We start from the raw sequence: 69765 nt of genomic DNA on the forward strand, positions 1-69765 counted from the left end.
ACATGAAATACCGGGTGTACGTCCGACATTTCTTCCGGCAGTTGCAACCGGTATGCTACGACTCCGACTTTCCTTAGGACTTGGTACGGTCCGATGTATCGAGGGGCTAATTTTCCTTGCACTTGAAACCTTCGCGTCCCTCGAATAGGCGAGACCTTGAGATAAACAAACTCACCCGGGTTAAAACTTATTTCTCGCCTTTTCTTGTCCGCGTAGCTCCTCTGCCGGGACTGAGCTGCTTTCAATTTGTCGCGGATCACCGCTACTTTTTCTTCTGCCTCTTTTATAAAGTCGGGTCCTTCTAGGGCACATTCTCCTACCTCCGACCACATTAGGGGAGTTTTGCACTTTCTACCATAGAGAGCTTCGAACGGAGACATGCCTAGGCTGGCTTGGTAACCGTTGTTATACAAGAATTCCGCATACGGCAAGCTTTGTTCCCAATCCTTTCCGTAGGTTAGAACACATGCTCTCAGCATATCTTCCAGAATCTGATTCACCCTCTCGGTTTGACCATCCATCTGCGGGTGATAAGCCGAGCTGAAGTCCAGCTTGGTACCCATGGATCGATGCAAGCTTTTCCAAAACCTCGAGGTGAATTGGGTCCCTCTGTCTGAGACGATCCTACTAGGCACTCCATGCAATCTTACTATGTTTTCTATGTAAAGTTTCGCTAGCTTCTCTCCACCGTAATTAGTTCGCACCGGTATGAAATGGGCCGATTTAGTGAGTCGATCCACTACTACCCAAATGGAATCGTGCCCCTTCTGCGTCCTAGGTAGACCCACTACGAAGTCCATCCCCACTTCATCCCATTTCCAAACCGGTATAGGTAGGGGTTGCAACAATCCTGCTGGCTTTTGGTGTTCGGCCTTAATCCTTCGACAGATATCACACTGAGCCACAAATCGGGCAATGTCCGCTTTCATCCCGTACCACCAATACTTTTGCCTTATGTCCATATACATTTTGGTGGATCCCGGGTGGATGGAGTAGGCCGAGTTATGGGCTTCGTCCATGATTATCTGCCGGAAGTCCCCACTCCGGGGTACACAAATCCTATCCTCGTACCATAACGTGCCCTTATCGTCCACTCTGAAGCCTGGTGCTTTGTTCTCTCCAGTCTGTCTGCGGATCTTCACTAACTCCTGATCCGAGCCTTGTGCCCTTCTAATTCTATCCTCTAGGGTTGACTGGACGTTTAGTACATGGCTGGAACCTCGAGGGACAATGTGCACATTTAATCGTGCCATTTCCCCACGCAGATGGTCGTCCTTAGGTCCATAGGATTTCCGGCTTAAGGCATCGGCTACTACGTTTGCCTTTCCAGGGTGGTAATGGATTTCCAGATTATAGTCCTTGACCAACTCCAACCATCTTCTTTGTCTTAGGTTCAAGTCGGGCTGGGTAAAGATATACTTCAGGCTCTTATGGTCGGTGTATATTTCACATTTATTCCCAATCAAGTAATGTCTCCAAACCTTAAGGGCGTGCACTACGGCTGCAAACTCCAAATCGTGGGTCGGGTAGTTCTGCTCATGGGTTTTGAGCTGGCGGGAAGTATAGGCAACGACCTTTCCGTCTTGCATCAACACGCACCCTAATCCCTGCCGGGATGCGTCACAGTAAATGACAAAATCCCGATGGATGTCGGGTAGCGTCAATACTGGGGCGGTGGTCAGCCTTCGCTTCAGTTCTTGAAAACTCCTCTCACAAGCTTCCGTCCAGGCGAACTTCTTTTCTTTCTTAAGGAGCTCCGTCATGGGTCGGGCTATCTTGGAGAAACCTTCAATAAACCTCCGATAGTACCCAGCTAATCCAAGAAAACTTCTGATGTCACCCACATTAGTCGGTCGCTGCCAGTTGGAAACTGCTTCGACCTTCTCCGGGTCCACGGCTATGCCCTCCGCGGTCAAAATATGACCAAGGAAAGCTACTCTTTCCAGCCAAAACTCGCACTTACTAAACTTGGCGTATAACCTATGTTTCCTCAGTTTTTCCAATACTACTCTCAGGTGTTGTTCGTGCTCCTGCATGCTCTTAGAGTAGATAAGTATGTCGTCAATAAAGACTATGACAAACTTATCCAGCTCGTCCATAAACACTTTATTCATGAGGTTCATAAAGTAGGCAGGAGCATTGGTCAGTCCGAAGGACATTACGGTGAACTCGAATTGCCCGTAACGGGTGACGAAGGCTGTCTTGGGGATGTCACTTTCTCGAATCTTGAGCTGAAAATATCCTGACCTCAGATCGATCTTGGAAAAATACTTGGCCCCCTTCAGTTGATTGAAAAGGTCATCAATCCTGGGGAGGGGGTACTTGTTCTTAATGGTGACCTCGTTCAGTGCCCGGTAATCCACACACAGCCTCATGCTTCCATCCTTCTTCTTGACGAATAGGACCGGAGCTCCCCAAGGTGACGAGCTCGGTCTGATGAAGCCGATTCGTTGCAGTTCTTCCAGTTGCTTCTTTAGTTCCGTCAATTCAGGGGCTGCCATTCTATAGGGTCTCTTGGCTATGGGGGAGGTTCCAGGGACAAGGTCTATGGCGAACTCTATATCCCTATCCGGGGGCATTCCAGGAAGTTCTTCGGGAAAGACGTCCGGGTATTCGTTGACTACGGGAACTCCTTCTAACGGATTGGCTTCCATGCAATACACCATCGGATCAAGCTTACTTTCTCGGGTATGGCAGCTCACTTGCACTCCTTCGGGGTTTGTTAGGTGCACCACTTTGTCGGTACAGCTTATAAGGCCTTTGTGTCGGCTTAACCAATCCATCCCAAGGATTACGTCTATTCCCCCAGACTTAAGTACTACTAATTCTGCTAGGAATTCTACCCCACTTAAGATGATCCTTACCCATGGACAACCTAGCTGACATTTGATGTCGCCTCCAGGTGTCCGGGTTAATAGGGGTGTTTTTAGTAGTACTGCAGGTATTTTGTGCTTCTCCACAAAGCTTGAGGATATGAACGAGTGCGATGCTCCAGAATCAAACAATACCGTTGCCAGGGCTGAGTTGACTAGGTACTCACCGAGCACTACACCCTGAGCTTCCTGAGCCTCCTGCGCGTCGATGTGGTTGACGCGGGCTCGTCCAAACGACTGCTGAGGCTGCTTCTTCTGCTGGTTGTTGTCGTTGTTGCGGAGGGGCACTCGGTTGGCACCGGTCAGGGCTGTCCTGGGTCCATTCACGGAGTTGGAGAAGGCTGAGGCAGCCGGCTTGTTCTTGGCGTAGGGGCAATTGGCGATGAAGTGCCCTGTCTCACGGCAATTGAAACAGGCCCGAGCGTTGTTGTCGGGGGTGACCACGCTTGTGCTGCTCCGCGGGGCCCGCGTGGTGTTCTGGCTTCCGGGCTGTGCTTCAGGGTTCCGTGATCCCGTGGCTTGAGATTGAGTCCTGTACTGCATCGGGGCCTGTGATCTTGGGGCAGGGTGGTTGTAGCTTCTCGGCCGTTGGGAACGGTCCTGCTGACGGGCCTTGTTTTCCAAAAACTTGCGCTTGTTATCCCTTCTCTCTTCAGCCTTGGCCCTTTCCGTGAGGATAGCCTTGTTCATCAGGGTGTTGAAGTCGGGATAGATCTGTGGGGTAAGCAGGGTCCGAAGTTCTGGGCTCAGTCCCTTCTTGAACATGTCCTGCTTCTTGTCGTCGTCGTTGACTTCTTCGGGTGCATACCGGGCTAGCTCTATGAATCGATGGGTGTACTCCTCTACTGTCATGTTTCCCTGCTGCAGGGCACGGAATTCATCCGCCTTGCGCTTCATGGTAGCCGAAGGAATGTGGTAACGGCGGAACTCCCGTACAAACTCCTCCCATGTGATGGTAGAGGCATCCTCGGCTGCAGCACAATAGTTTTCCCACCAGGCCAATGCTGTCCCGATGAGTTGGTGAGCTGCCAGGAGAACCTTGTCACGGTCCTGGCATTCAAATGGCTCGAGCTTCCGCTGAATCACTCGCAGCCAGTCGTCTGCGTCCAAGGGGTTGCTGGATCCTGCGAAGGTAGGCGGCTTGGTCCTCAGGAAAGCCGTCAGCTTGTCATTCATGGTCGGCATCCGGGGTTGTCGGTTAATCACGGCATTGGCCAATGCTTCCAGTATAAGGGTCTGGTTTTGGATTATTTGCGCCAGGTTTCCGAGGGGCGGGGGTGGTGGTAGTTGCTCTCCTCCTTGACTCTCCCTTCGGTTCTAGCTTACTTCCTGTTCTCCTTGAGAATGGTTTTGCCCAGCGGCTTGAGCTTCAGCGTCGGCGGTTGCGGGGTTGCGACTACGGGAGGCCCTTGTAACGCTTCGGGGAGCCATCTGTTGATTGGGTAAACCGAGGTCACAACTTCTGCGACGCTTAAATTCGCAAAATAGGGTGGAATCTAACTCTTGCAGGGAATTAGCACAAGCCACAAGCACGAATAACTTTATTACATCAAGGGGGGCACAGTCTGGGGTGACACAGGGTCGTACACTACTAGCTCGGGGTCACGCTTAAGGGCACGACTTTCGCGGCAGGGGCTACAATACTAGGGTGGCGCCGGCTACTTCTACTCGCGGGGCGTGCCTTCTTCTGGGGCGGAGAGTGCCAGTCCTAACCCTGGCTCGCCGTTCTCTGGATTTCCTTCTGCCAAGAGTTGTGCTGCGCCATCTCCTTCTTCGGCGGCAGCTGTACCTTCAGGGTTCTCGGGCGGGGCCGGCGATCTTCTAAAGAGTGTTCCCCATCCGATGACAGGCATCCCAAGCAAAACTTGGTCTTCCCCGATTGCTGGGACCGGGGTCCCACTTCGGGCCCACTCTTGCATCCGCTGGTCACGGGCCCGCCTGAGGCTTTCTTGGGCGACTGCTTCACGGCTAACGGCGGCTGCGGCTCTTGCTTCGGCCTGGGCTGCTCGGATCTGCTGTAGTCTCACCGCGAGCTCAGCTTGCTCGGCTCGCAGGGTCTGCTCCCTCAGGAGTTTGGCTTGCCCTTCGAAAAGTTGGTCCAGGGCGGCTAGATAAGCAGCTACTTGGTACAAGGGGCCTTCTTCATGATGGCGTCGCTCCAGGTTCCTCATGCGTGCTTCCCAAACCGAAGTCCTGTCGGCCGGCGGAAAGAATCTTACTGGGGTGGGGGCGAGGTGTCCTTCAAATATCCGGCACAAGTAGCGGAGAGCTTTCCTGACGGCCAGGGGGTAAGTGTCCTGATGCCTAAACCCCGTGGTGGTCACTCGCCACGGCTCGATGTCGGGGTAGCGGTTGCTCCTGGCGATGACCAGGATCACCGTGCAACGGAGAGTGCCCTGGTGCTCGTACTCTCTGCTGTAATACCTTGGGCGTTCCGTAACGCCAAGGCTTTCCAGGGCATCAATCAAAAGGCTAGGAAAGCCAGGTGCGGCTTGGCAATTGCCCTGGGTCCACCCTTCCTCAGCCATCTGAAAACAAGGACAGGATAAACAACTTGCACAGGTATAAAGGGGCAGGTCACATTATTATTGCAACATGGGGGTACAGTTTTCATGGATACACGATCGTTAGGGTGGGGTTCTGACTTAGGGTGCTGCTCCTACTATGGAGAATCTTCCTCGGTCCAGATGAAGCGCTTCTTAATTGGTAGGTGTTTATCGTCCCCATCGGTCCTTGCAGCTTGTGGAGGATCTCCTTTGCCGTGGACCTTGCGGAGGGATCGAATCCTTGGCTCCACGGACAATGGGGGGTGGTGTCCGTGGGGAGGGAGAGTGAGAGGATGGAGTTGTGTTATGTGGATGAAGAGAGAGAGTGGCTTCACCCAAGGGGTATAGGGGGTTTTGGACAGCCTCCCACGGACATAAGACAATGGGCCCACGAATAGATACGTTGGATGAAAGAAAAATGTTCAGTTCTGCTGGCTGACCCCGAGACGTCCTGGCGGACTGTCCGCCAGGACCTCTCAGCTAGCCAAACAGACCTCATATCCAAACTTTTAGATATGTTAGAGAGAAGATTGGATGTATATGAGACATAGCAAAAGACAAATAAAACACGTTTTCCAACCCAACACCTCATAAAAAAAAAGTTTACCACTTTAAAACAACAACTAAGAAAAATCGAGATTTTCACAAACAAAGCATGCATCATTTTGAAAATTCATTTTGTTTCAAAAAGAAATTCTCCACTAGGCAAGCAGGTGTGCAACATTTCATTTAACACTCCTAGAATCAATAATGTTTAGCTCATTCCTTAACTCACAAAATCTTTTCTCATCCAAGGGTTTGGTGAAGATATCAACTACTTGGTCAGTTGTTCTCACATGAGAGATTTCTATGTCTCCTTTAAGGTTATGATCTCTCAAGAAATGATGCCGAATATCTATGTGTTTGGTTCTAGAGTGTTCATAAGGATTTTCGGCTATTTTAATGGCACTCTCATTGTCACATAGGAGTGGAATACGATTCAAGGTGTAACCGTAATCCTTTAGAGTTTGTCGCATCCACAAAAGTTGAGCACAACAATGTGCGGCTGCAACATACTCCGCTTCGGCTGTGGAAAGAGCAACGGAATTTTGTTTCTTGGATGCCCATGATACAAGGGACCTACCCAAGAATTGGCAAGTCCCGGATGTGCTTTTCCTATCAATTTTGCATCCGGCATAATCCGCATCGGAATAGCCAACTAGTTTGAAATTTGAACCTTTTGGATACCAAAGACCTAGATAGGGTGAGGCGTCCCGCCCATCAGGGGAGACTAAAAGTGATACTTTATCAGTCTCCAGGAGGCTGATAACACTTTATTACATCAGATGATACATCACCGTTCGGCACGACGCGGTAATGGGCAGTGAAGCGCCACTATCGCGAGGAAAACAATACAAGTCCACACTACTACACTTGCTACGAAATGAGGATCATCAGAGTCTTGTGCCATGCGGAAATCCACGGTGGCTCAACCACAGGCAAGGCTGGGTGCAGGACGATACCCTACTCGACGTCTTCTGGATAGTAGTCGGGGTCCTCTGCTGTAGACAGTAAAAGAGGGGTGAGTACAAACGTACTCAGCAAGTCCAATCACACCCACGGAGGGGGAATAAAACAGAAGTCGATGCACGGGATAAACCAAGGATCAGGCTAGGGTTTCTTTACGAAAAACCGTGATTGCATGCAAGGGTTTATTTTTAAACATCTTTCAAAAAGAATATACTTAAGTATTGAGGAGCACTTGCGAAGCCTCACACGGACTTCACTTTTGACGTGGCTACCGGACTCCCCGTCCGTCGTAGCACGCGGCACCACTGCCGTACACCTTAAGAACGACTCACGCCAACCCAACCAAACCCATGAAATCACTAGTTGTGTGACCACACCATAACTTACCCATTACCGTGGGCACGGCTATTCGAATAGATTTTTAACTCTGCAGAGGTGTGCGACTTTACCCACAGGTGGGGTACCGCGGCACGATCACCGTAGTGCCGGCGCGGATCCCAACAAAGCCAGTACCCACCTTAGCTAGACCTAACTAGCCACCACGGGATCCATCAAGGGGTTATTCAACCTTTCACCGAGGTCTAACCGGGGCATAAGTCACACAGAGCTTATTCCCTTTTCCTTGATCTCCCGTTGCTCTCAGCTCTTCTGATGGCTAGCAGACTAACTAGTGGGGTTGTGCTAAGCCGTTGCCCATACAACGGTCAAGTGGTTTGCACGACAGGAAGCTAGGTGAGACGACACATCAACTCGGTCCTTAGTGGTGACAGGACGGACATGTCCGCTCCTTGCTCAACCACACAGGTACGAGCACACCCATGACAGTTCACACCGACACGCCATCCGTCCCGTCTAGCTCATCCTTTAAATCCACTTTTATTTTCCTCCCACTCCCACACACGCACACACGCACCTTGCTTTATAAAGCTAGATGGTTAAGGTATGGTTGTCACAAGTAAGGGTGGCTATCCTACCTTGTTTTCAACAAGTAAAACCATGAAAGTTTTGTAAAACAGGCCACTGGGTTGTATTTGTAAAAACTAGGACAGAAACATGCATCAAAGGGCGGTATTGAACTTGCCGTCTTCGAATCCTTGCGGAAGGTCCTGCTCGGAGCACTGTCCTTCGGGCTCGGGGTCGCAAAACTGGTCCGCGTTCACTTGATCGCAGTCGGGGCCTTCCTCGTTTGCTCCGCTTCCTAAGACGCGAGTAAACAGGCACACGATCAAGCGAACGAACTAAAAGCTTTTACCGATAAGCTTGAATCGGAAATAATTTGGTTACGGAGGTAGGGGCCATATTTTTGGGTGATTTTTGTATGGCGTGCTTAGAACTATGCTAGAAAGGCCGTGGTAAAATTTGGGGTCAATCGGAGGTCGTTTCGCACATAAAATGACGAGGTAAAGGAAGGGTTTAGGGTCAAACAGGGAATCCAGGACTTATTTGCAAGTTTCTGCAAAGGGAAGGGCTTGTTTGTAAATCCTAGAAATATTAGGGGGGGCAGTGGAAAGTGTGAGGGGTCTATTTGGAAATAATATTATATAGTGGGGGCTTGGTTTGAAAGAAAAATAGAGAACAGGGGCTCCTCTTGCAAAAATACACAAGGGTGGAGGGGCTCTTAACAAAATAGAAAAGAAGGGGGGTTATGGGCAAAATAGCCCTTCTTCTTCCTCCTGCCAACAGAACAGAGGAAGAGAGGGGGGGGGGCTCGGCCGGCCCAAATCCGGCGGCCTAGGGGCTCGGGCGGCTCGGGTGTGTGGGGGGAAATGGAGAGGAGGCCGAGGGGGTCCCGTTTTGGGGCTTACCTCGGGCGGGGGCTGCGCGAGGCGGCGGCGCGGCGGAGGCCGGCGGCGGCGGGCGGTGCGGGCCGGCGGGGCGGCGCTGGGGGCGATGGGGGCGGAGGCTGGGCATGCGGCGGCGGTTGTGGGGGTGCCGGGGTGCCCCTCGGCCCTTCTTATAGGCGGGCCGAGCAGCGGGGAGAGGGGGCGGCCGGCAAGCAGTGGGGGGCACCATTAATGGTGCTCCTGCTTGCGGGGGGGGGGGGGCAGGTCGAGCACGTGGAGGGGCCGGCTAGCGCTGTGCGGGCACAGGGCGGCGCGAGCGGCGAGGCGGAACGCGGCAGCGGCGGGCGGGCGCGGCGAGGCCGGCGGGCGACGGCCGAGCGGCGGCCGAGCAGCCGCGCGTGCTGGGCGCGCGCGTGGTCCGCGTGCGCGCGGCCGGCGGCGCGCGTGCGTACGGCGGCGTGGCCGCGAAGGGCGGGGCGGCTTGGCGTGCACGCGAGGGCAAGGCCAGGGGCCAGAGCGGCGGCGGGTGGTGTGCGCGCTCGGGAGCAGAGGAGGCGTGCGGGTGCGCGGGTGCAGGAGAGGGAGGAAACAGGAAGAAGAAGAAGAAAGGGAAAAAAAGGAAGGGGGAAAAAGAAAAGGAAAAATGGGGGAAAAAAAGGAAAGAGAGGAAAACAAAGAGAAAGAGGGAGAAAGAAAACAATGGGGAGAAAAAAAAGGAAAGGAAAAAGGAAAAAAAAGGGAAAGCGCGCGCGCCGGCGGGATTCGCGGCGGCGGACGCGCGGCGAAAATCACGGCGGAGACCGCGGCCGGTCGGCCACGCGCGCGCGGCGCTCGCGCGTGGAACGAGGGAAAAGATGGCGTGACTGCGGTTGGATTCGGCTGCCGGTTTCGGGTCTCGGGAAAATATTTAGGGTTTGGGCGAAATGGTTCTCGAGAGCGAAAGTATTAGCGCGTGATTTCCGGGCGAAATTTCCAGGGTGTTACATAGGGTGTATGAACTAAATATCTCAAGATTCTTTTAACAGCTCTCAAATTGCATTCCTTAGGATTAGATTGAAATCTTGCACACAAACAAACACTAAGCATAATATCGGGCCTAGATGCACAAAGATAAAGCAATGAACCAATCATGGATCGATATAACTTTTGATCCACGGATTTACCTCCAATGTCGAGATCAAGATGTCCATTTGTGCCCATGGGGGTCTTGATTGGCTTTGCATTCTCCATGCTAAACTTTTTGAGTATGTCATGAGTGTACTTAGTTTGGCATAGGAATGTCCCTTCCTTGAGTTGCTTGACTTGAAATCCTAGGAAGAAGTTCAACTCTTCCATCATAGACATCTCAAATCGCTTGACCATTGTTTGACTAAACTCATCACAACAAGCTTTGTTAGTAGAACCAAATATAATATCATCAACATATATTTGGCAAACAAATAAATCATTACCAACTTTTCTAGTGAATAAGGTAGAGTCGGCTTTACCAATTTTAAAACCATTTTCAATGAGAAAATCCCTAAGGCATTCATACCATGCTCTAAGTGCTTGCTTAAGCCCATAGAGCGCCTTATGGAGTTTGTAAACATGGTTAGGATACGCTTCTTCTTCAAACCCCGGTGGTTGCTCTACATATACCTCTTCCTTGATTGGGCCATTCAAGAATGCACTTTTGACATCCATTTGATAGAGCTTAAAATTATGGTGAGTAGCATAGGCAACAAGAATACGAATTGACTCAAGCCTAGCTACGGGTGCAAAAGTTTGATCAAAATCCAAACCTTCAACTTGTGAGTAACCTTTTGCCACAAGTCGTGCTTTATTTCTTGTCACCACACCATTTTTATCTTGTTTGTTGCGGAACACCCATTTGGTTCCAACAACATTTTGCTTGGGTCGCTCCACCAATGACCACACTTTATTTCTCTTGAAGTTGTTGAGCTCCTCTTGCATGGCCAATACCCAATCCGCATCTTGTAGAGCATCTTCCACCCTAAGAGGTTCAAGAAAAGAAACAAAGGAGTAATGCTCACAAAAAGTAGCAATACGAGAACGAGTAGTTACTCCCTTTTTAATGTCACCAAGAATGTTGTCCACGGGGTGATCCCGTTGAACACTTTGGTGCACTCTAGGATGTGGCACTTGATTTCTTGACTCCTCTTGTTCATCATCTTTCTCTTCTTCATCTTGTTCAACACCTCCCCCTTGATCATTGCCATCTTCTTGATGATCATCATCTTGAGTTGGAGGAGATGCCTTGGTTGAAGATTGTTGATCTTGATCCTTGCTTGATTCTTGAGGGCGTACATGTCCAATTGACATGTTCCTTAATGCTTCAATTTGAGCTTCTTCATCATCTAGTTCATCAAGATCAACTTGCTCTTCTTGAGAGCCATTAGTCTCATCAAACACCACATCACATGAGATTTCAACACACTCGGTGGTTTTGTTGAAAACTCGATATGCTCGTGAGTTTGAATCATAACCAAGTAGAAAACCTTCCATAGCTTTAGGAGCAAACTTAGAACTCTTAGCCCTTTTGTTAAGAATGTAACATTTGCTCCCAAAGACTCTAAAGTATGAAACATTAGGTTTGTTACCGGTGAGAAGCTCATAAGGAGTTTTCTTTAGTAGGCGATGAAGATATAGACGGTTGATGGCGTGACAAACGGTGTTGATCGCTTCCGCCCAAAACCGGTTGGAGGTCTTGTACTCATCAAGAATTGTCCTTGCCATTTCGATGAGTGTGCGATTCTTCCTCTCCGCCACCCCATTTTGTTGAGGAGCATAGGGAGCGGAGAACTCATGCTTAATTCCTTCTTCAACCAAGTAGTCATCTACTTGAGTGTTCTTGAACTTGCTCCCGTTGTCGCTTCTAATCTTCTTGATTCTTAAGTTAAACTCATTTTGAACTCTCCTTAAGAACTTCTTGAGGACTCCTTGTGTTTCACTCTTATCATGCAAAAAGAATACCCAAGTGAAACGTGTATAATCATCAACAATGACTAAGCCATATTTGTTACCACCGATGCTTATGTAGGCGATAGGCCCAAACAAGTCCATATGAAGTAGCTCCAATGGTCTACTTGTCGTCATGATGTTTTTGGTGGGATGGCTTGACCCAACTTGCTTTCCCGCTTGACACGCTCCACAAGGTCTATCTTTCTCAAATACAACATTTGTTAGTCCTAGGACATGACCACCTTTTAGGAGCTTGTGAAGATTTCTCATACCAACATGGGCTAGGCGGCGATGCCACAACCAACCCATGTTGGACTTTGCAATTAAGCATGTATCAAGTTGAGCTTTATTTTTAGTGAAGTCCACTATATAAAGCTTTCCCTTTAGTACACCCTTAAATGCAACCGAGCCATCACTTCTCCTATAGACGGTCACACCCTCATCGGTAAACATACAATTGTAAGCCATGTTACAAAGTTGCGACACGGATAGCAAGTTGTAATCTAGGGTTTCAACAAGAAATACTTTTGAAATGAAGTGTTCGGAAGATATAGCAATGTTACCGAAACCCAATATTCTTCCTTGACTATTGTCACCAAAAGAGATTAAGTCGGTTGGATCGTCGTTCTCTTCATAAGTTGAAAACATGCTTCTTTCTCCGATCATGTGATTGGTGCATCCACTATCAATGATCCACTTCGATCCACCGGAGGCATAGCCCTGCAAAACAGATTTAGGCTTTGTTTTTAGGTACCCAAACTTGCTTGGGTCCTCTTACATTAGTCACAAGTGATTTGGGCACCCACACACAAGTCTTTGGTCTCTTGTGGTGTGGCCCAACATATTTAGCAAACACTCTTCCAAACTTATTTCTCATAATCACATATGATGCATTAAAATCATAAAATTGATTAGTAGGAAACTTTGATGCATTGGAGGAAGTGGAACGGGAGACCAAAAATCTGCCACCCGAGTGTTCCTGGCGGACTGTCCGCCAGGTCTGGCGGACCGTCCGCCAGGCACTCTCGGGTGCCCAGTTCTAGAAGCCACTCTCCAACTTGCTTCTTCCTTCACAAATTTTGGGAACTCATGCCCGTTGATCTTGATTCTTGCATTGTGCTTTTCCCCACGTTGAAAACCAATACCATCCTTAATGTTGGGACGTCTTGAGTTCAAGTATGCGCCTCTTGCATACTTGAGTTTTTCCTGCTCAAGATCCTTCTTCTTTTGTTGTGCCTCACCTTCCAAGAATGTGATCTTGACTTTCAAGCTTTCAATTAGCTTTATATTAGTAAGACAAGCATCAACATCAATATCCTTGCATCTAAGGCATGGTTGTGCTATGGAGGAGTTGATTGATGAATTATCTTGAGGTGTAGAGGCATTGGATAAGAGAGTGTCAAATTGCAATTCAAGACTCTTGTTTAAACAAACAAGTTCATCTTGAAGTGAAACATTTGTATTCTTGAGACTAGTGTTAGTCTCCTTGCTTTCCGCAAGTTCCTTATCCAAGGCCTTACATTTTTCTTCTTTCTTAATTATGAGCTCCTTGAGTTCAAGGTTTCTCTTCTTTTCAAGAATGAGCAAGTCTTCTTGTTTCTCAAGGAGATCATTTTTCTCATTCAACTCTTCCATGAGTTCATTAAAGTTAGCAATAGCATTTTTATCTAGATTCTTGTAACACCCTGAAAAATCTCAACCGGAGATCACGCGCTAAATCTTCGTTTCGCCAAAACCCTAAACCCCCTGAAACCCTAATTTTTCCCGAGACCCGAAACCGGCAGCCGAATCCAACCGCAGTCACGCCATCTTTCCCCTCGTTCAGAGCGCGAACGTGCGCACGCGTGGCCGACCAGCCGCGGTCGCCGCCGCGAATTTCGCCGCGCGGTCGCCGCCGCGAATCCCGCCGGCGCACGTCATCTCTTCCTTTTTCCATTATTTCTTTTCCCTTTATCCTTCTCTCTCTTTTCCTTTTTTTTTCCTTTCTCCCATTTCCCTTTTCTTTTTTTCTTTCTCCCCTCCCTTTTTCCTTTCTTCTTCCTGTTTTCCCCCTCCCTGCGCCTCTGCTCCCGAGCCCCGCACGCCGCCCAGCCACGCCACCCCGCCGCCCCGGCCTCTGGCGCCTTTGCCCCTGCGCGCACGCCACGCCGCCCCGCCTTCGCGACCACGCCGCCGTACGCGCGCGCACCGCCGGCCGCGCGCGCGCCCGCGAACCACGCGCGCGCCCGCGAACCACGCGCGCGCACAGCCCCGGCGTGCACGCGCAGCCGCTCGGCCGCCGCCCGCCCGGCCTCGCCGCGCCCCCGCCGCTGTGCCACTGCCGCTGTGCCGCCTCGCCGCCCGCGCCGCCCCTGTGCCCGCACAGCCCCCCCCACGTGCACGGCTGTGCCACCCGCGCCCCCGCCGCAAGCCACGGGCGCCATTAATGGCCGCCCGTGGAGCCGCCGGCCGCCCACCTCTTCCCCCACCGCCGGCCGCCTATAAATAGGCCCGGCCGCAGCCCCTCACCCCCCACAAACCCGTGCCGCCCCCGCCTGCCTCCTCTCCTGCGCCCACATCGCCGCCCCCGAGCTGCACGGCCCGCCGCCGCCCGCCCACGCCGGCCCGCCGCCTCGCGCAGCCCCCGCCCGAGGTGAGCCCCAAAACGGGACCCCCTCTTCCTCCTCTCCCTTTCCCCCCACACGCTCGAGCCGCCCAGGCCCCCGGCCGCCGGATTGGGGCCGGCGCCGAGCCCCTCTCCCCTCCCCTGTTTCCCACGGCTGGAGGAGGAAGAAAGGGCTATTTTGCCCTGAGCCCCCTCCTCTCTCCCATAACTCTTAAACAGCCCCCCCCCCACTCTATTGTCCTTTTTGCAAGGAAGCCCCTGGTTGCTATTTTCTTTCAAACCAAGCCCCTCCATTATATAAACTTATTCCCAAATATGCCCCCACACCTTTTGCTGCACCCTAGTACTTCTGAAAATTACAAATAAGCCCTTCCTTTTTAGAGAAACTTGCAAATGAGCCCTGGATCCCTGTTTAAATCCTAAACCCTTCTTTACCTCGTCATTTTATGTGCGAAACGACCTCCGATCGACCCCAAATTTTACCACGGCCTTTCTAGCATAGTTCTAAGCCCGCCATACGAAAATCACCCCAAAATATTACCCCTACCTCCGTAACCAAATTATTTCCGATTCAAGCTTATCGGTAAAAGCTTTTAGTTCGTTCGCTTGATCGTGTGCCTGTTTGCTCGCGTCTTAGGAAACGGAGCGAACGAGGAAGGTCCCGACTACGATCAAGTGAACGCGGAACAGTTTTGCGACCCCGAGCCCGAAGGACAGTGCTCCGAGCAGAACCTTCCGCAAGGATTCGAAGACGGCAAGTTCAATCCCGCCCTTTGATGCATGTTTCTGTCCTAGTTTTTACAAATACAACCCCGTGGCCTGTTTTATAAAATTTGCATGGTTTTACTTGCTAAAACAAGGTAGGATAGCCACCCTTGCTTGTGATAACCATACCTTGACCACCTGGTTTTATAAAGAAATGTGTGTGTGTGTGTGGAAAGGGATAAAAGGAAAGTGGTTTTAAAGGGTGAGTTAGACGGGACGGATGGCGTATCGGTGTGAACTGTTACGGGTGTGCTCGTACCTGTGTGGTTGAGCAAGGAGCGGAGATGTCCGTCCTGTCACCACTAAGGACCGAGTTGATGTGTCGTCTCACCTAGCTTCCTGTCGTGCAAACCACTTGACCGTTGTATGGGCAACGGCTTAGCACAACCCCACTAGTTAGTCTGCTAGCCATCAGAAGAGCTGAGAGCGACGGGAGATCAAGGAAAAGGGGATAAGCTCTGTTTGACTTACGCCCCGGTTAAACCTCGGAGAAAGGTTGAATAACCCCTTGATGGATTCCGTGGTGGCTAGTTAGGTCTAGCTAAGGTGGGTAATGGCTTTGTTGGGATCCGCGTCGACACTACGGTGATCGTGCCGCGGTACCCCACCTGTGGGTAAAGTTGCACACCTCTGCAGAGTTAAAAATCTATTCGAATAGCCGTGCCCACGGTAATGGGTAAGTTACGGTGTGGTCACACAACTAGTGATTTCATGGGTTTGGTTGGGTTGGCGTGAGTTGTTCGGATGGTACGGCAGTGGTGCCGCGAGCTACGACGGACGGGGAGTCCGGTAGCCACATTAGACTCGAAACCTGTGTGAAGCTTAGAAAGTGTTTCTTAATACTTAAACTTTTATTTTCTGAAGGATGTTTAAAAATAAACCCTTGCATGAAATCACGGTTTTCCGTAAATAAACCCTAGCCCGATCCTTGGTTTATCCTGTGCATTGACTTCTGATGTATTCCCCCTCCGTGGGTGTGATTGGACTTGCTGAGTACGTTCGTACTCACCCCTCTTTTACTGTCTACAGCAGAGGACCCCGACTATTTCCCAGAAGACGTCGAGTAGGGTATCGTCCTGCACCCAGCCTTGCCTGTGTTGGGCCACCGTTGGATTTCCGCATGGCTCAAGACTCTGATGACCCCCATTTCGTAGCAAGTGTAGTAGTGTGGACTTGTATTGTATTCCTCGCGATAGTGGCGCTTCACTGCCCATTACCGCGTCGTGCCGATCGGTAATGTATCATCTGATGTAATAAAAGTGTTATCAGCCTCCTGGGACTGATAAAGCATCACTTTTAGTCTCCCCTGATGGGTGGGACGCCTCAATTCTTGAGCATGGCAATCATATCACTATCATTATCATTTTCACTAGAGCTAATAGATATACTTTCATCATCACTAGTAGTATACTTAGGAGAGGAGCATGGAATGGTTTTTTACCTTTCTTTTACCTCCCTTTGCCATGAGACAAGTGTGAGTGATGTTTTTCCCATCCTTGAGATTTGGGAAGAGAGAGGTCTTGTTGAGAGCAAGTGTGGCTACTTCTTCTTCATCCGAGTCGGAGCTCTCATCATCGGAGTCCCACTCCTTACCAAGATGTGCTTCACCACGTTGTTTCTTCTTGAAGTACTTCTTGTCCTTGGTGAAGTATTTCTTCTCCTTCTTATCCTTCCTCTTCTCTTCCTTGTCTTCTTTCTTCTCATATGGGCAATTTGCAATGTAATGCCCACTCTTGCCGCAATTGTAGCAATTTCTCTTTGTCCTTTTGGAGCTCTCATACCTCTTATTGCCCTTATAGTTGCGGTTTCTCATCAATTTGTTGAAGTTCTTCATGAGAAGAGCCATGTCGTCATCATCAAGGCTTGAGCTATCGCTTTCATTGTCACTTGATGAGGACTCTTGGACAACTTTCTTGCTCTTTTCCTTCTTGTTTGCCTTGAGGGCAATGTCTTGTCCTCTTGAGGTTGAGGTTCCCTTGGACAAGCTCTTGACATACTTGGCCTCGCTTTCCATCATCTCATGTTTGATGATCTTGCCAAGAACTTCTTCCGGTGTCATCCTCTTATAGTTAGGACTTTCCCTTATCATGGTACATAAGGTTATATTCCTCACCGAAAAGGCCCTAATCATCCTTTTGACCACTTCATGGTCGGTCCACTTCTTACTTCCAAGATTCCTTATTTGATTGATCATCTTCTTGAGCCTTGTGTACATCTCTTGGGGAGTTTCATCATCCAAGATAGCAAACCTCCCAAGTTCTCCTTCAAGCATCTCAATTCTTGCCTTCCGAATAGTCTTGGTGCCTTCGTGTGCCACTTTGAGAGTGTCCCATATCTCCTTGGCACTTTGTAACCCATCCACTTTATCAAATTCCTCTCTACTCAAGGATGAGAGGAGGATGGTTGCGGCTTGAGCATTGCGGTGGAATAATTGTTGCATGGTTGGTCCAAAACTTTCATCATCGCTATCCGGCTGCTCAATACCTACACAAACAATCTCCCAAAGACTAGGATGAAGAGAAAACAAGTGCCATCTCATGTTAGTCCTCCATTGGGAGTAGTTAGTTCCATCAAAGTGTGGGGGTTTTGCAAGAGAAACGGAAAGGAAATTCTTGTTGGAACTCAAATTATCATAGTTGAAAGAAGTGCGAGAGTAGTTAGAAGTAACCGATTTCTTTTTCTTTCTTCTCTTGATGTAGATGGACCCTTCATCACTACTTGATGTTGAGGATGAGGATGACTCAATCACTATCTTCTTGCTCTTGCTTTTTTTCTTGTGATGTCCACTCTTCTTGGAGCCATCGGACACATCATACTTGGCGTTGTCGTCTTCCTTGTGCACCTCATCTTCTTTGCCCTTCATCTTTTCAAGAGTCTTGTGTGAATCTTCTCCGGCCATGATCTCCTCGAGTTGTTAGACTCAAATTTGAGGAACAAGGCTCTGATACCACTTGAAAGTACGCCTAGAGGGGGGGTGAATAGGCGATCATTGCTTAAAACCTACACATAAAAACTTAGTCCGAGGCTGCCTGGCGGACCGTCCGCTGGGACTGTCCGCTAGGACGCCTCGGGTATGAAATGCAACCGTTCGAAAACTAAAACTTGTATATAAAATCTATTTGAATAGAAATGCTCTAAAACAAGTTAGAAACACTAAATGCGGAAGCAATCTAGCACAAGATAAGTATACAAGTAGATCGGGCAAGAATACTACACGGAGGTAAAAAAGCAAGAATAACAAATGCACAAGTGATGAGGTGAAGTAATCAAACACAAGAGACACACGATTTTTCACCCGAGGTTCGAATCCACTCAAGGATTCTACGTCCCCGTTGAGGAGTCCACAAAGGACCGGGTTTCTCTCAACCCTTTCCTCTCTCAAGCAACCACAAAGGTCAAACTTGAGCTTTTCACTAGCAACAAGGGTAATACAAACTTCTCAAGACAACCACACCATGAGTTGGTTGTTCTTGAGCACCTCTAACCGTCTAGGAGCCAAGCTCCAAGAGTAATAGATATGGAAAGTGATGGAGAATGCCAAGAGATGCCCAAGAGAGGTGAATCTCTTGGGGAAAGCTTGAATCTTGCTTGGATCTTGCTCAACCCCAACCCTAGACCAAAGATTTGGAGTGGAGAAGCTAGGGTTTCACTTTGGGGAGCTTTGGAGTGCTTAGAGTATGCTTTAGGCTCAGCTTGAATAGTTGGACAGAGTGTTTTTCCCGTTGGGGTCGAAGGGGTATATATAAAGCCTCACTAAAAACTAGCCGTTAGGCTGTTTTTAGTGTCCTGGCGGACTGTCCGCCAGGACCACTCGGGTTTGCATTTTTCTGTTCAAGGTATAGGTTCCGGATTTAGTTTATTTGTGTTCTACCACACACTTTCCACATCCCCCTTGATAATACGGTATACCTAGACTCAAGAAAATATAAAATAAAGAATTATCTTCGCTTGAACCACATTTCTTGAACCGGTACCGTTCTCTAATTTTAGCGAATCGTCGGAATTGGTTCTTCTTCTTTTCTCCTTTTTGGTTTCTTTGACCCCTGCTCATTATTCTCAATTGAAACATTAGATACACATTTATGTTGTTATTAATCACCAAAATAGGTCATTAGGCCTAGATGCACTTTCAGCACGGCGGTATGCCTAGAAGCCCGGTGTGCCCGCAGGCCGTGGGCCCTCCTCGTTGCGCACGTGCTGCGGCGGCGGCTTCCCCAGAAGCCGGCGCGCGGCGGCCTCCCCGGCAGCCCCAGGGCGCGCAGGGGCCTTGGCCCGTCCGGCGGCCTCCTCGCCGTCTGGCCGCCTGTCCTCGTTGGCCGCGCATGGTGGCCTCACTCCGCCTGGCTTCCTCGCCTGCGTGCTGGGTGGGAGCACGAGGGCCTCCCGCACCAGCGGCCTCCCAAATGAAGGCTCCTCCTTCTACCGCATCATCATCCGTCAAATTATCCTGGTATATGCTCACAATTACTCTCTGATTATGCAATCCATTACATCACTTCATGCTGGATTAATTGTGGTCTTATTTTTTGTTAGGATGTGATTAATCGCTAGTTGGTTTCCTCCTCAACCAAGAAGTCCCACTCCTGAACTGCAGCCACTCGGACATCCTCCTACACAGCGGCATCCTCCTAAAGAAATAAAAAACAAATGATGGAGAAAGAGATCCTAGTGCTTTTATGCAAGTTGGAGAAAATATTTCCTCCAGGGTTTTTCAATCCAATGCAACATTTTCTTATTCATCTTCGTTATGAGGCTAAGGTAGGCGGTCCAGTAAAATATAGGTGGATGTATCATATTGAAAGAGCCTTAAAAATGTTTAGATCGATGGTTGGCAATAAGGCAAGAGTAGAAGGATGCATTCTAGAAGAATTCAAATATAAAGAGAATAGCATCCTTCACTAGTGTGTACTTTGTAGAGGAACACAATATCAACACACTAGCACTGAGGTACCATATAGATCAACATTGTCCATCTAGTGACCTTAAAATTTTTCAAAGTGGAGGCAAGACCGTCGGAGCATCTACACCTTGTGAACTTGAGCCAGCACATAGGAAGTCTGCTTTTCTATACATGTTCACTAACGTGGAAGAGATGGATGAATATTTTGTGTAAGATAATTTACATTTAAATTGTTTATTTATCTTGTAGCTTATTTAACTACTTATTTATCTTCTTGTTTTCAACAGCAAGTTCGATGCTGAAAACACACCATCTAATGGCCTTCTTACTCAGAAGCAACTAGAAGCGATGCGACAAGATGGAATACATGGAGGTCCCAATTTCCTTACTTGGTATAGAGACCATGTAATATATGATGATCTAATAACCTAATGTCTATTTTCTTTTTCATATTTCAAACAACTTATGTTTTCTCATTTTATTGGCAGTGTGTTAGAGTTGGAAATGTATATCCTGACCTTCCTCTGCTATCTTACGGATGCATAACTATTAGAAGATATGGTCGATACGATGTGAATGGGTTCCGCTTCCGTTCAGCTAGATTTGAAGATGCTCGTCCTCTTGCTGCCACATGTAATAGTGGAGTTGTAGTTAGGGTGGACGAACCACAAGGGCAGAGAACTAATTATTATGGTATCATTAAGGACATATTCGAGATTTCCTTCGCATGAGAAGAATAAAAATTTGAAAGTAGTTTTCTTCGATTGTGATTGGTTCGATCCAATTCGAGGCACCTGTGAAAACCAGTTCGGAATGGTTGAAGTCAGGCATGAGAATAAGCTTTGAGGCTATGAAACTTTTGTCCTTGCTCATCAAGTTGACCAGGTGTAGTATATGTCATATCCCTGCCTGGCTGAGGCGGAAGCGAGGTTTCAGATAGCTTCTGAAGGTGTCGCAGACGTCAAGGATTGAGACCAATTGACCACCTATCTCAGCTTACTGCAGGGTACAGCACTTGATCTCCATTGCTGGCCTGCTGCTTGCTTTGTCAGCGCTGGGTCAACTGCTGTGTTCCCCTCCTCGATGTACAGAGCACTTGCTTTCCCATGTGGGAATGCATACCTGCTGTGACGTTGAGTGTCACTGTTGTACAAAACGATGTATGTACTGTACTGCATTGCTAATGCATGTAATATGACATCTGCAACGGATATTGAATCGATTCTAGTTGTTCTGCTAGGGGCTGTTTGGATCCAGGGATTAATTTTTAGTCTGGGTCACATCGGACATTTGGATGCCAATTAGAGGAACTAAACATGAGCTAACTGTAAAACTAATTACATAAATGGAGACTAATTAATGAGATGAATCTATTAAATTTAATTAATCCATCATTACATATGTTTATTGTAGCACAACATTATCCAATTATTGACTAATTAGACTTAATGGATTTGTCTCACGAATGAGTCTTCGTTTATGCAATGGATTTTGTAATTAGCTTATATTTAATAGTCCTAATTGGTGTTCAAATATTCAATGTGACGGGACTAAATATAGTCATGAGGAACCAAACAGGCTCTAAATCAGCTTTTTACCCAGTTTGTCTTGCATTATACTACAGTTTATATACATGGCAGCTACTGAATCTGTAGTCTGAGTGAACCTATGGCATTGCAGCATTATGGCTGATAAAGAGGAAATAGCCTGGATTCTAGATCCTTTTATCTGTGAATGGGGACCGTGGTGTCATTCAAATACCTTTGCTTTCGCTGTGAAACATTTTGGTTTTTATTTAACATTTTGCTGATAGGTCTGGAATGCAACTGGACATAAGTTTCTGCTTTCCATGATGCTCAGGTAATTGAATCTATTGGTTTGAGTTGCAAAAAATTGCGGCAGCCTTTATGTGTAATTTTTTTTATTAACTGGTTTCACCAAAAGTAGAGATGAGAGTAGTGGGCCTTTTACATGGGCACCTTATAGTTTGGGATGCGGGAGTATATATACCTTGAACAAAGTTATACGAACTCGTATAGCTGGAATAAACTATATGAATTTATTGTACAAAAGCGTAAATTATACAATCAAATTGTACAAACTCGTAAAATAAATATTTACGCATGTGGAATAAATTATACAAGCTAATGGAACATAGATTTGTACACCTGAAACTAATACATTGCGGACATAGAACAAATTATGATCCACAAAAAAATAAATGGATAAATTTAAGTATAGTACACAAGGAGAGAATGACAACTAAATCAAATAAAACAAAAGGTTAAATAAGAAGAGAGAAGCATCAAGCATGAATGTCCTTATAGCACTCTCGCACTTAGTTTGTGTAAAAGAAGAGAGTTAAAAAAATAAGAGTCACAAAAGCAGATAACATGCAAAGCACCAAATGCATAGGAAAAAAAAAAGATAAAACCAAAAGTAAATAAAAGGGGAAAAAGATAATATGCAAGGGAATAAAAGAATATATGAAACAGAAACAGATGAAGCAAAGGAAAGCACCAGATGCGCTTTGAAACATTTAATTTTCTTTTGCCATTCATCTTTGCTTGCTGCCCGAGGAAAAGCAGCAGGGACCGACCACGGCCGACGATCGACGACTACATAGCACGCGGAGTACCAACATACCAATGGAGACATTCCGAGGTATCATCAATTCATCACTCAAGTGAACTTGTTGCTAGTCTGCTAGATAGGGGTGGTCGATGGCTGACGTAGCCGGCAACGAAGCCGAGCAAGCTGCACCAGACATCAATGCACGGCCGCCGCCGGCCGTGCTAGATCCCCAGCTGTTCATGGCTGCTCGCCGCGGCGACAGCGAGCGGCTGAAGGAGCTGCTGCTGCTGCGGAACGACGGCGACCAGCAGCAAGGAGGCCCTGCCGCGGCCACAGCGACGACGACGGCACAAGTCATCCTGGAAGTTGATCGGCCCCCCGCGGCAGCTCCATTGCTGCATCTCCTTGATGGGCTGACCGGCAACGAGGGGGACTCCCTGCTCCACGTCGTTGCAGCCTGCGGGCACGACGGCCGCGGGGACTTCCTCAACTGCGCCAAGATGATCTACCGGGGCAGAAGCGGCCTCCTGGTCGCGCGCAACAACAGGGGCGACACGCCCCTGCACTGCGCCGCCGGCGCTGGGAACGCCGGCATGATCTCCTGCATCATGGCGCTCGCGGCGGCCGGCGACGAGACCACGGTGACGGAGTTCCTGAGGATGCGGAACAAGTGTGGGGAGACCGCCCTGCACCAGGCGGTGCGCGCTGGCTGCAAGGCCTCAATGGACAAGCTCATGTCCGTGGATCCAGAGCTGGCCGCCTTTCCAAGTGAGGCTGATGAGGGTAACACAACCTCGCCGTTGTACCTGGCCATTTCATTGGGCAAGGAGGACATTGCAAAGCATCTAATCCAGAAAAGCAACGGCAAGCTATCCTGCTCCGGACCAGACGGGCGAAACGTTTTGCATGCAGCTGTAACTCGCAGAAAAGGTACTTGTACTGATTTCATTCCCCATATCTAATCAAAGCTGCTTACCTTTAATCTCCTTTTGTTCATTTCCTAACATGACATACTCATACTGATACTCTATAAACTCTATTCGGTTGTGGTAAAACTTGGTTACCAATTATTTTATATGTTCTTCCATCCATAATTCCATATTCATAGATTTTCACTGTTGCTTCACGCCATCATTATTCTTTGATAAGTGTTTGTTTGAAACCGTACCTTGAGTTATTTGATCTCATGTTGCATGCCATGTATCATGACTCGACGAATCCAGATTTTGCCTTTCTAATGTGATCTTATTAGGTTGTTGATTTTTTCTCTCCATGTTTTTATCGTATCTGTGATTCAAAACCACTACTTTCACATCTTGTTACAAATGCCGTGTACTTTTAGTTGCTATAATAGGTTAACAAGCATTTAACCTACACAACATTGCAAAACAAGCATTTAACCTACACACAAAGCATCTCCTCAATCAAAGAATTACAAATCTAGATTTTACCTTTCTAATTTTGATCTTATTAGGTTTGTTGACCTTTTTTCTCCATGTATTTATTGTTTCTCTGATTCAAAACCATTATTTTTGTATCTCGCTACAAATATCGTGTATTTTTAGTTGCTATAATAGGATAAACAATCGTTTAGCCTACACAACAATGCGAAAGATGTTGAATCTCCTCAATCAAACAATTATGAGTATAGTAGTGTACTTTCTTGTTTAAAAATTGATGAGTGTATAAATTAAACTATCAATGTCGATATGTTATAATGTTTTGGCCAAAATAAATTGCCTCTACCAAAGATTCTTTGATGTAGTACAATACTTTATTTTATAAATAAAATGAGTGCCTCAATAACTTACAACGGATATAGATTAATTATAATGTTTCAACCAAATTATTATTATTTATCTAAAGTTGCAACTAACATAACTTATTGCCATGGAGTCTTAATACTATTTAAAATACACTTTTAGTATCATTGGTATGTGATTCATTCAAGAAACTTTTTGTGATTGTTAATTATGGTAATATACTTATAGCTTATGCGTGCATGTATACTTAGATTAATTTGTGTGGTGACACTTAACGTATATGTTTACTTTAACTTGTTCTGTTTATATTAATGTAGTGGTAGAAATGGGTGATTGGAAGCATATATATATATATATATACACACACACACACATATATACATAGGTGTTGGTATTTTTAATATAGCATATGTTGGTAATTTGGATGCAGATTTAAATTTTGTTCTTGTTTATTTCAACAACAAGAGTTATGTAATTTATATGCAAATTTAGGAGGTAGTTCTATATTATCCTTCATAGTAATAAGGTTGTGTAGTTATATGTAAACATGATAGTTTATATTATCCTTCATAATGACATAGGTGGGTAATAATTTAGATGAAGATTAGGGAGTTACTTTAGATTATTTTCTTAACGGCATTGGTGGGTATTTTAGATAGGGGGTTATTTTAGAAAACTTCTTTTTCAAAACATACTTTAGACTACTTTTATAATGGCGGTGACGGGTAAATTTTTTAGAAAGCAAAATAGATCCAATGACTATTACCTATCATGGTCATAGTCTAACAAATTGATTGCCGTATTTTCAGCTTTTATGAGAATATCTATAGTTTATCCTCTTTTTCTTGCGTGTTTTATGAGGATTAATGAATAACTACATGCATGTAGCGCTTCCAATGCTTTTGGAATTGTTCAAGGACATGACGGTCCAAGTGCAACAAGGGGAAGGGGCCAGACGAGTGAGCACTGTACCCCTTCTCTCGCAGCTCACTATGCAACGGGACATTGACGGGAGCACCCCTCTTCACTTGGCTGCATCAGCGGATCGGTGGTCTGAAGCGTGGGTCATCTCTAAAAGGTTCAAACACAATTGGCTATGGTCAAAATCAACAATCACACTGCTACTAGATGCCAACATTTGTTCGGCGTATCAACCGGACAATAAAGGGTTGTATCCCATACATATTGCCGCCTTGGCTGATAACCTTGGCGTCACCAAAGTCTTGCTTCAGAGGTGTCCGGGTTGTGCCACTCTGCAAGATGGCAAAGGAAGAACATTCCTCCATGTTGCTACCCGGCCAGGGATTTATAAAGTGGCTCGTAATGCCTGCGCACAGCCAGAGCTTTCAACGATCCTAAATGTGCGTGACAACAATGGGGACACCGCGCTTCACCATGCAGTCCATGAGGGAAATCTGGTAGCCTTTAACTGTCTGATTCAGAATCCCAAGGTGGATCTCAGTATAGCAAATAAGGATGAGCTGACACCTCTCGATCTTTCATGGGTTAAGATACCTCAAGGTTTACATTATCAATCGGTAAGTTTGTTTCTCATATTGGTTTTGTTTCTCATATTGTCGTTGTTGGCTATGTATTGCCGAGTCTAGGTCTAACTTCTTATTTATCAATATAATAGGCAGCTCTCCTGCTCGTTCGTTTCAAAAAAAAAAAGCAGCAACAGCATTAGATGATGCTTAAAATAAAGATCCCATCGTGTATATATCATCTAGCAAGAACTCCAAGATACACAACTAAAACAGACTAGCTAAGTACAATGAGTTTGATGTGATAATGTAGAGGCTATTCTTTTCTCTCCAACTCCCTCTCTCTCTCCCTCCCTCTCAGTTCTTGCAAAATGCACCAAACGATTCTTGTCAGTAGCTAGAGTACTTGATTTTTACTTAATTTTGGGAATTTTTCTTACAGCATCCAAGAGTTGTAATATCGAGGACATTACTAGTGGTGGGAGCTCCAGCTGGGGGAAGTCGTTCTGACCTCTTCCGTGAAAAATATATTGGAGAAATAGACGTGGGAAAGATGTCGCAGGATTTGGCAAACACAACACAGGCCATGGGCATTGTATCTGTGCTTATTGCGACGGTGACATTTGCATCAGCTTTCACACTGCCTGGAGGTTATTATCAGTCATCGAGCGACGGTGGTGTGGCTGGGACGCCGATTCTCGCTGGGAGCTATGCGTTCAGTGCGTTCATTCTCGCCGATGCTTTGGCATTCATCAGTTCATGTTTGGCTACCTTCAGCCTGGTCTTTGCCGGGGTGCCTGCCATGGAGCTCTCTGTACGCCACAAGCATATCGAGATTTCTACGATGTTGCTGCATGCTTCAGGAGCAAGCTTAATGGCCTCCTTTGCCTTGGGGTTATACCTGGTGCTGGCACCAATTGCTCGTGCCATAGCGATCACGGTTTGTATGATTAGTTATGGAGCTTTGGTCTTTGGAAACATGGAAGGTTGGCAGATGCTCCGCGGGTTAAACACGGCCCGTGCCAGGTTAGGAATACGAAGACTGCTTGCAACATTGTCTGATTTAGCTCCAGTCGCCGGTCTTTCTGCGTTTTTCCCCTTCATGATCTTGATAGTAATATTCGGTCTCCCAGCAGTAATCGGTGATCTGGGCAAGACTCTCTCCAGTCTCCTAGCAATATTGGGGAAAGTGAAATAGCTGGATTTATTTTGCTAAGCTTATTCATTGTAGTCATGGGTCCCCCATTTATTCAATTGATGGTACAGAAATGGAAATTGTAAAACTTCTCACCTTCTCCTCAGTTCTTTCTTAATCCTCTCAATGCCTGTCTTTTAGCGCTTTACCCCTTCATGACCTTGATAGCAATATTCATTTTCCCAGCAATAATCGGTAATCTGGACACTCTCTCCACTTCCCAAGCAGTATTGCCGAAAGTGGTCCTAGCTGAATTTACTGTTCAAAGCTTAGCCATTGTAGTCATGGGTCTCCCATTTATTCGATTGATGGTACAAAGACGGAAATTGTAAAACTTCTCACCTTCTCCTCAGTTCTTTCTTAATCCTCTCAATGCCAATCATAGAACTTCAGTGGTGCCGTCATTATCATTATCATCATCAACTTCATCGCTGAATAGACATTGCGCGCTATGGGGACCGAAATGAACGAGTGCACCTAAGGCTATGTGCTCAAGTCCTTTCAGGAGCTCCAGGACAGCAATGTCCATCGCCACCACCACACACCCGATGCTCATCAAGAATGTGTCCCTAGGGCGTGCCGGTATGCTGATGACTGAGGTCATGGACCAAGCACCAGAAGCCTCGTGGGTATTTCTATGCGGTCGAAATAAGGTGATGTGTCATTGAATTTTGGCCATCTTGGGCCATGTAATTGTGACAGGGTTTGACCCAAGTTGCGAGCGTCCTCCTGGTCTCCCCAACCCTGGATCACCCTCCTTTTGATTTACAAACTCGGTAGCCAACATCTTAGACTCCTGGGTTTTGTTGAGTTTATGCTTTTTTTTAGAAAACATTCTTCATATAAATATGGCAACAAGCTAAGTCCTTTTGCTTTGAACCAGAGCTCCCGCTTTTGTTCTTCTCGAATGCGCCAATTAGCCCTTTGAAATAAAGAACTCGAACCATTGTTTTTATCACACTTCATATATATTTGCAATTTCAGATTGCATTCTTTACGTTCTTACTTCCGTTCTTCAGTTCACGTGCAGGAATAGAATTCTTTCCTGCTTCTTGGAGAGATCAACCGTGCTGTTCATGCTTGATAACTGACGCAGCTGTGGTGTAGCGAACGAAGGGTTTGAATCTTGCTTGATTGTGAACGTCAACTTTTCCAGCAACCGAATCTACTCCACCTTACGGAAGACCGGACCAACGCCTACATCATGCGGCTAAAGGATTATTTCATAATTGAAAATCCGGTTGCTGCTAGAACAGCGGCCGATCGAAAGGCAAATCCATGGCACTATTTGCTGTATTATATCTATACTAGAACTTTCTATTTACTAGGTTTGTGCGTCGACTCACTGCAAAAATTCGGTGTTGCAAGTTCACGAGATAAAATAGGAAATTACTCTAACTTCATGACAAATCTGTTCCAGGTTGACGACAAGAACGCTGATGCACTAATAAATCACGCAGGACCATCGTCATCGTTAGTTTCATAAACATTGAACAGACAGGAACAACAGTGCAACACTAACACAACATGCATCTTCAATTCTAGGATAGGGGGCCCCGTGGGGCAGGGCGTAGGATGGGACTTTATTCAAAAGCGCGCGCAGACACACGCACACACACAGGCGACTGTGAAATTGAAGAAGCATCACATCGATCAGGGACGACGGCAAAGACGATGATCAGACGCCCTTGGCCATCAGGGCCTGTCCATCGCCTAGCGGCATGCCTGGACTTCCGGGCAGCATTTGCCGTTGGAGCAGCACTGCGCAGCCGCGGGCGTGGCCATCATCAGGAGCAGCAGCTGCACAACCACCAGGACCATCACGCAGGCAACAAACCTGGTCGTCGTCGTCGTCTTCTTCCTGCTCAGCGCTGCTGATGAACGGCCGCCGGAAGCCATCTGTTCTGTGCTTGTACTGTAGGTTGTGTAACTTCATGTGCTTGTACTGTAGGGGCTTACGGTCAAGAAATAATCAAGCATCATGGCGAAGATTTTAGCTGGAAAGTTGCACCTATTGTAGGCGGCTTACGGTCAAGAAATAATCAAGCATCATGGCGAAGATTTTAGCTGGAAAGTTGCACCTATTGATCCTATGGCAGGTGTATGCTAGTGGAGGTGGAAAGCCACATGGAAGGTGATATATAATTTTTCAAACTTTGTGTACTTAAATAGAAAATTAATTTTTTTAAGACGTTTATGTAATACCTTTTGCAGGTTAAGCATGTTCAATGGAGTGATTGATTCGAGGGAGGTGAGGATGACGAGGGGAGCATCCTCGTCGGAGAATACCTGTCGCACCTCAAGGCAAGATGCAAAGCTTGCTAGGTTGCGTCAAAAGGTAGCGCAACGTGACGTCTACTACGCCGACTACATAGCCACTCAACAAACTCAGTTTACTAACCTTCTAATAGAAAAGCTTCAAGTGAGTATGAATTATTGTCTTTGGTAACAAACTTTAATCACTCCAAAACTAATCAATTTTTGCACAGGAAACGCTTAGTCGAGCGGGGTTGAATGTTGACTTGTCGTCCATTCAGCGTCCGCCGCCGGCACCATGGAACTTTGCTTCTCCTTCTGGAGCTCCGGTATGAATTTACTATCTTGAGCAGAAAATTGTCAATTACAAATATAGTTTCTAAATGAGTGGTAATTTAATTAGTAACTAAAGATCATGAATATATTTCATTTTTAGGTTTATCCTACTCCACCAGCAAATTTAGCAGCACTTGGGAATGGAGATCAAGAGGTCGGCTCGAACTCATTTATGAATGATATTTATGCTACCAACACTCCTGGAAGTAGTGGGCATAACTCTTACAATTAGGCGAATCCAAGTCTAAATGAATGACCTTTATCTTACTTTGTATGGATGTGAACTTAAACTTAGCTAGCAAATGACTTTGAGTTTGTATGGACTTTTATTTGAGTTTACATGCACTATCTTATGACTTGTATGAATTTAGTAGCATATTGTGATCTATTATACTTTTGTGAATTCTGGATGAATTTAAAATTGTGTGAATGAATTTGAAGGTTTGGCCTGGGCCGGGGCATACACAAATTGGCCAGCTCTCTGTCTAGATCGGGCCTTTAATTTCTGTCGGCCAGCTAAGCTGATGGAAGTCAGCGTCACGACGGTAATTTCCGTCGGTTCTAGAAGCCGACGGAAATAGGTGGATAACTTCCGTCTATCAAAGAAGCCGATGGAAGTTACCGTGGAGCCCGTAATTTCCGTCGATGCGCAAAGCCGATGGAAATTGGTGGCTAACTTCCGTCGACCGGAGCCGACGGAAGTTACCGGGCGGGCACTAACTTCCGTCGGTTCTCTGCAGCCGGCGGAAATTAGATTAACTTTCGGCCACCACTGACGGAAGTTACGTAATTTCCGACGATTAATTTCCGTCGGCTATGTACCGACGGAAATTAGCTTATACCGATGGAAATAGGAATTTCCGTCGGCAAGATCTAATTTCCGTGCGTTTCTGGCCGACGGAAGTTTACGTGATTCCTGTTGTGGCCGGTACACCTTGATCCAGGCCTGCCGCCGTAAGTAACTTGTTGGCGACCCTAGCCTATTTATAACACCGAGGTATCGATCACTGGGATGCTAATAGCCGGCCGGCCGGCCAAATAATCGATCGATCTGAAAGGATCCCATCATGCATACCCCTTTGTTTAACAATGGATGGAGAAGAATAGCCTTGTTTTCGGTGACCTAACATGGGTGATGCTTCAATTCGATCGATGACTTCTATTTGCGATGTGTAGTATAGGTCATTAAGAAACACAGAGCGCCGTCTAGATCAAATAATATCAAGTCTGCAGCGCAGTTTGGTCATAACAAAAGATATGATTGTACTAGCTAGTAGCGTGTACTGGTATTACACTACAAGAAATGACTCTACTTGGCGAAGTCTTTACCAATCTTAAAAACCATATTTGCTGGCACGTCTATAAAGTCAATGCTTATTTACATGCATGTCTATCCAGTTGTGCCTACTTCAGACTCATGTATACTCCAATAGATCACAGCAGGCGCTGTAAGCAACAGCTACTCACCTCTTGCGCCGTTCCGTTATATTGATTTAACGGCAAAATGCTATGCAACTGTTGATGTTTAAAAAGATTCCTGTGTGTGCCAACATCATTGTTGGTTCCCACTGCCGCTCTTCCTCTGATAATGACGGATCGGACATATGAAAATTGTGCGTGTTTTTGAAGTAATTCTACAAATGTTAGCATGGATTTTTTTTTAATCTTTGCTTCCATTAGACCCTGCTTGAAACGGTCATGCTTCTTGTAGCTTGCTCTCTCCTTTTCCAACCCTAAACCCGAGCTAATTGTTGATGAGAGTCCTCAACCGCGGCCACTAGAGTGCTCCGGGGTGGCAATCGCTGCGGTGAGCTGGTCTTTCTCCCTATCGGGGGCTTGTGATTACCCAGTTTTTGCTGCTCAGCATCAACTCTACAGGCTTGTCTCGAGGCAGCAAATGATGTTTGCATCAAGTTTGCATAGGGAAGATGACTTGCACCACAATTCCGAGATGCAAGGATCGCTTCTGCCGAGGGTCTCCTGGAAAGTACAGGTTTCCATATCTGCGGTGCTGGCGGTGGCAAAGCATCATCAGCATCATTGGCTGTTCTGAGCAACCAATTCTCATTCAGTCATGGCACCGATCGATGCGACGAACCGCAAAGCAAGTGACCTGCTAGGTAGCTTACCATCGAGAGACAAGGATTGCTCTGGCTGATGACTGTGCGGAACGTCACAATTGGGAAGACATCAAACAATGGCATATCTGATCCGAGGCCTTTGGCCGGTGGTTCCATCCCAAGCTCGCGTGTGTGCGGCTTAATTTGTTATTGAAGTTGGTTCTCTATGGCCAAAGGTAAGGTTGGGAACTATACATTTGCCGACCGTGGTTGTGAGGGCTGCGACTTGAGTGGAATCGGACGAGAAGCGGCCGAGAGGCAAATAATCCTTAATTTCTAAAGCGCGTAATGTTTCCACCTAAATTTTTTATTTAATTCGTCTTGTGTCATTGATAGATCGGCCTTAGTCCATCCCGTATACGAGTCGGAACAGCCCTTCCGTCCACGACTCGATCATGTAGATCTCTAAAAATTAACGCACGGACAACTAACGAATCCGATACATATATCAATTTTGTCCGTAGCAACGCATAGGTATATTTGGCTAGTAATCCCCAATATGCGCGAAGAGGACTGGCCTTGGTACTATATGCTGTATTATATATACCGGAACTTTTTATTTACTAGGTTTGTGTGTTACTCGCTGCGAAAAATCGGTGTTGCAGGTTCAAGAGGAAAAAAATAGAAAATTATTCGAACTTCATGATAAATCTGCTGATTCCAGGTTGAGGACAAGAATGTTGCATTAATAAATCACGCAGGACCATCGTCATGGTTGGTTTCGTAAACATTGAACAGCCAGGTACAACACTAGCATACATGACATGCATCTTGAATTCTATGGTAGGGGCAAGTAGCACACAACGGCCCCATAGGGCAGGACGTAGGATGGGGGACTTTATTCAGAAGCGCATGCAGACACGCGCGCGCGCACATACGGCGGGCAGGCGACTGTGAAATTAAAGAAGCATCAGGGACGACGGCATAGACGATGATCAGACGCTCTTGCTTGGCCATCAGGGCCTGGCCATCACCGTGTGCAGCATTGCGGGACTTCCTGGCAGCATTGAGATGAGTCGCAGCACTGCGCAGCCGCGGGCGCGGCCATCATCAGGAGCAACAGCTGCACAGCCACCAGGACCATCACGCAGGCAACAAACCTGCTGGTCGTCGTCGTCTTCTTCCTGCTGATCCGCGCCGCTGAACGGCCGCCGGAAGCCATCTATCTGTACGTGAGTTCTTGGCCCGTTGATGGACGCCGGTACAACACCTATATATGCCAAGTTCGACGACATGTAGAAAACACCAAATCAAAGCATGCAGTGAGTGTTGAGGCCGGCTAGCAATGTTCTGGACGAGAGTTATTCCAGGAGGCGAGAGATGAAGATATGAACAGTGCACGCACCAGATGACGATGGATCTATGAGAGCGAGCGAGCGCAGCAGCTGCTAGTTGTTATGTTTATTAGTGTCCTTGATGCAGTAACTTAATTGTTGGCAACCCTATAGCTAGCCTATTTATAGCACCGAGGTACCGATCGGTCTGAAAGGATCCCATCATACAGTACCGGCCCCTTTGTTTATAGGGTTTTAGGGCCGGCCAAATAATGTTGTTAAGTCAGAGTGCCTTCCATGTGGTGAAGGATATTAATTAGCATTTGTCAGTTGATGTTTACAAATGCCATCAGTGAGATGCTCGGATTAGACTCTACGGCTTTTGGAGATAGCGAAGAGGTCATCATACTACAATACTAGCTAGTACTTAACAGAGTCTTAACCAATCTTAAACCATATTTGCAGTCACGTCTATAAAGTCAATGCATGTTCACATGACTATCCAGTTGTGCCTATACTTCAGATTCATATGTACACTCCTATAGAACAGTGTTACAGTACTACCTGGAGTAGCATGTACTGTTGTTATACTTCAATTAATGATAGTACTTCAACTAATGGATGGAGAAGAGTAGCATCGTTTCTGGTGACCAAACAGGGGTGGTGCTTCAAATAATAATCATCAAGTCTGCGGCCCCAACTTGAAGTTTGGTCATAACAAAAGATGTGTGTAGATTATTTAGGCCTCCTCCAAAGGTTAGAGATAGTTGCTAGCTTATATATCTACTGGTAAATATGCCTGTGCATTGCTACAGGTAAAGATCAAACGTACTTTTTAAAAAGTATGACCCTATTACAAATTTATACTATTTTTTAATAATTAGAAGAGTAATAACTATAGTTTAATTTTACATTAAAATATTGTAATTTATGCTGCCAAATATTTTTTTTTGCGCATGGACTATAGTGCCCTTTGGCTCTATGCCTCTTACTCTTGTCGGAGCTCGAGAACAAAGCACAATTACGATTCGCAGGATGCTGATAGAATCTTCGAGCTCTAACATTAGCTATCCATGCGACAACGTAACATAAAAAGGGTACTAACGAAAGTTCAAGAAAATTAAGCAACTAATTTGTCATCAAAGCTCTAATTTTTCCCGGAATTTATTGAGTTGGTTTTCTATTTATTTATTTTGTTTCATATAACACTATATAAAAAATACCAACCAAACATAAAAAAGTAAGAAAATATTTTTTGTTAACGCTCCAACTTTTCCTAAATTCATTGGATTGGTTGTCTATTTGTTTTGGTTTTTAGCAATATTTTATCATTCAAAAATGTAAAAAATTTAGAAATTCCTTTTTTCTAGGCTAAGCCCGCCCATTTCTTCTCTCTGATCGGCTTGGGCTCATCCCTTCTCTCTCTCTCTCTCGCTTGAGCCACAAGGCCGAAGGCCTAGATAACACAGTCGCAACCCCCTCCTCTTTCGCTGCCAGGTGGATCCCACCTGTAGAGGTCTTCTTCAACCTCGAGTCTGAGCCGGACTTGATGGCTGCACGGCCCCAAAATGCGATGATGAATCCGCCTCCCTAGGGCCTTCAGTGCCAAGTCCCTCACCTAAACAGAATTTTATCGACCTCCTCTTTCCTTCTCCTACCTCAATCCATCTCTATCTCGAGGGCCGCGGCACAGCAGCACTTGGAGCAGGCGCTGCTCTTGCAGCTGCCGCCACAGTCCATGTTCCCTGGCACCACCCACGTCATGGCCTCCTCGCCGCGCTGCAGGTGGGAGACTTCTTGCTTTCTCATCCGAGTTTTTTTTTTCCATCTCTCTTGCCAGCTCGATCGACGCGGTGGGCATGAGCCGCCGTGCCTCCTTATGCTCAGCCACCGCCCGTACTACTTCCCCTCATCCATCGCTCTGTCCGTTGATGCAGGCTAACAGGTAGTCCGGAGCCATCCTCGGCGTCGAGATCTTGAGGATGGAGAGGCGACGATGGCATTAACCGATGGCGGCGGCTACTTTGGGCGATGGTGGTTCTGCGGCGGCACGAGGGGTCGCGGACTCGGCTTGCGGCGAGGATATCGATGCATCCGTTTTCGATTCCGAAGGGAGGTGCTTGCCGCCGGTGGCACCGCACGCCAGATATGGGCACCTTGATGCGATGCTAAGACGTGGAGTGGCCGCCGTCGTTGCCGCGCGTGAGGGCGTGAGGGGCGACGCAGACGAAGCACCTCGGGGAGGATAGGATAGCATGCGTGGTCGGGACGAAAGGAAAAACGGGCCGCGGAGGAAGGGGATATAAGTTCGGTCTACGAAAGGAAATACAGGCCAGTCCAAAACGGACCAAGAAAACAATTTTTACTTTAGAAATATATAGGTAGGGAAGAGGTAGTGTAAGAGATATATCCTCCAACAGTTAAGAGTCAAATAATAGCTCATACATATGGATAGATCCATATACCAACCTCAGTAATTTGAAGTGTACGTAAGACTATTTCTTGAACAAGAGATAACTCTTCTTTCTCTCTTCCACCTAGATATAAAATTGGTGTGGCATAGTCATGAGCTAACTGACCCACATCCTTTTTGGAGGAGATCTTAGAAAAATACTCGTATTACCTTGGTTCGATTCTGACGCCGGTTTGTACTACCCCAAGTACACTCTACGGCTTTTGGGAGCGAAGAGGTCATCGTATTACAATACTAGCTAGTAGCGTGCACTGTTATTACGCTACAAATAATGACTGTACTTAGCGAAGTCTTTACCATCTTAAAAACCATATTTGCTGGCACGTCTATAAAGTCAATGCTTATTCACATGTCTATCCAGTTGGCCTACTTCAGATCCATTTATACTCCCATAGAACAGCGGGCGATGTAAGCAATAGCTAGCTCATCTTGTCCCGCAGTTTCATTATATTGATTTAACGGCAAAATGCTATGCAACTGTTGGTGTTTAAAAAGGCGGGTTAACTTTGTGGAGTATTTGCTAAAAAAAAAGTTAGAGAACAGGTTCCATCAACTTTACCCGCTTTTGGATATGAAGAGCATGCTTCTTTCTCAATTTCTTGTAGGAACCGTTAACCGCAACTACCCTTTTCAGGCTTGGATTGGTTTTTGATGCAGTACAGAAGCCGTTTCCTTAAACTTGGTCCATCAGATATATAGATATAGATATGGAGAAGTTTCTCAATGTCAACCTTTCACTACTTTATTTGGATGTGGTGGTGCATGGCTCGACAATTCACTTGACGATGCATTAAGTATGAATTGGTTGCGCGTGTCTCCAAGATGCTAGATCCCCTCACTTGTGGGGATATCTAGCTCGTGGTCCTTATGATCCTTTTTTTACTGTGTCAAACTACTTGTACTCTAGTGTAATTGGGCGAAATCGGTACTGTCGGATTTGTACTCTGGCAAGTCCACCTGGAGTATGCTCATGTAGTAGATTTATAGGTGAGGGAGATCGTAAGGATAAGAATTTGATGGTAACACAGGACGCAAGGCTTTTTAGACAGGTTCGGACCCTAGACCTGTGTTCGGAGTTGTATTGAATGAACTAGGGTTTCTAGATGAATAGGCTAATTGTATTGTGTTTGATGGGTACCCCACGGCCCCTAATATAGCCGAGCTATCATGGCTTACAAGATAGGTTAAGATCTACTCGGGTTGTTTATAAGAAATCGGATCGATTAAGATACACAATATCAAGGCTATCCGATTTGACCCAGATCCTGATCCCAAAGATCTTTTCCGTCATCCAGCCGAGTGCCTGTCCGCCAGGTCGTGACGTGGAGTCGTTCCCTAAAGAACCGGACCCCACTCGATAGGGAGGTACCGGGGTCTACCTCCGTCGAGCCCCCAAGCGCAGAATTGCTGAATGGGTTCCTACCGAAGTTATGAAGTTGGTCGGTGCTCATAATAGCAAAAAGCACCCCTCCAGATCTACAAGCTCTTGCAGCGGTCTCGACATTGATAGACTCCTGCCCGATCTTCAGTCTTCAACGGGATGCGCTCCTGAGCGCACCTACATGTAGCCCCCGAGCCTCGGAAGGGTTTGTCTAGAAGCATTTTGAGGGTCAATAGAAAAGATCTATCCCCCTCTCTCATCAGTTTAGAGGTCACATGGGACCAAACGAATCATTCTGCAGCGTCCAGACCCCAAGCAGGTCACTGGCGGAGTCATGGAGACATGCCGAGTCAATACGTGGCACCCATGCCCCGAGCAGAGTTGCTTGCAAAGTCACAGAGAGACGTCGAGTCAATATGTGGTGTTCAACCCCCAAGTAGGGTCGCTGGCGGAGTCATGGAGACACACCGGGTCAATATGCGGTGCCAGCCCCCCATGCAGGGTTACTGGCAGAGTCATGGAGACGCGCCGGCTCGATTGTGGCGTCCAGCCCCGAGAAGGGTCACTGGCAGAGTCACGGAGACACGTCGAGTGGCTTCAAATTTATTTCCTAAAACAAATTAGGGATCAGCGGATCCCCATGCCTGTGGGAGAAACTTTCGAAGCGCCGCTTAAAATCTCGCCGTCAGTTGCCTGACGTTGTCTGTCTTTTTACCATTGCTTCTCTCAGGGAAGGTAGTGATTTTTACCGTTGAGGCCGATGGCGCCATCAGAAGTTTTACCGTTCCTCTGCTCCTTCCGGCATACACTCCTCGTCCGCCGTTAGAGGCAATTCGAATGCAAAACTGAACGGGCTGTTTAGGTCTCAGGCTAATATAAAGGGGATAGACCCAGCCAGCCCTTATCCACTCGCTCTCGCCTTCCTTTGCTTTCTCCGTTGCCACCGATTCGTTTCAGATCTCGCCGGTGCCCCCAAAGCTTTCACCCTTTCTCCTGCGTAGCCGTTGCCGCTGCCCCTCCGCTGCCAATTCTGCCGAACCATGGGATGGCCAGCGACTCCTCCGCGCCTTCCTCGCCGGCGACCGCCGACTACGGCAATGTGCCGCTGCTGCCTAGCGAGTCGTGGGCACCGAGCACCCTGACAGAGGAGGACCTCCAGGACATTAAAGTGCTGCTTGGGCGAAAAGTTCCCCTCAGAGCACCGGACGAGACGGTGGTGTTCTGGTCCTTCTATGAGAAGGGATTCGGTCTACCTGCAGGAGCGTTCTTCCGCGGGCTTCTCCACTGCTACGAGTTGGAGGCTACGGACCTCAAGCCTAACCTGATTTGTAAGTTGCAGAACACCATAGAAACTTCTTAACAGCTTGTACGAGGATCTAGTTGGTTTATGGTTACTGTTGATTAATGACATAAGAATGCTTCAATTCATATTAATGCATAATTACGATCATACTTAAACGATCCATTTAGGCCTGAACGTGTATTTGTTTTGAGCTCACTCAAAAACTCTCTAGATAAGCAATGAGATACGTGGGCCATACGTGGAGCCGACGCTAGCTTCCATGCACGCCGTCTTTGCTCCGCGACCGTGACTCGCCGGGTGCCACGCCAGAGTGCCGCCGCTACTGCCCGGCCACCTGCTCCGGCGCTCCCCTGTCATGACGACGTGAGTGCCGCGATCAGGCTGGGCATCAGAAAACAGGCCAGCAAGCTGATGCCATCGTTGCCGTGCACGCTGGCTGCCTCATTAATGCCCTCGACGTCGCGGCCGCGAAGGATTGCTCAAGGGCGTCCAAGCGCGCGGACATAGGCCCGTCCTAGCGGCTTGCACGGCTGGGGGACGGCGGCGCCATCAGCGGCCTGCGCCACGGCTCGACGGAGTTCCGGCATGACGAACCGCCATAGTTTGGAATGCCGAGGGAGAATGGACTACTGGTCGGTCCCCACGTCCCCGAAGCATCCGGCTTCAATCTCAACATTTTTGAAATAGGAAGACACCAGATTAGTGGTATGTATGTTGTTACTATTCCTCAAATTAATATGCTGATTTGTAAATTAGAAAATTAATTGTATTAGATATGGACTCTTTGGCCTAGTCTAGATCATTAGATTTTCATGAAATCCGACGGTGTATATTTTTTTCTAGTTAACGTGGTAATTTCTAAATTCTATCGGTGAACGTGTAGCTTTTTTTAAGCACTATTGTATTAAGATAATAGATAGATAGACGGCGTATTTGATCAGAGGCCTTAATTTGACTGGTGGTTTCAGCCCAAGCTCGCGGGCGCGCGGCATTGTTACTCAAGTCGGTTCTATGGCCACCCCAGCCCAACGTGCGCAAACTTGCAGGCCGAAATCTGGACGGCCCAGCAACCCAGCTAAGTAAGAGGGAGGCGACGAGCCCCTTGCCACTTACGGTCCAGGCCCAATTAGAAGTGACCTGGCTGGCCCCAACCGCGTCCTGCCCGAACCCTAGCCAGCAACATTTACCACGCCTCCGGCCGCCATCGCCGGCGGCGACACCCTCTCTCGATGGCTGCTGCTCCGCTCTACGGCGGGAGCGCCGACGACTCGGCGGAGGACTACTCCGCGGCGGCCACCGTCTTCCGCTTCGACCCGCCGCTCCCCCTCCTCCGCGCGCCCGTCCCCTCCGCCGCCTCCGCCCCCGGCGAGCCCCCCGTCCTCGCCTTCCGCGACGCCGCCAGCTGGCGTGCGGCCTGGGACGCGGCCGAGGCCAACCTCGTCTCGCAGTGCGAGGTAAAGATTCCCCCTCTGACTACCCGTCTCCCCCCACCCGGATCGCGCCTGTGTTTAGAAAAGCGCCGAATTTTTTTGGATGTGTGGAACACTGGAACCAATGCGCGAGGGAATGTAGCCGTGCGGGCAGGATGGTTACAGATTCGGCGCGTGTCTTGGAATTTCATTACGGTGTCTGGAGCGTGTTCGGTGCAGCTATCAGCGCTGGAAACCTTGCCTGTGAATTGTGATTATGTTTTGTTCTTGCAGCTGGCCGAGGTGCCCCGCGCTAGTTATGCGAGGCACTAAGTTTAGCAGCTGCACATATCAAAGAGGGCAAACCAGCTCCTGGCTACTGGAGTTCAGTGGTTGGGGTTGACAGTGCTCCATAACGTCGTACTTCTATGTTTGTTTCCTTTGTGTTCTTTTTTTTTTTACATTGTGACACATTCTTTGTGGAATGCTGCTTATGAAGTCAGAAAAAGAAAACAGACTAGTTGAGCTTACTCGGTTGGACTACTAATTGAGCTTACTCGGCTGGACTTGTTTTCATCCTTCTGTACCCCATTTGCCCTGAAAAAAGTAGTACGATGGAAATAGATTCAGACTACTCACAAAAAGTAGGGCGCAAATAGATTTCAGCTTGTAGCTTATATTGTTCAGGTGTCTGGAGCATGGATGCAGCTATTGATGCTGGAAACCTTGCCTGTGAGATGCGATTATGTTTTATTCTTGCAGCTGGCCGAGGTGCCTCACGCTAGTTATGTGAGGCAGTAAGTTTAGCAGCTGCACATATCAAAGAGGGGCAAACCAGCTCCTGGCTACTGGAGTTTAGTGGTTGGGGTTGACAATGCTCCACAACGTTACACTATGTTTCTTTATGTGTGGTTTTATGTCTCCTGTGGAATGCTAGTTATGGAGTCAGTAATGGTTCTCGTCCTCCTGTTCCCCAGTTGCTTTGTTTTCTTTCAATGTATTTTTCAGCTTATTGCAGCGGTCTCAACTTTCATGCTTTTACATTGAGCAAAATCACAGCTTATTTTTTCTGAGAATGATTGATTGTTGGCTGACTTATTGAGTTCTGGTGCTCGTTTTTTGGAAGAATAACATCCCCTGCACTTTCTCCACAACATTAGCTAGAATTTATTATGCATCCTTTTACACAAAAAAAAACACTTTTTGATCAGATGAGTTATTATGTTTTCTCTTCTTTGTTAATTTAGTTTCGCAAATCCTGATTATATGCAACTTATGTTCTCTTCTTCAAGTGAAATTTCCATGTTCACTTCTGTTCTATCTCAGATGCTATTGATTTTTGGTTTCGTCACTGAGACAGAGGAACCTTGTTTTTCCTTCTTTTTTTTTCTGTTCACTCATACCTAAAATTCAAGGGATTTGATTTATCATTGCAGCTGGCCGAGTTGGCTGGCTGAAGTTCTGCCAGTCAGTAAGTATAACAGTTGCATACATTAAAGCGAGCAAAACCAGCTCATGGCTACTTAGTTTTAGTTGTTGTGGTTGACACTGCTATACAGTACATGGCAAATGCACTTCTCATATTGGTATTGGCATCTGTCAAGGCAGAAACAGAGCTCAGTTCGCAATTAGAATGCATTTTATGGGATTAAGTGATTCTTCCGTGTGATATCAGCCTTTATTAAAAAATGATTTCATGTCATAGAGTTGCTTTATGAAGTGGTATATCATAAATGTCAATGCATGATCTCAGAAGTAAGGAAATTCAAATTCTTGCAAATATAGTTATGCTGCCTTGGAATATGCATATGCCTACGTATTTCCTGTGTAGAAGCGTTGCTTCCTGGAGAACTGAAAGGCTGAAATTTTCATATTTCATCTGTGTTGCATAATTTATGTGTGACATGTGCTTTAACTTATGTAGTTTACTTAGTACTAGATTGAGTTTCATAAGAGTCCCTTCACAACCTTGCAGGCTGGTGCACGATCAGGGTGCTCAATCACTGCATCACGCAAATGCAAGCCCCCCTGGTGGAAAGGCTTATTTGGAGGTGCCCCAACTGATTATGAAGAAAGGGAGAGATGTGAAGAGCGAGAGATGGCTGCTTGTCTGGAGGCAGCAAAGGAGGCTTGCATTACGTTTGCGAAGGGAAAATGCATCGCACCATTCCGAGATGCAAATATCGCCTCCGACGGTCTCCTGGAAAACACAGATTTCGATGTCTGGAGTGGCGGCAGTGGCAAAGCATCATCAACATCACCGGCTGTCCTGAACAACCAGCACTCGTTCAGTCCTGGCCCTGGGGTGACAAGCTACAAAGGAAGTGACTTGCTAGACAGCTTATCATCAGAAAACAAGGATAACTCTGGTTGATGACTGCATTAATAAGTTAAACTTGTCGAGGCATCATGACGGGATTAAGAACTAGACCCAATAACAAAATGATGGCATAACATGAGGCCTTATGCTGGTGTTTTCATGCCAAGTTGGTTCAGTGGCTGGAGACAGTTAGGAAACTACTTTGTCTGCATGGGTTGTGAACATTGAAAAAGGGACTGGACTTCTGTTCCGATGGCCGAGCGCAGGAGCAGTAACCATGGAGTGGTAAGCAAGAAGACTGCCTGTGGTTGTGATGCCTGTTTGGACTGTTTTGGATCGTTCATGCACAAAGTTTGTCAGTGTGCCAGTTGGTGAAGGATCGATTCGGCTGCTGAGGTTCCCTTGGATGCAATCCTGCTCGCTGGATCCTTCTGAGAGCTCAGGATACGAAGGGCATGGGAGTGCAATTAATCTGTGCTGTGCCGGAGTATATGCACTGTGAATAAGTTTGGAGTGTGAATAATGGAGTCTAACCGTATGTGTGCTGGCGCAAGCTGCTCCCAAATTGGCCAGTTTCCTGATCCTTTTTCATTTCTTTCTTTTTTTCGCTGGCACGGCAACACCTCTGTAAAACTGTGCAAGTGTTGTTTTCGCGATTCAGGGCCAGCATCCGTGCTCGACGCTGTACCTGACCAAAACCAATGTATTATCGTCGTGCTGCATGCTTCCCCGTGGTTTGGTACTCTGTAGTCTGGTAGGCACCCTGCAGTCTGCAGCTGCAAAGGGAGTCTCCTGCAGGTCCTGCTACGCTGTCCTGTACAACTTTTTTTTTTTTGAAGAAGAAGCTGTCCTGTACAACCAGACTAGGGATATTGAGGCCTCAGAGATCAGTGAGTTGCTGTGGTGGCCATTGGGGCTGCTCTGGTAGTCTGGTTCTGAACCTCTCTGTGCTTGTGGCTTGTCCTCCATCTCCATGGAGTTGGAGCTCCGTTGAGGCATCGGATGCCGAGGGCAGTGACAGGGCTCCACATCCACGGCGCTGCGCCTCGGTTTCCTCTGGCCTCCCGTGCTCGTGCTCGCGCGCGCGCATTTTGAGACGCGCCATGCCATTGCCAATTGCCATTCACCTCTCCCTCGCTCCCTTTCCGCCGAGACGGACGGGCGGGCGCAGGGCGGCTCCACGACAAGCAAGTCGTGCCTACAGTGCCTGGCCAGGCAGAGGAAGCAGCGCAGAGTACTCGTGCCCTGGATGCCCGTGCCCTGTCCGACCCGGGGGCCCTGCTTGTCCCGTCCGTTGGGGGCGTGCGCCCCAGTCAGTCAGTCAAAGGAGTAGGGGCGCGCGCCCCGGCGACGGCCTGTCCCCCTCCCCTCCGCCGCCGCCGGCGTGGCTCGGCAACCCGTTCTGAAATTAGGCTCGACCATTTGCTTGTATTAGCTGTCAGTTGAGTGAACGCATCACATTTTCCCCCCTGCCACCTGAGTAAACACACCTTTAGGCCGTCTTCAATGGTTGAGGAGCCAGTGCACTTCCTCTAAATTTGTCCATCTTATACTATAAGAGATAAAATAAATTACTTCTTCATTGATTTGTCTTATAGCATACTCCTTCAAAGCATCTTGGGTTTCACAACCTCTCTCGTTAAGGCTTTGACCAACAGTTTAGCTTAGAGCTAGATGAATTAGTTTTTAAAACGTTGAACGGTGCATAAAGCAAAGAGCTAGCGTTAGGGGCCGTTTGGAAGGGTTCCGCTTGAGGGCGGAGCCGGAGCAGGCTGAGCTATATTTTTAGCTCTAACTGTCCGCCCGCAAAAAGACTCCGGCTCTTCTAAAACCTTCTGCTGAAGCTCTTTACGGAGCAGCGTGCTTGGTGCGGCTCCTGCAGGAGCTGCCGGTGGAGCCGGAGCTAGAGCCGAAGAGATGGTCTGGCACATCTCTCAATACATTTGTCTCTCATGACACGTCCCAATGCTATCTGCTGCTTCTGTTTTTTACCTATCTCTTCCGGGTTAGAGCTAGCTGCTGGCTTATACCATTGGACACGGTCTAATGAAGTGGGTTGTCCACGTTGTTTTCTATAAGCTAGCTCTTGGGAAGAGATAGTACACACTCTCTTCTTATCTTCTCTTTTTTCCATGTAAGCAAAATGATGAGCTAGACTTCTACAGACTAGCTGAGATGGTATTGTTGGAAGAGACCTTATGTTATCTTTCTCAATGCAATATTCTTAGATCAGTATCAGTGGGGAGTGTCATTGCACAGTTACCAAGACTAAAAACTTGGTAACTGTGCTGGAGAAATATCACGGTGATGACATTCCTCTCTTATTTCATAAAACTCGCTCTTCTCTCTCCTTATAAATAACTATGCTATATTAGCAAATTTATTGATGTGATACGCTTATCACACCCCATTAAGATTGACCTTCGCTGTTGCTACACGACGAGAAACGTTCATCCTCGTAACGAGCACATTTGCACTGATCTTAGCTGAGTAAGACAAGGAGGTACTGGGCTCATGCAAGCCAAGCCAGTTTTCCTAGCTGAGTAAGACAAGGAGGTACTGGGCTCATGCTTCTCCCTCCCCCACTTCCCCTAAAATGCCAACAGCTTTTCAAGCCCCAAATCCTACACGTGCTGCCTGGACCGCTCCAACGATCACGTTGTCAAGGCGTGTCCCCGTCACTAGATTGCGGCTTGCATGCAAGAGGACTTTCCACAAAGATTTTGCCTTGCACATCATCAGTGGAGTAACACAAGGAACATTTACCTTATTACTGCAAACGCGCCACCATTTTTTTACAGTAATTCGGTTTTACTTTCTTTTGTAAACACGCTCTGTTCATGCTCAATCAGTAGAGGCAAAACTCCAACTATTCTGCACACAATGCTGGAGCCTGAAGGTATGATGCTCTTTGTCTTATTGTCTAGGTTATTGGTGTCGATCAGGAAGTTGCAGGTGTGGCATGATCAGAATACTGTCAGGACTCAGGACTGTATGCAACCAACCAAACTGTGGATCAGCATTCAGCAATTTGGTAGTATTAGACACGTTTCCACCAATCTCTCCGTTCTCAGCTGTCACCCATCTCAAACACCCTCTACAATACAATCATCAACGACCTTACACCCAGTTCTTCGCGAACCATGCCGATTTCGCGAGAAAAATGATACTCTGAAACCTCCTGATCTTGGCCTGGGCATCTAGCTAGTTCTAGTAATAGTTCAGGAGGTTGCCGCTGACGACGTTGTTGCTGCAGGGGAAGCAGCCGCAGGAGGCGGCGTCGCTCCCAGGCAGGTGGCGGTGGTGGCTCGTCGCCCTGAGCCGCCGGGTGGTGCTGCCGGCCGCCGCCGCGCGCCGCAGCTGCTGCAGGTGCTGCGCCTGCGCCGTGGCGCGCCACTCCTCGGCGCGCCGGTGCACCGTAGTCATCCGCCGCATCAGCTTCTCCTCCAGGTTCGACCGCATCTTCTGGATCTTCACCTGCCGAGAGCAACCACGTTACAAAAGTGTCAGAACCTTGTTGTGCAATTCAAACCTTGCTGACAAGAAGATGACCAGTTGGGACTCTGCTGCAATGTGTCATCTAGGATGTATGCAGCATGCCTTGAGCAACTACCTGCTCGGAAAAAAAATATTGGGTATGCCTGACCACTGCAGCATGGAGGGAAAAAGGTTCAAACTTTGAATTCAATGTCTGTACTAATGTAACATTGCATATGCATTGGTGATAGTGTATTAGTACCGCAAATCACCATAACAATGCCCCCAAGCACATGCCTTGATCTTAGTCATCATGGTTAAACGGATATCATATCGCTCGGCACTCTGGGATCGAAGCTCTTCACATGGCTTTGAGGATGACAGTCCAAGTTCGGAACAAAACCAGCCAAAGGATTCTGAACCTCGATGCGCTGTTGGTAAAAGTGAGGATGATTGCATAGAAAGCATTGAACAATCATGGTTCCCACCATCCTAAACAGCTCGGATTAGCAAGGCGACACAGAGGCAGCGGACAGGAATTTGCAGGGGATTTGGCTTGGTTGGAGGCTGTGGAAGTGTAGGAAGGAACACGGAAATGACAGAGCTGTGATCTGATCCCAAGTCCCAACCTTCCTCTGCAATTTCTAATTCTGAAATTTCTCGATGCACAAAAAAGAGAGTACCGAGTTCAAACACATGGCTACTGAACACTACACCCTCTGTTTGTACTGACACCGGCCATTATGAAGTTTCCAATGCAATGTGGGAAGTTTGAACTGGATAGAATCGTGATAAAAAAAATATTTGAACTGGATATAATATCATAAGTTCAAAATAGACATGTAGCTGCAGGATTTGAAAAACTCTGCTCAGTTTGCAGTTCAACTGGTTGCAGACGCCGCAGCATGCCATCACGGTCAGGAAGGCAGGGTCAGAACTCAGATGCAATTCCCCTACCAAAGATTAGGACAACATATCCCCGATTTTCCCATACCTAAGATTTTGACAAGCAAGTTATTTCAGTGAACACTATACTAGTATACTCATATAGCTGAACTCACAGGGCAAAGATCACAGGTCTCCAAAAATGACCGCAAAACTCTCCTACAATTAGAAACATGATGCAGACTACGCAAAAATGACTTAATGGCGCAGCCCTTCAGACTAGCATAGGGAACCAATTAGCACCTACAATTTTCTGATTGTGTAATCTGAACCTGAAACATGATGCAGACTACTATGATGCCATAATCAAAGGTTACCACATGAGTTGTGCATTATTTTATATTTGCAACTGAACTTTGCCCATGAGTTATGCAAAAGATGGTACTACCGAATTTGGTTTTACCTCCAGCTTTCTTGATTGTGCTTCAGCCTTGGCGCTCTCCAGGTTAACCCAAGCCTGGATCTTTGCCTCTTCCCTCTGATACCTAATCAAACAGGAACAGAAGAAAACTCAACAAATTCATATCTGAATCCCTTATCATAATTCGTAAGCTCGCTCGTATCCAATCTTCCTGCAATGCTATCTGCAGTGCAGCATTGCACACACCTGATGCAGCTCTTGGCCCTGTCATCGTCCTCCCACCGGCAGTCGCCGCGTTTATTGCAAGGTGGCACACCACCGGCGCCGGCGCCGACGGTGGCCTCGAAGTGCCGCAGGCTCTTGGACACCTCCTCTTCCTCCTCCTCCTTGGAGCTCCAGTTGACGAGCATGGCGTCGAACCGAGCGCCCAGGTCCAGCTTGGCGAGGTGGCAGTCCGCCAGCTCCGAGATGTCCATCCCGCCGCTGCCGGCGTACGGCACCAGCGGCCCCGACCGGCTCGCCGGCGTGTTGTGCCGCGCCGGGGAGGTGCTCTTGAGCGGCGAGTGGCACGAGCTCCCCAGCGGCGTCATCTCCGTGCCGATATCCCTCCGCTTGTCGCCGTCGGCGGCTGCCGCCGCCGCCGCGCCCTTCGCCGGCGCCGGCTCGCAGTACGCGCTCCGGAACACGAAGGTCTCCTTCGACGGCTCCTCGTTGTCCGTGAACTTGTCTGCGATTCAATGCAGCAGCCAGCATCTTGCAAGCTCAGCATCCGCAGACGAACAAATTCCAGTGCCAAATCAGAGCAACAAATCCCGCGAGAAATAAAAATGTCACCTTTGAGGAGCACTTCTGCCGGCGGCGCGTACAGCGCGAGCGCGTGGGCGTCTGAGAGCGCGTCCACCGACCTCCTCACCGCCACCGCCGCCCGCTTCTCCTCCTCGCCGCCGCCTCTCGGACCCAGCCCGCTGCTCCGCTGCCTGGAGAAGGCGGCCTTGCCGTTGCCGGTGCCGTGGTGGTGGTCGGAGTCCGACGACTGCCGCAGCCACTTCTCGGCGTCCTCCCACTTGGACGGCACCGACCTCCTCGGGGCGACGAGCTGGTGGTGGTGCGCGGGGCTCGCGAAGAACTGCAACGGCCGCCCGGGCGTCGCCGGGACGACCTGCGGCGGCGGCTCCGCTCGTCTCCTCTGCGCTGAGGCTGTGGAGGAAGACGACGAGGAGGTGGTGGAGGCCTCCTGGTGGCTGCTCCTACCGTGGCCGTTGCTGCTGCTGCTCCTGGTCATGGTCGCCATGGGGAAGGAGGTCCTGACGAGCCCGGAGGTCTCCTTGAGGTTCAGGCTGCAGAGCGGGTCACTGGATGTGGGCCCAAGCACGTTGCCTCCGACTCCTCTTCCTCCTCCGACTGCTGTAGCAGCTCCTACTCCATGGAACGAGTTCTGCAACGGATCAATGGAACAAGAAAAATGATTGTGTCAAAGATGAAAACAGCAGCTTCAAGAAACAGCCATCAGCTTGCTTTTGTAACTGATCTTTTTGGATGAAGAGACTAGAGAGCAAGTGGTAAAAAGGAGGTGCTTGTCACTTACTCGTCTTGTGGAGGACGGCAAGGTTGAAGAAGCAGGCTGGAGGTAAGGGGAGGAGGACTTGAGCTCCATGGGAGAGTGTGTGCTCCTCTGGTTATGTGAGCTCCACACTGACTGAGCTCTACTTGCTTCAGCTGAGAAGAGTAACAGTGTCTGTGTGGGCACGAAGATAAACAGGCCACACTAGTCTGGACTTGTGGCCTATGATCAGGACTCACAGGAGGAGGTCCCTGCTCTAATCTTGCTAGGTAATACTAGTCAATTAGCCACCATAAACACTGCCTTGTCAGACACTCACACTTACCTGGAATCCTGCATACAGTACCAGCCATGGGATTACTGCCTACAGCCTACAGGGGAGGCCTCTGGCCTGAACTCTGAATATCTTTTTTATGTTTACAAAGAATCCTAGATTCAGGAGGATGTAGTTTCAGTATTTAAAATGCCATCTACATGTATAGAAAATGTCCAAGACGACCAGCTTGTCATGTTCCATTGACCATTCTGAATGTCCAGCGTCACAGGTCCAGCCAGTTATTACAGCAAGCAGGTCAGGTTTGCTTTGACCCTTTGGTCACTCACCTCACTCCAGCAAGCATGATCCATCATGCATGGCCGGTGCTGGCGTGGCAGGTTGCTCTCCGCATCATTAACGGCGTGCCTCACCTCACCTCATCTACCGCCGGCTGTCGTTTGGGTAGGGTCACAGGCCAGAACCTCCCTTTTCTACTAGACTCTTGAATTCGCTATAGGTCAGTCTGTGACTCATGGTGCTACAGTTTTGTGCCGTGGAAACTTTTTACCCCCTTGGCAATGGCAATGGCAAAGGCAGCATCTTTTGATCTTTTCTGATTTCTGAAGCACACCTGCACAAAGGCTGCCTTTCCGGATGATGGTGCATTCATGGACAGATTACTCTTGCAGAACACGCATACTCCGGAGGTGATATGGTTTATCATCTCTATGTCAAATCGACTGTCATGCTGCAATTGGTCGTAGAGTTCAATATACTAGTTTGGAGGAGAAATTCTAGGTTGCCAAGAAAGTTGTACCTAGAAGAACTGTTATAGGGCGGAACAGAGATCACTACGCAAATGATGACGGATTTGCTCAAACCATCTTCCAAATAAGAGAGACGCAGCCACACAACAATTGCACTGTGAGCAGCAAGTGTACAAATTTTCTTGTTCCTCTTTGTAACAGCAGCTGCTCATCTAACATGGCTAACCATTCACTGCACTGCCATTCTTCTGCGTTGGCAATGGTCCGGTACAGCCTGAATCTCTGAATCGCTGGCGAAGCTTCTCTTTCTTTCCTCACTTGCCGTTCGGTATACAATGATCCTCTTGAGCAATGGCAGCTAGGATCATCAACCGGCCCTGTTAAAAACAGCCGATACAGCCCCACGCATGTCTGTTCCTTGTTCTTGCCCTTTTCTGAACGATGCATGCAATCTGCTCTCGGTCTCCTCGCAGCTGCCTGCCCTGCCCTGCCCTGCCCTGCATTATCATTAACCCACGTGCCGCCACGATTTACTGGTGCATTGGTAGACCAAGTAGCCAACTAGGAGCAGGACCAATCGTCTCTAGCTCCATGCAGATTCATTTCCCTTCCTGTGGAGCAGGCAGTAAAACTGTAAAACATCTCTTTTTTTTTGAACCTAAAGGCAGGAGCGCCGCCAGATCATATATATAAGAAGGAGTAGAAGGCGGGTGCTTATAAGAACTGTAAAACATTTCTGACCAACGTATATTCAGACGACATTCGGGACTAATTTTTAGTCCAAATCGTATCGAACATTTGGATACCAATTAGAAATATTAAATATAAGCTAATGTAAAACCAATTGCATAAATGGAGACTAATTCGCGATGGACTAATTAGACTTAATGGATTCATCTTGCGAATTAGTCTCTATTTGTGCAACGGATTTTATAATTAGCCTATATTTAACACAAATATTACGGGATTAAAATTTAGTCATAAGCAAACAAATAGCAATCGATCAAGAAAGACGTTACTGGGTATGGGTAGGGATCACATGCGAAAGCTACGGTGGCTTTGTTTCTCCTAAGAACAGGAAAAGGCAGGGGGGGCCCTGCCTGCGGCCTGCCAAGCAGCATACAGTGCTCTTGCAATGGAGAACAGCAACCGTCCCTGCGCTAGCCGGCAGGCCACCGCGGGCCTTGCCGCGTTCTCTTCTCCCGATCGAGCTGCAAAGTGCAAAGCACTGACGCAGCTGGAGGCGTGCGCCGCATGGCCGGCCGGCCGGCCCCCCGGTTCGGCTGATGGTCTCAGTCTCCGACGAGGGCGAGGACAAGGGCAGAGAAGAGAAGGATGGATGGAGGTCGTGACTCGTGAGCTCGTGAGTACTAAGAGCTAGCCCAAGCCTAGCCTAGGTAGGGTTATCCCGCTGCTGAACCAGACAGCATTGGCCGGCCAGGACGCAGGCATTCAGGGACCAAACAAAGCAAAGGAGGAGTCATCAACCAGACCGGCGAGCTTCTCCATCGAGAAAGGAAGCCAAATTGTGGGTAGTCCAAAAACTCCTGCTCTGAGCCACCGGGAGAGGCAGGAGTAATTATAGGGAGTAGGGATTTTAAAAAAATTGAGCTATAAATTTCAACTAAAAATTGCTGCTTTTTTCTTGTGGAACTCTATAGAATAGTGCTCCCTTCATTTTAAATGTACGGCTTTTTAAAAGAAAAATAGTTGTGCTAAATTCCATACATTTTAAAATGGTGAGAGCGTAAATATTTGTGATATGAAAAAAAACTATATGAGAAAAATAATTGTGCTAAATTCCATACATGCTTCTTCAGGTTATGTATCTTTTTTTAAAAAAAATGTTGCAAGATGGCAGGCAAGCGTTCATCGTAACACACTGGATCTGCTTTCTTCTCCATATTCAGTCCTTTTCAGCCCATTTCAGTTCACTGGATTGGCTGGCCGATTGGGATATGGTAGTGGTGATGGTGCTCATCTAAGGACTTCAGGAGTCGAAAATACTCTTTGGTTAGAGTGTGGACCAGCTTTAAGTTTGGTGCTTGTCTCAGAATGCTGGCCTTCAGAGTCTCTACATTTTGCTCAAGGAATCATCTCATTTCGCTTGAATTGTTTGTTTGCTTGAACACTAGTGCCAAGTTCTATGAGGCTTGTCTGCAAGCTGGTAGCCCTTTGCATTGCTCCTCCATCTGTGCTCCGTTCTCTGGATCTAAATGAATGCCTCAAATGCATGAATATGGTTCATCTGAAATTGTATACCGAGACTAGGTTCGTGCCTGTGCGTTGCCACGGATACAGTAGATTTATGAAAAAATTCCTCACATGCTATTGGTGAACGGTACTAGACAATGCCGCACATAACTATCTGTCTATGACCTAAATCTGCATAGCTGTACGAACTCTGATTCACATTCATAGTGTGGATATAAGTAAATGTAAAAGGCTAAAGGCATAAAAATGATATTCAACTCGCTAGTTAGAGTTTACCTCTGCAAATCGTCCCTATTTATATTTATAATGTTGCCCACAGTGCGCAGAGCTGGAATGAGCGCCAAGGCCGAATCCAAGTAAAGGCCCGGTTCCCTGAGCCCATTACCGACCTGCAAGCTTAAGTTCGTCGGCCCGCGAGAAAAGGGCCTAGCCTAGCGAAAGTACGTTTTGTGGCCCAGGAAAGATCCACGGCCCACCCGCCATGGCCAAGCGAGGCCAGCATCATGAATTCACTCTGCCAGCATCTCGTTCGATCTCGAGCAACTCAAGTAAGAGGAGGAGCATGGGATGCGCGCATGAATCTTGGCGGTTGTGCAGAGTGGACCAAGCAAGCAGGGGCCAGTCAGCATGCTATCTCGACGTTGCTCGTGGAGTTGCTATTTCAGGCCTATTTTACTGACAAATTATAGGCGAGGCATCAGATCCTCTGCAATCGCTCGTTTCGACGTTACTTGGCAATCAGCCATCCGAACCACCCGCTGCCGATCAAACCGCGACCCTTGGGCAAATGGATTTGGCGGACCGCGCCCATCTCAGCCTACGAACAAGAGCACCAGCGTGGCCGGCGGGCATGCCGCGGTAAGAGTGGGACGGGAACGCGCCGCTGTTCGCCGCCCTTGGCGGCGCGTCGGGCATGTCCATCGCCCGGCGCACCTCCCTGACGCTGGAGCGGTGCACGATCGCGGCCATGCGGAGCTGCCCCGAGTGGGAGCTCGGGGCGTTCCCGCTCGCGGCGGCGCTCCTCGGCAAGCCGCTCGCCCCGCTCGGCCTCCTGCTGCCGTCGCCCGACGGGGGCCGCGGCGCCGGCATGCACAGGGACGACGCCACCGTTCGGTGGCTGGACGCGCAGCTAGCCGCCCAAGTCCGTCGTGTACGTGGCCCTCGGGAGGAGCCGCTGCGCGTGGAGCTGGTGCACGAGCTGGCGCACGGGCTGGAGCTCGCCGGGACGCGCTTCCTCTGGGCTCTGAGGAAGCCCAGGGGCGTCGCCAACGCCGACGTCCTCCCTGCCGGCTTCCAAGAGCGCACCGACGGCCGTGGGCTGGTGACCATGGGGTGGGTTCCTCAGATCGCCATACTGGCGCACGATGCCGTTGATGCATTCTTGACACACTGTGGCCGGAACTCGCTCACCGAAGGGCTACTGTACGGGCACCCTCTGATCATGCTGCCGGTCATCGGCGATCAAGGGCCGAACGCGCGCCTCATGGCGTGGAGGAAGGTAGGGTTGCAGGTGGCAAGGGATGATGATGATGGATCTTTCGACCGCCATGGTATCGAGAGTGCAGTCCGGGCTGTCATGGTAGAAGAAGATACCAGGATGGTCTTTGTAGCAAATGCCCTGAAAAAAAAGTGCCTCCTACTCACTAAATCATACTGTTATTTTTAAGGAAAAAATCCATTTTACTCCCCTCAACAATTCACTTTGTCCACTTAGTATCCTAAATAAAATTTAGGCTGAAGCTACTACCCCAAACTATTTCAATTGGTCCAATCTATCCCCTAATGATATTTCTCTTTTCTATTTCTCCACTTATAAGTGGAATTTGAACTTTAAATTTTGCAATGTAACTTATAATATGATGCCCTATGCTAGAAAAATACATTATAATTTTTTATAAATATTTTTCATGCAGAATTGTATTTTTTGGATAAATTTCATGTTAAATGTTTCCAAATTATGAAAATAACCATGAAAAACTTTTAATGTATTTTTTAACATATGACATCATGTTCTCTATCCACTCACAAAATTTCTACTTAAAATTCAATTCATACACGGAGAAACAAAGAAGAGAATACTATTAGAGGGTAGATTGGACTAATTGGAATTGTTGGGGGAGTAAATTGAGCCTAAATTTTGCTCAGGGGTTAAACGAACAAAGTGAATTGTTGAAGGGAGTAAAATGAACTTTTTCCTATTTTTAACACCAACAAACATCCTGTTAGTGAGACTTCGTCACCGGAACAGCCATTTTGATGAGATCTGTTGATCACTTCATTTCAGTCAAATGATGCATGGCATCTGATGTCTAATAATAATGTTACGCTTTCCAGTACGAGTGAGATGCAGAGCGCACTTAAGCTTTTCCTTAGTCCTCACATAGGTCTATATATAAACTATCAAAGTAGGCGTCTCGATCGGTCTTAAATATTTCAAGTTCACTTTAGGTCCAAATATGAATCCCCTTAAAAGGTTTAATGATCTAGACAAGGAGATGCATGAGGTAAGAGGTTGTATCTGGTCAATAAGTAGCTTACATGGATGAACTTGTGCAGCAACATAGGTCTTGCAGCACCATTGATGGTCACTCAACTCCGGCCGCTCCGGATCCAGCCGAGACTTAATTTTGCAGGGTTTTATATTATATGTCTTTTTTTTTGTTAAACTTTGTCAGTGGTTGTCTCCGATGTACTAGGAGATAAAGAGAATAAGGAATTGTTTTAACTTTTAAGTCGAGTATATATTATGTAACAAATCATAGTATAGTTAGAAAAGCACATCCGCTTTAGCGAAATCTAAGTTAACTTACAATAAGCAATTCTGTTAATAGAAACACCGCTCTTGCATGAGAATTGCATAGCCTGTGGCACGTACATCTCCACTTAGTGTCAAAAAAAAAGGACAAAATCTAGGACAGATCCGGCTCATTTCATCATTTTGTGTTTGTCGTGATCGCCGATGATTATTAGTTTACTAACTAATGATGATGTTGGCATCACATGTCTAACTAATAATCCACTTTTATTGTATTCTGTGATGAACTTGCACTACGAACCATACTTTCCACCAAACGGTTTCAGCTATCGCTTCTTAAATTAGGAAGAAGGCTTCTGTCAAGAAGATCCAGGGCCGCAGTAGCCGATGAATTTTCTGATGAGCATCCAAAATTTCTGACGAGTTTCTGTCAGTTTTGTTTTTTTTATGGAATAGAAGGGGTAATTCCCCTACTGATTAAAAATTAGGGAATAAAAAACAAAGGACCTGAGTACACGGCAGAGAAGTTTCACGAAACAAAGAAGGAAATTAAAAAAATCAAAGAAATTACAAATGGTGTGCGTGAGATCTCAGTTGCCCAATGAATTCGTCAATGTACCTCTCCTGGCGTTCCTGATCGGCTACAATCGCCTGCATCTTCCGGGCATTGGTTACAAATAAAGACCTCCCTAGATTCTTCCTCCAGCATGACGGCCCGGACCGCGCCGGCGATGCCGTGGCGGTCGAACGACCCGTCATCCTCATCCCTGGCCACCTGCACCCCCACCTTCCTCCCCTCCATGGCGCGCGCGTTCGGCCACTGGTCCCCGAAGATGGGCAGCATCACCAGCGGGCGCCCGAATAGGAGCCCCTCGACGAGCGAGCTCCAACCGCAGTGGGTCAGGAACGCGCCCACGGCGGCGTGCGCCAGCACGCGCACCTGAGGAGCCCACCCCATGACAACGAGCCCCCGGCCGCGGGTGCGCTGCCGGAAGCCGGGAGGGAGGGCGTCCTCGTCGTCGGCGACGCCGCCGGGCTTCCTCAGCTCCCAGAGGAAGCGCGCGCCGGCGAGCTCCAGCCCGAGGGCCAGCTCGTGCGCCAGCGCCGCGGGCAGCGGCACCTCGCTGCCCAGCGCGACGTACACGACGGACCCGGGCGGCTGCGCGTCCAGCCACCGCACGGCGGCGTCGCCTTCGTCCGCGCCGCGGCCCCGCCTGTCAGAGATCGCCGGAGAGACGTCGCTGCCTGCGACGCCGGCGAGCTCAAGAACGCACACAACTCATGCGAACTGGAACGATGAACACGGTCTTGTTTGTGCCGCAAAACTTAGCAGCTTTTTCTCCTCTGATCATTTCTTATATATAAAAGGAAACATAACAACCAACTGGAGTCCATGACCCCGACATGCACGCCACACTCTTCATCGACGAGTGCCATCCCAAACGCCTGGAACGTGGCGCACGACGCGCTCCTTCGCGAACTCAGCGCGAGTCAGAGCTCTACAATCTGCATGGCCTAACAACCAGCCATGTGCTGCTAACTAGCTAATAGAATGACCTGAGCACAAGAATTATTCAACACCGCCGGGCGGCGGCGGCGGCAGGAGGCCGAGCGGCACGAGCAGCTTGCCGAGAACCGCCGCCGCCTCCGGGAAGGCCTCGGGCTACCACTCCGGGCAGCTCCGCATGGCCGTTATCGTGCACCTCTAGAGCGTCAGCGAGCAGCGCCGGGCGGTGGACATGCCCGACGCGTAGTTAGCGAAGAAGTGAACCCTCGCCTCCCACTCGAAACGTGCACGCCGTTCGGCCGTTCCTCCGGCTCCTCGAACACGGGAACGGCGGGCTCGGCGTTCTCCGGCGATCGCCGGGGCCAGAGGGCGGCGATCATGGCAGCAGTCGGGAGGAGCATCGCGCATGGCACCTGGGGATTGATGGAAAGAGCTCTCTCACAGATCATCTAGTGCAGCTCTCAGCTCGTCGCCTTCGAGCACCTAGCTACTGATTCCAGGTACAAATCGCTCACTTTGAAATTCAGTTATGCATCAACAAACTTATTTTTCTTCAGTGAGAGTAGTGCTCTCTTGTGCGTTGTCCTAGAGGCAGCTAGCTCTTGCTGGCGGTGCGCCTTCTGTGCCTCGATCGCATGTTGTGTTGTGTACGTCCTGTTGTAGAAATAATCTCCTTGCAGCCAAGCCTTTCTTTTTCTACGTGCTGGTTCGGCACATGTAACCAAGCCTTCACTTGCATCTGCACAGCTTGCATTGCCTTCATATGCTCAACTTCCTCAAAAGATTGCTTTCCTACTTGTCCGATTCAAATAAAATGGTTACATATATACGATAAAAAGCAGTGGTGTTGCTTACTAGTTACAGGACGGAAGCAGGGTTTGAGCTGGTTTATAGTTTGAAAAAGGGTCAGAAAGCTTTTGCTTTAGGAAAAAAAAAGCAGAAGAACGACAATCAAGCTTCTAATAGCCAGATAAATATTGCCGTTCTCCAACAAATTTACAGGCATAACAATTCACTCGGCTTTATTTCTTAAGCGATTACATGTTAGCAAGCCACCAAGGCATTTGTCATCTTTTTTAGATAGAAGTTGTTCACTACAAACTTCTTTGTTCTAGACGGCCTCTTCACAACATAAACCAATTCCTTGGTGTGCGCTGGTTCAAAATGTGAGTCCATTGATGAAATTATGAGCGTAATTATTGCAATAGGTGTACCGCTATCTTCATAAGTACTTTATTTAACAGGTTTATATATATAGGAAAAATAGACGTATTCGTCCTCAACTTTCAATTAGGTCAATTTAGTCCTACAACTTCAATTTCCGGGTCAATGTCGTCCCTCGTTCTAGTTGGTCGTCCATGTCAGCGTGCCACGTCACCATAGGTATGGTTTGCAGTTCTCGATTGTGGCATGTTTGGTTATGATTTGATCGATGTTGCATGCATGTTTAGTGAACCAAAAATATTGTTGTGATTTGTGTGGATTATTGTCGTGCCATGCGTTGTGTTAATTGGCTGAGTGGCTGCTGAACTTTTTCAATGACGGAACAAAATTGCGGTCTTTCCTTCTTTCAAAATTGCGGTCTTTGATTGCAGATCCTTGAAAGGAGATTTGGGCTGGACCAACAAATAAATAAATTTTGAGAAATTGGTGTTCTTGCCCCTTCTTTACATTCACAAGTCAATGCGATTTTGCACCTATTCAACGGGATTCTGCCCCTGTTTTGATCGTTGACTAGGGGCAAAATCGTGTTGAATAGGGGTAAAATCGCGCTAACTTGTGAATAGTAAGGGTAAAATCATAAAGTTAAGAAAAATAAGGGTAAAATCACAATTGCACTGCAAAGTAGGGCTAAGAACACAAATGCCCCAAAATTTTTTTTAAAGGATTTCAATAAAAAACTGTGATAAATAGAGCTGCCGTATTTCTATAAGGCACCTTGCTAGTTACGATATATCCAAATATTGTAGAAAAATTTGAACGTACCGAGTGAAACATTACGGTTATTGTTCATGGAGACGGAATACGGACTAAGACAAACCGAAACACATATTAACAAATATTTCAGGTGACACAATAACTTATTATTCAAATATTCGTAAACATTGAAGTAAACATAGACTACTTGTGCACACCCAATGTAGAAGGCACTGCTAAATTATTGAAGGACTAGCATCTTGCACCTTCAAGATACTATACATTGTTGGTCCTCTACGCCGTAAGGATAAAATTTGTGAGTGGACTGCCAACAGATACCACCAGATGTAGCGAGCCAAGCACCGGAGCATCTGTGTCGGGGAAAGACTCCACCCCCTTGAGCTCCTTCACCGTGCCATCCCTCGCGACGTCGACGGGGTAGCTGAGCAGGTGCCCACGGAGGTCAGCGTCCAGCTTGTCGCTGGCGTAGCGCTGCCAGAGCTCGCTAGCCATCTTGTTCACCATCCGGACGCACTTCAAGCTCCCCGGGTCCTTGAACTCATCCCGGAGCTCGGCGAGGTGCTCGTACCACAGCGACATCCGGAAGCCATGGACCTGCCCTCTGGCAACCTGGCCGTCGGCGTTGAGGTGGGACGGCTGGTACGCCCCCATGGCGATCTCCGTGTCCCTCCCTCCGTCCATGGACCGCTGGTTGATGTTGGCGGATCCAATGATGATGTATTCATCGTCCACTGAAAAAAAACAGGCCGATCGATCATTCGGTGTTGTGTTATATTCAATCAAATGTCATTAGACGAATCTATTAAATGTCATTGGACGAATCTGAACCTGAAGTGCACGAGTAATTAATTAATGACCTAATGGTATACTAGTAGCTAGGAACTGAAACAAGACTAGGTTGTGCATACCTATCATGAGCTTTGAGTGAACGTAGACCATGGAGCGCCGCGCCTTCTGGGCCCGCTCGTAGTCGCTGCCACCTGGAGGGTGACCTTTCGGCTCGTACTCGCGAGGGACCTCCAGCTTCACCTCCCTGTTGCCCAGGCAGAAGAAGGAGAGGTAATCCTTGGGGTCGGCGTCGATGTTCTTGGCCTTGAGCGCGGCGGCGATGTCGGCGTACATCATCTCCATCGTCTTCCTCTGCCAGTGGAGGATGGCCTGCACGTTCCAGCTCGAGGGGTTCCCTTCCGGCCACATCGGGACCACGACGTAGACGGCGAAGGGCTCGCCGGCCTCGATCTTGCTCACGATCTTCAGCGAGAGCTCCCTGGGGATCAGGTGCAGCGCCCCGATGTTCTCCGGCGTCTCGCCGTCGGGCTTCCACCCGAAGGAGCTGCCGAGGAAGTACTGGTTCTCGATGTAGATGAAGCGCTTGGCGCGGCGGATGGCGTGGATGTACGCGTCCTGGATGCTCCGCTCGATGACGTGGTCCTTGCCGCTGATGAGCCCCGACTGCGCCGCCTCCGCCGGGGTCTTGGGGAAGCCGGCGCAGGCGCTGCTGTCGGTGGACCTGAAGACCTGCACGTTCCAGGCGTCCTGGTCGCCGGCGGGCGCCGCCGGCGACGACTGCGGCACGACCGCGTCCTCCATGCCTTTGAGGTCGACGAGGACGTCCTCCTTGTTCTTCCACGGCCACAGCAGGTTGTGGACGAGGTCGTCCCTGCCGCCCTGCTTCCTCCACCGCTGCTCGAAGTTGTGGAGCACGTCCCAGGCGGCGGGGCCGTCGATCCGGCAGTGGATGTCGTGCCAGGGCTCCCTCGGCCCGCCGGAGGCGATGCCCGCGCCGGGGATGTTCCCCTGGTAGAAGTCGTTGCTGTGCGCCGCGTTGAGCGTCCGGAACAGGGAGTGCTCCGGCGTGTCGTAGCGCCCGTTGGTGAGATCGAGGCCGCCGACGAAGCAGGCGATGCGGCGGCGGCCGCCGTCGCCGGGGCCGCCCTTGACGTCCACGACGACGGACTTCTGGTGGTGGCTGAAGGCGAACGTCTTGAGGCCCTGCGCGAAGCTGGCGGCGTCGTCGGGGCTGCGCGGGCACGGCACGCACTGCACGCGGCTGCCGCGGAAGTAGTTGAAGGTGTTGACGTCATTGGTGCCCATCTGGCTCGGCAGGAGGCCGAGGTTGAGCGCCGAGGTGGGGTCGTCCCACACCAGCATGAGCACGCGCACGCCCTCGCCGGCCTTGCGCTTGAGCAGCTCGCCGAGGGTGACGCCGCCGCCGGGGTGCGGCCGGTTGCCGTCCCGCGTCAGCGTGATGTGGGCGAACACCGACCAGCCGGTGATGTACACGACGTGCCTCGCGTCGCTGATGGCGTCGTAGAGGTCCTCCCAGCACCGGCGCGGCTCGTAGGCCCGGCCGCCGGCGAGCTGGACGCCCGGCCGGAACGCGTCGGGGACGTGCGCGTCCTGGTACAGGGTGAGCCGGCACCCCTGCCGCTGCTTGAAGAAGGTCCTGGGCACGCCGGGGTACTGCGCGCCGCCGACGCCGGCGCCCCACCGGGGGTCGGCGGCCGCGCGGGCGAACCGCACCTGCACGTGGATCTTGGGCCCGTTGAGCAGCGGCCTCCTCCCCTCGTCGAGGATGTCGAGCCACCGGTCCACCAGCCGGCCCTCGTTGGCGCCCACGAGGTCCTGCACGGGCACGTAGGCGCGGCCGACGAGCGCGGCGTCGACGGGCAGCCGCGCCTTGACGGAGAAGACGACGTCGGCGGTGAGGTGGGCACAGTAGACGTGGAACGACTCGTCCCACCGTGGGTTCGCGGGGCTGCTGTCGACGACGCGGGTCCGGCCGACGCGCGCCCGGCTGAGGTCCACCGTCGCGTAGAGCTGCGGGAGCCCCGTGGGGCGGCCCTCGGCGCGCGGGATGAGCCCCTCCAGGAACTTGCTGGCGGGGATGTTGAACTTGGCCTCGAAGATGGTCGCCTCGAGCGTGCCGTGCAGCAGCATTGCCGCCATCGCCGCTCCTCCGATCCGACGAGCTCGGTCGCTCACGCAGCTGCTCGCCTCAGCTCGATGAAGAGGAGTGATCAGTCAGATCGATGAAGAAGTGGATTGAAGCCGTACGTGGCTCAGTAGCAGAGAGGGTCCGCCACTTTATAGTGGCGGTGGCGGTGGCAGCGGGGCACAGCTCCTGCTGCAGGAGTGTAGCTAGCTGCTCTCGATCAGCACACGACGAATGAAGATGCTTCAGAGGAAGATGCATGGCTTCACACTTGCAGAGAAAAAGGCCCGCGAGCAAATGGTCACATGTTTTTCGTTTGGGAACGGAGCCGTGTGGATGGGCAAAACGAGAGGAAATGAAGAGAGTTCACATGCATGGCGCCAGTGGGCTGCACACGCAAAGTGGATCCTTTCAGATCCAATCCACTGCTTGCCTGCTCACTACCCAGTGGACAAGTTGGGAGACTGGATTTTAAACTCTGAAAAGATTGTATGGTACGAGCTGAAGGGGAAAAACTAGATTATTCATGCATCTCGTGTCTGTAGAAAACGGTTGTAAACATGTGATGGTCCTAAACAATCCTGCAGCTGCACAAGTCTGCAACCTCTAGATTGCAGCCGAGCAACTGGGGGTTGCAAGTTGCCTCTCGAAATCCGGGGAGAAAAGATTCCAAAGGTGGATGCCCCCACCTAACATCAGTCGTAGTTTCAAAGCTGGATAAGGACTGCACACGTGACAAACGATCTTAGGAGAGATGGGGTTTATTAGGCCGGTTTTTTAGGGTAGCAGCTCAAGAGGTTGCATCCGTTCTTTTTTGGGGTGGGGACGTTGGGTATCGTTTTGTTGCATTGATTCTAACTAACACTTTGTAAGATATCTGAATTTTAGTAAAATACACCAGTAGTCCATAAACTTCTAAGAGTGTATCACTCACTAGGTCCGTCAACTTTGGAAGTGCACAAATTTGGTGTATGGCTTAGGTCTGTTAACTTCGAAAGTGCATTTCTAGGTCCACAAAATTTTAAAATTGTTTACCGCAAGTCCATATGTATCCACATGTGCACGTAATGCTGATATGAAGCGCTGACTACATGTCTCCTATCTTATTTATCTCTCTCTTCTCTTAATCTCTTCGATCCAACCCCGCACGGGCTGTCATGCCATATGTGCCGCTCTCTAACCTACCTACCATGTGCACTAGTGCGTCCACAAGATGACCGGACATGGCGTACACCAGTGCCATCGCTGACGTGGCCCCAGCCACCACAGCGGGAGCCACCCTGAGCGGCGGCCTTAGGCACCCCCAGCAAGTGGTGGGATCAATAAGCGACCCGCTCGCCAAGAGAAGAGGTGGCATGGTGGAGGAAAAAAACTAGAGGTAAAGCGTCACTTCGCATCAAAATCCAGGTTGGCAGTCTCGGAGATGTAATATCAACATGGTATGTCAGCGTTACGTGCAGATATGGATACATATGGACTTGCGGTGAACAAGTGACCTAAAAATAACATAGTATGTCAGCATTACGTGCAGATATGGATACATATGGACTTGCGGTGAACAAGTGATCCAAAAATACACTTTCAGAGTTGACGGACGTAGATAACACACTCTTATTAATTTATTGATTTAGAAATACACTTTTGAAGTTGACATACCTAATGAGCGACACACCTTAGAAATTTGTAGACCACCGGTCTATTTTCCTCTTTAAAATTTAATCTACACATGGGTTGCATCTTGTAGCAAGTGTTGACCCACGTATACATCCTTGACCCTTACCCATGGTCGAAAGCCCGATCAGCCATCAGGACACCGGAAATGAGCCTAGCAAAATCTTTCTTTCATGGGCTCGATAAGTTCCGCGTCGACCTCCCCGTCGGGCCATCCCCGTATTGGCCGAGCCACATCCCCCATCAGCCGCCGCCCACGAGCCATGGCGTGCCGAGAGATTCCTTCCGCCGCCGCAGAGACCCGGCAGCACCGTCCCCGCCGCACGCCCAACGCAGTGCACCGGACGCTAGCCGGACGGCGAGCGGCGGCCGGCGGCGCGCGGCGCTCCCGTCGTCTTCCCCCGAACCGACCGTCTGAGCCCACAGCCCAGCAGCGGAAGGTAACTAAGCTGGGCTGTTCGTGGGCCGTGGCCCACCAGACGTAGCAGCTCTGACGGGACCAAATGTAGCCCAGCCCAGCCTTGCAGAAAGCACCGCACCAAAACTACAAGAGTGAGGGCCAAAAAAAAAAGAAAAGAAAAAACTACGAGAGCGGCGGCGAGCCGGTGATGGTGATGGTGGTGCGCGACGGTTTCGAGGGCGACAGCAATGGTGGTCCGTCGGCGGGGTTGCGCGGTGGAGGTCGTCCCGTCTCTCTGGCCCCAGTGCCGGCGGAGCGCCGGAGTGCTTGGTGGAAGGGCTCGGTTAGTGGGTCCTCAGCACTCAGTCGTCGGAGGTACGCTGTGCTGGATTATCAATTTTACCACCAGATGCCAACCTGATTAGAAATTTGCATTCAAAAGTCCCTGGAAGGCTCTCGAACAAATGACGCTTCCTTCTATGGCTCTGAAACGCCCTTCTGTGGTCTTCTTTTTATTTTCGTTCCCTTCCATGGTCCTCCCGTTAGATCTGTTAGGGTTTGAGGTTTGAGGTGAGAAGCAAAAAATCTTGGACTGAAATACCCCCTGCCACTCCGACACACACCCCCGACCCCATCTCCTCCATCCTATCCCGTGAGCCCCTCGTCCTCTCCTCCAGGTGCGCACGGAGGAGCATCTGCCCAGGGGCGCGGCGCGCGGAGGGGCCGGCGCCAGGGGCGCGGCGCGCGGAGGGGGGGGCGCGGAGGGGCGGCGCGCGGAGGAGGGGCCGGCGCGCGGAGGGGCGGCGCGTGGAGGAAGAGCGCGGCGCGCGGAGGGGGGGCGCGGAGGGGCGGCGCGCGGAGGGGCGGTGGGTGGCGCGCGTGCGGGCGGGCGGCGGCGTGCGGGCGGGCGTGAGCGGCGGGCGGCGCGCGTGTGGGCGGGCGGCGCGCGGACGGCTTGCCATACGGAACTCGTGCCCAGTGTGCCGGTACGAGCTGCCCACTTACGACCCTGAGTGGTATGTGGGGGATGCAATGATATTATTTCACGTAAGTGAGAAACCTTAGTAATTGGGTGCATGCCAATAGAACAATACTTCTATGGTCTTCAGTTTTTTCACCCGGGGGTATTATGGTCTTTTCACAGTCACTTAAATGGGACTTAACTGCAGACTTAACGGCAGGGCCATGGAAGGGAACGAAAATAAAAAGGAAGCGATAGAAGGGCGTTTCAAGGGCGTTTCAGTTTTCCAGGGCTATAGAAGGAAGCGTCATTTGTTTGAGGACCTTCCAGGGAATTTTCCCTTAATTCTTCCACCCATTTTGTTTTTCTTGGAATGGGAAATAGTTTCTTGCCTTCCAAAACAATTTCGAGTCTCTACTGATGGAAGTGGAACGACTCAGAATTCAGGAGAGGACAGACTACTAGCAAGGAAAATTCCTCATAGTAACAGTACATGTTTCTTTCTACTAACTTCATCCTCGGGGAGTAGCTCAAATCCTCATCCTGTGTATCCACCAGTTCAATTCTCAATAGAAAGTAGAAGTATATGGAAATCACTTCACCTTCCAAAGTACAAGTTACGGACAAACCATGGTAACAGTACAATCTACATGATAGTGAGAATATATCACAAAAGCTTGCCAGACAGTATTCTCCCACATGGGAGTTGACCAGAAAATATCACAAAAGATAAAAACATCTAGGAAAAAAAGCATCACCAATTACATAGGAAGCACGAACTTCAGAATCCCAAAGTGAAAGATAATATGAAAGATATCATTTCAGGACTTCTGGCTGCATAGTATCACACTAGTCTTAGCAATGATCTGTAACTATATGTCCTTGTTGGAATCGAGCCCTCAATCTCACTCACACTCACGCCGGACGGAGGTAGAAGATGAACAGTGCACGGACACGAAATTGCAGAGGGACGCCCCGGCCGCACGGACGGCCTGTATGTTGGCGCTCTCTTGATGCAATTGAACTTGACTCAACCTTGCACACAAGGATTACACGGCCCTTTATAGCCCTCTGACGACGCAGCGCCCACGCAACCCACTGCAGCGAACTTGGCGCGCCGCACGCGCACTCCCCTGGCGTCCCGGCCTTCTCCACGTCTGAGCCACGAACTCTTCTGTGAGAGCCGGTCTTCCGTTCTACCCGCAAGCCATGTCGCGCTCTCCTCCGCTACTTACGCCATGGCCAACGGCTTCACCATCCTTGCGACTGCAACTCCTACGGAACCACCAGCACGCGCCGCACGTCATGCTGGACTCAACTCTGGACACGAACGCGAGCACACACACGTGCACCATCTGGCTGAGCCTACTACCATACCCAGAACGTGGACACACCAGCGTTCTAGCCTGACACGGACTCCCCCTAAACAAGCTAATTGACTCAAACGCGACACGCACACAGCACACCAAGTACGGACCTTGGCGTGGTTTATTCCTAACAATCTCCCCCTAAACCACGACTCCGCCGCACGTCCTGCCCTACAGGAGCGTCGGCTCATCGTCGGCGCCGGCGAACAGCGCCTCCTCCTTCCTTGGCTTGGAGCACTCCCTGGAGAAGTGGCCACGAACGCCACAGTTGAAGCACCGCCCCTTGCCAGAGCTCCGACGACGCCTGCTCGCACCGGACCGGACGCTGCTCGCCCCGTCGTCGTCGTCGTCGCTGTCATCTTCACGGCCACCGCTACGGCCTCCCTTCTTGTCACGCCCGCCGCCGCCGCGCGCACGCTCCTTCTCGCGGCGTTCCCGCCGGCGCGCGTCCCACTGGTCCATGGTGAGGTAGAGCTTGCCGTCGGCGCCCGGAGGCGGCGGCCCATCATCCTCGGCCTCAGCTTCCTGTGCCGCGCGCAGCCGCCCACTGGCGTCCTCCAGCGTCAGCGTGGCGAGGTCCGCCGTTACTTGGATCGCCACGGCCACCTGCCGGAGCGATTTGGGGACGACGCGCAGGAGCTTCTCCACCACCCTGCGCGGCGGGATCGTCTCCCCCACCGTCTCCAATGCGGCGACGATGTTCTGTAGCCGGAGCGTGAAGTCGTCCACGCCCTCGCCGTCGTTAAAACGGATGTTCTCGAATTGCCGAAGGAGACGTTGTGCCTCCACCTTCTGTACTTGGTCGCTGCCCACGCGCCGCTCCTTCACCGCGTTCCACGCCTCCAAAGCGGAATTCTTCGCTGCCAGCGATGCCACCATCTCTGTCGGCACAGCGCTCGTGATGGCGTCGAGCGCCATGCGATCCTCCTGCATCGACACACCGCCGGGCTCGATCGCGCTCCACAGGCTGCGGGCTTGCATCTTCAGCTTCATGACCAACGACCACTGCGTGTAGTTGGTCTTGGTCAGCATGGGCCAGCTCGCCGGCCCGCCGAACTCCCGGATGACGCGCACCACCTCCCTTTTGCCGCTGCTCTCGGCGTCAGCGCCGCCCTTGCCGGCGAACGGCTTCTTCGGAGAGCCTGGAGGAGTCTTCTCATCTCCACTCGCCATGGTCGTCGCCGTCGCACTCCGCCGCGGGACCACGCGCTTCTTGTTCGCCGGCTGTCGAGGTGGGCTCACCGATCCGCTGTAGAACATGCACCAGCGCACCGCCCTAGCCTCGCCCTAGCCTAGCTCTGATACCAATTGTTGGAATCGAGCCCTCAATCTCACTCACACTCACGCCGGACGGAGGTAGAAGATGAACAGTGCATGGACACGAAATTGCAGAGGGACGCCCCGGCCGCACGGACGGCCTGTATGTTGGCGCTCTCTTGATGCAATTGAACTTGACTCAACCTTGCACACAAGGATTACACGGCCCTTTATAGCCCTCTGACGACGCAGCGCCCACGCAACCCACTGCAGCGAACTTGGCGCGCCGCACGCGCACTCCCCTGGCGTCCCGGCCTTCTCCACGTCTGAGCCACGAACTCTTCTGTGAGAGCCGGTCTTCCGTTCTACCCGCAAGCCATGTCGCGCTCTCCTCCGCTACTTACGCCATGGCCAACGGCTTCACCATCCTTGCGACTGCAACTCCTACGGAACCACCAGCACGCGCCGCACGTCATGCTGGACTCAACTCTGGACACGAACGCGAGCACACACACGTGCACCATCTGGCTGAGCCTACTACCATACCCAGAACGTGGACACACCAGCGTTCTAGCCTGACACGGACTCCCCCTAAACAAGCTAATTGACTCAAACGCGACACGCACACAGCACACCAAGTACGGACCTTGGCGTGGTTTATTCCTAACAGTCCTCAACCTTCAGTTCGGTCTTGATAGGGGTTTACCTGGCCAGCAGCCATGCCTGTCTGAACATTCAAGTCATTCTCTGTATTGCCCTGAGAGACCTCCTCAATCTCTGAGTTCCCACTCTTCACTCCCCTTGGTCCAATAATCTCTAAGCTTCTTGCGTCGGGTTCTTCAATTTCCAAAACCTCAGGCTCTTCATCAGCTTCAGTTTCTACCTGGGAGCTCCTGATATCGGTATCGGCTCGCTGCGTCACCTCCACACTGTCGATGTCTCCATTTCCAGTATCATTATTCTGAGGATCTTCAGGAGCATTGTTTTCAGAGGCATCATCCACTGGCCATAATCTGCTCTTCTCAATGCCGCAGTGCCAAAGCAACGCCCAGATGTTGGTTATGAACTCCCCTCCAGACCGAAGGCACTTCTTGTGTGCTTCTGCATTCCATGTCGGTGCAATGTGTATAAGTAACTCTGCCCACACCCCTGCCAGGATGTCCCAGCAGCCTTCTTCGCCCTCATGTTCAATCAGTTGCCTCCCCAACAATGCACCTTGTTTCAGAGCATTTTCTCCCCGCTTCACATTGTCGTAGTCTTCTGCAGGGATCCTTGCTTCTTCCTTCAATTTGCTGTACCTTTTCTCTAAACAATCACAGTCTTTTAGGGTCCCGTCACGGGCACCGTTCACGGCTTTTTGGAAGACCATCTTGGGCACAAGAAAGCTATCAGGAATCAGGTCAGGCTTTAAGACAAGCAGATATCCACAGTAGCTGGACAACCTATTTGCAATGAGGTATTTTTCCTTGAGCTCTTCTGTCAAACTAGACTCATATTCATTTGATGAGCAGCAACTTGTGATGCAACCCAAGATGGAGGGCAGAAACCCAGGTTTGCTCAAGTCAAAGCCATTTTTCTCAGCAAGTGCCAACTGGCAGAAGTTGGTTGCAATGTGCCAAACCAGAATGATTTGAGAGCTTGTCTGCAGTTGGAAGCACGCCCAGCCATACCTCTCCATTCTATCATCCGCAAGTGTTGTGATGACCTGAGGCAGATAACGATCATCTGTGTTTCCGGTCCCATCATAATCTCTGTTCACGTCCAGGATTGCACGGATCTTCACCAGGATTTCAGATCTGACACAATCTGGAATGTCGATGGCTTCGCCAAGCTTTTCCCCATTGTCCTTCTTTGGAAGGACTCCAGTGGTCACCTTGTGAATCCGGTTCCAATGTGTTGGTATGTAGTCATATGACTGCACGAAGACATACTGATCCAGGAATCCATGCCACCTCTTAGCAATAATCCTAGATGTGAAAAAAGATAATATTAGGTTCTCCATGAAGCGATTCCTGTGGCGCTCGCTACACCGCCTCGTGTACTTGCAAACCAGGAGTAGTCTTGTCCAGTCTGAGAGTAAGTAAATGACCACCTCCCAAATCTCTTTGAATATCAGAAAGGCCATGAAAACCCATGTGATGATCATGTCGACATTGACCCCCTGCACTGTGTGGGCAAGTTCATCTTTTGGGGGCTTATAGACCTTACGGATGTCCACAGAAAGCCAAAGGACAACACTGGAGGTCATCAGAGAGAGTAGAAGATTAGTATAGAGTGAACAGAGCCCTAACCAGAAGACCATAGGATAGCGTGTGTTGAAATAATCGTTGACAAAGGCCAGCTGTGTCTCCAAAATCTTGAAGGCGTTGGGGCCATCCCTGTCAATGATTCTCTTCCTGACTAGCCTTCGATTTGCGGGATAGATGACTCTTTTCAGTTGTACACCTTCTAGCCTGCAACGGAGCAACCTGGACAGGGCGAAGGCCAGAGAAAGATCCTTTTGTTCCATTCCCTGATTGCTGTCCTCCAGGTTGCTGTAACCAGGGCCAGGGGATAGCAGGTACCTGCGGCATCTCCAGATCTTGTCTAGTGTGATTAGTGATGACCTTGTAATCGCATTGGAGTGGGCAGTGCCTTCTCCTTGAGCAGGTATCTGCCTGACTTGTTGGACATTTCTTTGTGAGGAGGTAGAGGTAGTGTCGATGCGCACGACATACCGGGGTTTCTGTAATTTGACCTTTTCTCCATAGACCAAGTATTTGTAGCCTTCCATAGTCTCTGGGTTGCATTCCTCAGGAGTCCAATTGCTGAAGTCATTATCAGCACGCATGTGTTCTGAAATGATCTCTGAACTCCGGCCATGCCAGGGAGAATTCAAAGCCAGATTATGAGTCTTGAATCTGTAAAAGCTCCTCAGTATCTGCAGAGCCCAAAGGGACCATAGTGGACCGGCAAACCTGGATCCTCGTGTCCAATTCAAGAAGGCTGATCCCAGAAGTTTCATCACATTCCTCCACTCTGTGAACCGTCGACCACCATTGTCATGAACACCATAACCAGAGATAAAGTCAACACTGTAACGGAAGATGACAAGTACAAGTGCCCAGACTGGGAATAGCTGGTTCTTGAAAGGTGTAGTTTGCATGGCCCCCAAGAGGTAGATCAGAATCGAGTCCGAGACCCCATCTAAGAGGCTGAAGATAGCTTTCGCAGCAGAACTGTGCATGTAACGACGAAAGATATCCATAATGAACATTGCAAGGAACAATACTGTGGCGAATACCACCAGGAACTCGATGCGAAACAGGATAAGCGTCTTCTTGTTCAGCATGATGAATAGAGATGACACCAGACCACGGATGTCATTGAGGCCCATCATTTTCTGGCTCAAAGTTCCTGTAATCAAATTGTTTTCGCAGACTTAATTAGAAGACACCTCTTTTTACGTAAAATCATAGGGTATTTACAGCTACAATATACAAGAACCGACTATGAGGCTTGGCTCCTGAGCATTTATCTTGACACCAACGAAAACCAAATCCTGGTTAGCAGTTGCATAGGC

At 49.1% G+C, this 69765-nt stretch overlaps 6 protein-coding genes and 2 pseudogenes across 6 annotated transcripts; 3 read left to right on the plus strand and 5 right to left on the minus strand.

Moving 5' to 3' along the window:
• Positions 1–16454: 16454 nt before the first annotated feature.
• Positions 16455–17942, minus strand: LOC112872339. Its single transcript, XM_025935437.1, has 2 exons — positions 17762–17942; positions 16455–17527 (listed from the first exon to the last, which is right to left on the minus strand). Exons 1-2 carry the CDS (start codon positions 17940–17942, stop codon positions 16455–16457), a joined length of 1254 nt encoding a protein of 417 aa, XP_025791222.1.
• A 5226-nt stretch (positions 17943–23168) lies between these two features.
• On the plus strand, positions 23169–26999 carry LOC112903422 (protein ACCELERATED CELL DEATH 6-like). The gene is made up of 3 exons (XM_025972688.1): positions 23169–23447; positions 25169–25818; positions 26207–26999. The coding sequence occupies exons 1-3, from the start codon at positions 23177–23179 to the stop codon at positions 26960–26962; spliced, it is 1677 nt and encodes a 558-aa protein (XP_025828473.1). The 5' UTR covers positions 23169–23176; the 3' UTR covers positions 26963–26999.
• A 12233-nt stretch (positions 27000–39232) lies between these two features.
• On the plus strand, positions 39233–42686 carry LOC112903459. The gene is made up of 2 exons (XM_025972731.1): positions 39233–39556; positions 41487–42686. The coding sequence occupies exons 1-2, from the start codon at positions 39332–39334 to the stop codon at positions 41883–41885; spliced, it is 624 nt and encodes a 207-aa protein (XP_025828516.1). The 5' UTR covers positions 39233–39331; the 3' UTR covers positions 41886–42686.
• A 2140-nt stretch (positions 42687–44826) lies between these two features.
• On the minus strand, positions 44827–48496 carry LOC112903227 (remorin 4.1). Its single transcript, XM_025972458.1, has 5 exons — positions 48200–48496; positions 47449–48049; positions 46861–47341; positions 46657–46738; positions 44827–45308 (listed from the first exon to the last, which is right to left on the minus strand). Exons 1-5 carry the CDS (start codon positions 48266–48268, stop codon positions 45042–45044), a joined length of 1500 nt encoding a protein of 499 aa, XP_025828243.1. The 5' UTR covers positions 48269–48496; the 3' UTR covers positions 44827–45041.
• Positions 48497–52262: 3766 nt separating this feature from the next.
• On the plus strand, positions 52263–53078 carry LOC112872340 (annotated as a pseudogene).
• Positions 53079–54734: 1656 nt separating this feature from the next.
• On the minus strand, positions 54735–56123 carry LOC112872341 (annotated as a pseudogene).
• A 1603-nt stretch (positions 56124–57726) lies between these two features.
• Positions 57727–60900, minus strand: LOC112903138 (phospholipase D alpha 2-like). Its single transcript, XM_025972355.1, has 2 exons — positions 58521–60900; positions 57727–58343 (listed from the first exon to the last, which is right to left on the minus strand). The coding sequence occupies exons 1-2, from the start codon at positions 60559–60561 to the stop codon at positions 57886–57888; spliced, it is 2499 nt and encodes an 832-aa protein (XP_025828140.1). The 5' UTR covers positions 60562–60900; the 3' UTR covers positions 57727–57885.
• A 3239-nt stretch (positions 60901–64139) lies between these two features.
• On the minus strand, positions 64140–69582 carry LOC112903136. Its single transcript, XM_025972353.1, has 2 exons — positions 66876–69582; positions 64140–64460 (listed from the first exon to the last, which is right to left on the minus strand). Exon 1 carries the CDS (start codon positions 69580–69582, stop codon positions 66877–66879), a length of 2706 nt encoding a protein of 901 aa, XP_025828138.1. The 3' UTR covers positions 64140–64460; position 66876.
• Positions 69583–69765: the final 183 nt, after the last annotated feature.

Source organism: Panicum hallii, chromosome 8 (assembly GCF_002211085.1).
Source record: "Panicum hallii strain FIL2 chromosome 8, PHallii_v3.1, whole genome shotgun sequence".
NCBI classification, from domain to species: Eukaryota; Viridiplantae; Streptophyta; class Magnoliopsida; order Poales; family Poaceae; genus Panicum; species Panicum hallii.

Coding starts and splice junctions, on each gene's coding strand:
- LOC112903459 (XM_025972731.1), top strand. CDS start 39,332: ATGGCTGCTGCTCCGCTCTACGGCGGGAGCGCCGACGACTCGGCGGAG. Junction 39,557..41,486: donor ACCTCGTCTCGCAGTGCGAG/GTAAAGATTCCC, acceptor ACAACCTTGCAG/GCTGGTGCACGATCAGGGTG.
- LOC112872339 (XM_025935437.1), bottom strand. CDS start 17,942: ATGGCCGGAGAAGATTCACACAAGACTCTTGAAAAGATGAAGGGCAAA. Junction 17,528..17,761: donor ATCCTCATCCTCAACATCAA/GTAGTGATGAAG, acceptor TTGTTTGTGTAG/GTATTGAGCAGCCGGATAGC.
- LOC112903227 (XM_025972458.1), bottom strand. CDS start 48,268: ATGGAGCTCAAGTCCTCCTCCCCTTACCTCCAGCCTGCTTCTTCAACC. Junction 47,342..47,448: donor GGCAGAAGTGCTCCTCAAAG/GTGACATTTTTA, acceptor ATTGAATCGCAG/ACAAGTTCACGGACAACGAG. Junction 46,739..46,860: donor AGGGCCAAGAGCTGCATCAG/GTGTGTGCAATG, acceptor CTGTTTGATTAG/GTATCAGAGGGAAGAGGCAA.
- LOC112903136 (XM_025972353.1), bottom strand. CDS start 69,582: ATGATGGGCCTCAATGACATCCGTGGTCTGGTGTCATCTCTATTCATC.
- LOC112903422 (XM_025972688.1), top strand. CDS start 23,177: ATGCGGAACAAGTGTGGGGAGACCGCCCTGCACCAGGCGGTGCGCGCT. Junction 23,448..25,168: donor AGCTGTAACTCGCAGAAAAG/GTACTTGTACTG, acceptor ACATGCATGTAG/CGCTTCCAATGCTTTTGGAA. Junction 25,819..26,206: donor AAGGTTTACATTATCAATCG/GTAAGTTTGTTT, acceptor TTTTTCTTACAG/CATCCAAGAGTTGTAATATC.
- LOC112903138 (XM_025972355.1), bottom strand. CDS start 60,561: ATGGCGGCAATGCTGCTGCACGGCACGCTCGAGGCGACCATCTTCGAG. Junction 58,344..58,520: donor TCACTCAAAGCTCATGATAG/GTATGCACAACC, acceptor GTTTTTTTTCAG/TGGACGATGAATACATCATC.